Source organism: Stegostoma tigrinum, chromosome 17, assembly GCF_030684315.1.
Source record: "Stegostoma tigrinum isolate sSteTig4 chromosome 17, sSteTig4.hap1, whole genome shotgun sequence".
Lineage (NCBI taxonomy): Eukaryota > Metazoa > Chordata > Chondrichthyes > Orectolobiformes > Stegostomatidae > Stegostoma > Stegostoma tigrinum.
The window spans coordinates 6,153,762-6,225,850 of NC_081370.1; positions in this window are offsets into that span (position 1 = coordinate 6,153,762).

A 72,089-nucleotide genomic window follows, 5' to 3' on the forward strand; every position below is an offset into this window, starting at 1 on the left:
TATAGAATGTGAGACTGGAGAATTAATGAAAAAAAGAAATAGCAGATGAATTAAATAGTTATTTTGCATTATTAGAGTAGACACAAATAACACTGCACTATAGCAATACATCTGGAAATGGAAGAGAGGAAGACATACCAGAAAATCATAATCACCAGAGAAGTTGTACTGAATAAATTGTTGGAGTCAAAGATTAACAAGTGTTTGGGTCCCAATGGACTTTGTCTCAGGATCTTAAAACAAGTGACTAATAAGATAGTTGATGGATTGGTTTTGTTTGTCCAAAATTCTTGGATTCAGAGATGACCCAATTACATTGGAAGATAGAAGTGAATGTAACTCCTTTATTCAAAAAAAGAGCAAGATAGGAAACTACAGGGCAGTTAGTCTATTATCTGTCATAAAGAAAATACTAGAAGCTGTTATGAAAGAAGTTGTAACGAGGCACTTTCATAAGTTCAATTAGACAGGCAGAGTCAACATGGTTTTGTGAAAGAGAAATCATGTTTGGTCAACTTATTGGAGTTTTTGAGAAGGCAACATGTGATGTGGATAAAGGACAACTAGTATGTGCTGTATTTAGATCTCAGAAGAGACTTGATAAGGTTTCACGTCATAGGTTATTGAAGAAACTAACATTTCATGATGTAAGGTACAGCAATATCTCTGTCGTCCATCTTAAACAAAGGAACAATAGTGTCTATTCAACAGTCGCCTGGGACGTCGCCTACAGCTCCAGAGGATACAAAGATCTCTGTAAAGGCCCGAGCTATCTCCTTCTTTGCCTCCTCAGTATCTTGGGACAAGTCACATCAGGCCCTGGGGATTTATCTACTTAAATGTTTTCAAGACACCAAACACTACCTCTTCCTTAATATGGTCATGCCCTAGAATATCAACATAACTCTTCCTAACCCTACCATCATTCGTATCCTTCACCTTAGTGAATGCTGATGCAAAGTCCTTTATACTAATATTAGGAGCAATAGGGTAGCTAGGGAAAGGGTATATCCGCTCAAGGGCAAAGGAGGGAATTTACGCATAGAGCTGGGGTAAGTGGGTGAGGTCCTTTATGAGGAAGGAGCACAGTTGTACTGTGGTTAGCTCTGCTGCCTCAAAACACCAGGGACACTGTTTGAGTCCACCCTCATGTGACTATCTGTGTGGATGTTTTCCCTGTGCCTGAACAGGTTTCCTCCCATACTCTGGTTTCCTCCCACAGTCCAAAGATATGCAGTTTCGCAGGATTGGCCATGCTAAATTGCCTGTCATGTTCAGGGATGTGTGGGTTAGTTGGCATAGACATGGTTTAAAAAAAATGCATGGTGGCGGTTGGGGGTGGGGCGGGAGAAAGTGGTCACATGGTCTGTGTGGGACGTTCTTCAGATGGTTGATGCAGACACAATGGGCTGAATGGCCTTTTTCTACGCCATAGGGATTCTAGATGTACCTAACAAATTCTGCCCAGTCTTAGCCCATGGCACTAATGGAGTGCCAGTCAATATTGGGGAAGTTAAAATCACCCATTACAATAACCTTGTTGTTTGTACATCATTCCATGATCTATCTACATATTGGCCCCTTTATCTCCATCTATTGGGATGACAAAATATAACCCCATTATAGTGACTGCAGCTTTTTTCACCCTTGAGTTCTAAATATGGCCTCTTTCGCAGTTCAGCAAAATGTTATGAGTGGTGTGCCACAGGGATCAGTGCTGGGGCCTGAAGGATTTAAATGTTATGGCAGTGACTCAGATAAAGGAATGGAAGGATGGTTTTCAAAGATAGGTAGGAAAGGAAGCATTGGCAAGGACATAAGGAGTTTACAGAAAGATACAGCTAGGTTAGGTGAATGAGCAAAAATTGGGTAAATGGAATAGAATGTAGGTAAATGTGAAATTATGCATTTTCACTGGAAAAATAAAAAGCAAACATATTATCTAAATAGTGAGAAATTGCAGCGTTCTGAGACACAGAGAGATCTGGGTGTCCAGGTACATGAAATAGAAAATATTAGTGATTAGAAAAGCTAATAGAACGTTGCCATTTATGATGAGATGAGTTGAGTAGAAATATTATGTTTCATCTATATGGGGTACTGCTGAGGCTGCCCCTAGATCACTGTGAGTAGCATTGGTCACCTTATTTAAGGAATTAAAGTAGGTGTGTTGGAGGCCAGTTCAGGGAGGGTTTACTGGATTAATACCTGAAATGTGCAAGACATAGAAAGCGGGACGTAACACCAGCGCTTCATTGGAGGCTCACTCATGATGTTACCTAGAATGGTGACGAAACGTCTGAAAACTAACCTTCCAGCTCAGCGAGCAAACTCACATCCATGTGCAGGTTGTTTTCCGATGAAAGGCTAGGCTCATAGCCACTGAAGTTTAGAAGGGTAAGCAATACCTTAATTGAAACATACAAGATTAGCCTTGACAGGATAAATACATCGACGATGTTTCCTCTTATGGGTAAATCGAGAACTAAGGGGCCATTGCTTGGAAGTCAGAAGTCACTCATTTAAAACAGAAATAAGACATTGACTGGGAACACTATAGTTCGAGTACTATAGATGGGTCAGTTTTTGTCCAGTGTGTGCAGGAGGGCTTCCTGACACAGTATGTAGATACGCCAACAAGGGGCAAAGCCACATTAGATTTGGTACTGGGTAATGAGCCCGGCCAGGTGTTAGATCTGGAAGTAGGTGAGCACTTTGGTGATAGTGATCGCAATTCTGTTATGTTTACTTTAGTGATGGAAAGGGATAGGTGTACCACTGGGCAAGAGTTATAGCTGGGGGAAAGGCAATTACGATGAGATCAGGCAAGATTTAGGGAGCATAGGATGGGGAAGGAAACTGCAGGGGATGGGCACATTAGAAATGTGGAGCTTATTCAAGGAAAAGCTCCTTTGTGTCCTAGATAAGTATGTACCTGTCAGGCAGGGCGGAAGCTGTAGAGCGCGGGAGCTGTGGTTTACGAAGGAGGTGGAATCTCTGGTCAAGAGGAAGAAGAAGGCTTATGTTAGGATGAGATGTGGAGGCTTAGTTAGTGCACTTGAGGGCTACGAGGTAGCCAGGAAAGACCTAAAGAGAGATCTCAGAAGAGCCAGGAGGAGACATGAGAAGTTGTTGGCGGATAGGATCAGGGTAAACCCTAAAGCTTTCTATTGGTATTTAAGGAATAAAAGAATGACAAATGTAAGATTAGGCCCAATCAAGGATAGTAGGGGGAAGTTGTGTGTGGAGTCAGAGGAGATAGGGGAAGCGCTAAATGAATATTTTTCAACAGATTTCACTCTAGAAAACGATAATGTTGTCGAGGAGAATACTGAGATACAGGCTACTAGACTAGGTGGGATTGAAGTTCACAAGGAAGAGGTATTAGAAATCCTTCAGAAGGTGAAGATAGATAAGTCCCCTGGGCCGGATGGGATTTATCCTCGGATCCTCTGGGAAGCCAGGGAGGAGATGCCGAGCCTTTGGCATTGATCTTTAACTCCTCATTGTCTACAGGAATAGTGCCAGACGACTGGAGGATAACAAATGTGGTTCCCCTGTTCAAGAAGGGGAGTAGAGACAACCCTGGTAATTATAGACGAGTGATACCTACCTTAGTTGTTGGTAAAGTGTTGGAAAAGGTTATAAGGGATAGGATTTATAATCATCTAGAAATGAATAAATTGATTAGGGATAGTCAGCACGGTTTTGTGAAGGGAAGGTCATGCCTCAGAAACCTTATTGAGTTCTTTGAGAAGGTGACCAAACAGGTAGATGAGAGTAAACCGGTTGATGTGGTGTATATGAATTTCAGCAAGGGGTTTGATAAGGTTTCCCATAGTGGGCTATTGTACAAATTGTGGAGGAATGGAATTATGGGAGATATAGCAGTTTGGATTGGAAATTAGCTTGCTGAAAGAAGACAGAGGGTGGTAGTTGATGGGAAATGTTCTTCCTGGAGACCAGTTACTAGTGGTGTACTGCAAGGGTCGGTGTTGGGTCCACTGCTGTTTGTCATTTATATAAATGAACTGGATGAGGGCGTAGAAGGATGGGTTAGTAAATTTGCAGATGACACCAAGGTCGGTGGAGTTGTGGATAGTGACAAAGGATGCTGTAGGTTGCAGAGAGATGTAGATAAGCTGCAGGGCTGGGCTGAGAGGTGGCAAATGGAGTTTAATGCAGACAAGTGTGAGGTGATGCACTTTGGTAGGAGTAACCAGAAGGCAAAGTACTGGGCTAATGATAAGATTCTTGGTAGTGTAGATGAGAAGAGAGATCTCGGTGTCCATGTACACAGATCCTTGAAAGTTGCCACCCAGGTTGACAGGGCTGTTAAGAAGGCATACAGTGTTTTAGCTTTTATTAATAGAGGGATCGAGTTCCGGAATCAAGAGGTTATGCTGCAGCTGTACAAAACTCTGGTGCGGCCACACTTGGAGTATTGCGTACGGTTCTGGTCACCGCATTATAAGAAGGATGTGGAAGCTTTGGAAAGGGTGCAGAGGAGATTTACTTGGATGTTGCCTTGTATGGAGGGAAGGTCTTACGAGGAAAGGCTGAGGGACTTGAGGCTGTTTTCATTAGAGAGAAGAAGGTTGAGAGGTGACCTAATTGAAACATATAAAATAATCAGAGGGTCAGATAGGGTGGATAGGGAGAGCCTTTTTCCCAGGATGGTGACAGCAAGCACGAGGGGGCATAGCTTTAAATTGAGGGATGAAAGATATAGGACAGATGTCAGAGGTAGTTTCTTTACTCAGAGAGTAGTAAGGGAATGGAATGCTTTGCCTGCAATGGTAGTAGATTCGCCAACTTTAGGTACATTTAAGCCTCATTGGACAAGCATATGGACGTACATGGAATAGTGTAGGTTAGATGGGCTTCAGATCGGTATGGCAGGTCGGCACAACATCGAGGGCTGAAGGGCCTGTACTGTGCTGTAATGTTCTATGTCCTATGTTCTATGTTTTCTGAAAGCCTTGTGTGTTTGGAACTCTCTTCCAGAAAGTTAGTTGAAGCAGAGTCCTTGAATAGTTTTGTAGCAGATTCTTGTTAAGCAATGTGCTCAGACAGTGTCGGGGTAGACAGGAAAGCAGATTTGAAGGTACAATCAGGTCAGCTCTGATCTTATTGGATGGCACAACAGATGTGAGGAGCCAAATGGCCTACTCTTGCTCCTTATTCACATGTTTGCACGCAAGAGGAAATACTCCGCAGCAATCATCTCTGAGAGAGGATGTTGAATCCTGAAGATTGAGGAATTCAAAGTAGGGAGAGTGGTTTAATTTTATGTCTTGATAGAGTGACAATGTCAGATCTGGTACAATGCTATGAGCATCTAATTAACAGCCTTGAAGCAAATGGGTTTCCAAACAAGAGTGAACTTAATATAGAAGAAAATTATATTGAGCGTGTAAATGGTCGAGTTGGATCAAGAACCAGGGTTTTAAATTTAAATGCATCAAGCTATGTGAATGGCTAAAGTAAAACTGCGTTAACAGTTACTTCTAGAAGCAGGCAATAGCTAGTATTTAAAGAATTATTACACGATTTATAGCAGAAAAATCAAAGAAAATGTAGTCTCCACAGAGAGACAGTCTCTATCCCCGGGTTGAGAGACCGAGGTTCAAGTCCTATCTGCTCCAGAGGTATGTAATAACTTCTTTGAGCAGGTAAATTAGCACAATAGATTAAGCAAAAAAAATGTTCTTGAAGGTAAAAGAAGGGGCAGTATGGTAGCTCAGTTGCTAGTCCTGCTGCCTCACAGCACAGGGGCCTGAGTTCAATTCCAGCCTTGGGTGACTGTCTGTGTGGAGTTTGCACATTTTCCCTGTGTCTGCAGAGGGTTCCTCCGGGTGCTCTAGTTTCTTTTCACAGTCCAAAGGTGTGTCGACCAGGTGGATTGGCCATGCTAAAGTAGCCAGTTGTGTCCATGGATTTGTAGGCTAGGTGGGTTTGCCATGTGAAATATGAGGTTATGGGGATAGTGTGAGGAACTAGCTCTGGGTGGGATCCTCTACAGAGGGTCAGTGAGGACTTCATGGGCCAAATGGACTCTTTCTGTACTGTAGGGACTCTAGGATCCTATGACCCTGGCTCACAAGAGTTAAAAAAGTTTCAACCACAAAGAAAGCTTGTACTGCTTTTACATAAGTATTAACTCTCATGGTGAGAAAAATTTTAGAATTCAGCAAATGAAGACCAAAAAATTGAAAATGAAAGAGAATAGAAAATATGAAAACAGAAAAGACCAGCAAATACTTAGCAACTTCACTACTGGAGGTGCTGTAATCACTCTAGGAAACCAAGTTTAGGCAAGTTGGTCCCTGTGATGAGGGGATTGAAGTGGAAGGGCTGAGTAGACTAAACCTATATTCCTGGAATTCAGAAACATAAGATGTGGTTGAATTGAAATGTGTAAAATTCCTTAATGGCTTAGTAGAGTCGATACTGAGAAACCCTTTTCCCTGGCAGGGGAACACTGAACATGAGATCACAGTCTCAAAATAAGGGCTCTGTCAGTTGGGACTAAAATGAGGAGAAATTATTTCGCTCAAAAGCTTGTGAATCTTTGGAATTCTCTGCCCAGAGTGCTAAGATTGATAGATTTTTGGGAACTACAGGTTGTGGGGACCCTGTGGAAAGATGGCTTTGAAATTGACGATCAGCTGTGAATGGCAAAATATGCCTTTTTTTTATGTAAGACTAGAAATTGCATTGCTGGCCAAAATTTTCCAAACTCCCTCTGATATAAGTCTGGTGCCAAATGTCAGAATTTCCAATTGCAATGTTGCAGCCTTGGTTTAAAAACACGAGCATAGGATAACTCCGACAATCACACTGCAGTCTGTTTAAGTAATCCAAAGAAATTAACGGCTGCTTGGATAAATATGCCCAAATAAAAGAAAGGCAACATGGATTTGTTAAAGGCAAATCACCTATGACTAATGTGATGAAGTACTTTTAATGAGTTAACAGACAATATTGATGGTGACACTTTAAGTGGAGACAATGGCCTATTGGTATTAATGCTGGGCTATTAATCTAGAGACCCAGGTTCAAATCCGACCATAGCAGTCGTGGAATTTTAATTTTTAAAAAAAATCGTCTGAAATTAAGAATCTAACGATGACCAAGAATTCATTGCCAATTGTTGGAGAAGCCCATCTATTGTTTAAGGAGGATAGCTGCCATCCTTGCCTGGTTTGGCCTCCATGCGACTCCAGACCTACAGTAATGTGGTTGACTCCTAATTACCCTCTGGGCACTTGGGGATGTGCAATAAATGCTGCCCTAACCACATCCCATGAAAGAATGCATTTAAAAAATAATTGATGTTGCATTGGTTTTTTAACCTGCTGGGACTCTGGTGGCCCTGCAGTAGTGTCCCTACCCTAAGAGCAGGAGGGCCAGGTTCAAGATCCCCCCTGCTCCAGAGGTATGTGATAACATCTCTAAACAGGTTTTTCAGCAAAATAGGTTAAATTTAAAAAAAGAGTTAAATCGATATGTTATGGCGCATCTTGGGAGTAAGTGGAGCTCGAAACTAAGCATTCTGCGCTAGTAGCATGGACACCTCCACATTACCACAAGACTGCTTTGTTGACAGTGTGTACATAGAATTTGAAAAGGCATTTGACAAATTAGCTTTGTCAACACAATTGAAGCTCATGAAATTGAAAGATCATTTTAGCACCCTTGCTGAGGTGTTGAGTACAAGAGTTGGCAGGCCATGTTACAGTTGTGTAAGACTTTTGTTTGGCCACATTTGGAGTACTGCATACAGTTCTGGTCACCACATTACCAAAAGCATGTGGATGCTTTGGAGAGGGTGCAGAGGAGGTTCATCAGGATGTTGCCCGATGTGGAGGGTGCTAGCTATGAAGAAAGGTTGAGTAGATTAGGATTATTTTCATTAAAAAATCAGAGATTGAGGGGGGACTTGATTGAGGTCTACAAAATCATGAGGGGTATAGACAAGGTGGATAGCAAGAAGCTTTTTCCCAGAGTGGGGGACTCAATTACTAGGGATCATGAGTTCAAAGTGAGAGGAGGAAAGTTTAGGGGAGATATACTTGGAAAGTTCTTTACGCAGAGGGTGGTGGGTGCCTGGAACACGTTGCCAGCGGAGGTGGTAGACGCAGACACAATAGTGTCTTTTAAGATGTATCTGGACAGGTACATGGATGGGCAGGGAGCAAAGGGATACAGACCCTTAGAAAATCGATGACAGGTTTAGACAGAGGATCTCGATTGGCACAGGCTTGGAGGGCCGAAGGGCCTGTTCCTGTGCTGTAATTTTCTTTGTTCTTTGTTCTTTGAAAACAGGGGTGTGTGGTGAATGCTGTTTATTGTACCAGATGGCAGTGCTTCTCAGGGGTTTGATATGCTTTAATGATTACAAATTCAAAATTTGCAGACATGGTGCAAATCGTAAAGGTGTTAAGACTGATTAGCAAAACAATCCATAAACCATGTGTGTTTCTGGCAGTAATGTAATGTGGGAAAATGTAATCTTCGACATTTTGGCAGGAAGAGCCTAAGAGCTGAATATCAATGGAGAAAGATTGCAGAAAGCTGCAGCACTAAAAAATTGGAGGTTCTTGTGCATGAACCACAAAAAGCTAGCATCCAGGCTGCATGGAAAATAGGGAAGGGGACTGAAGTATTGGCCCTAATTTCAAAAAGAATGGAGTAAAATGTGAATAATAAGGTGTAGAGCTGGATGAACACAGCATCATAAGAAGCATCAGAGGAGCAGGAAAGCTGACGTTTTGGGTCTGTACACTTTTTGACTGAAGTAGGGTCCAGACCCAAAATGTAAGTTTTCCTGCTCCTCTGATGCACTTGGCCTGCTGTGTTCATCCAGCTCAACAGCTTGTATTCTCAGATTCTCCAGCATCGGCAGATGCCACTATCTCAGAGTATAAAGTAGGGAGTGTTTTTAAAATTACGCAAGACAGTAGACACACTACAACTGGGATATTATGAACAGCTTTGGCCCCCTCCTCTAAGGAATGATTTCGTGGCATTGGAGGCAGTTCAGTGAAGGGTCGGTAAGTTGATTCCAGGTAATGGAGGGGTTTTCAGATGAAGAGAGATTGAGTATTTTGGGTTTATACTCCAATGGAGGTTACGAAAAGGAGAAGAGACCTTGTCGAAACATGTAAGATTCTTAGCATGCCTGCCAGACTTTGATTTTGCTTCCCTTTGTGGGAGAGTTAGGATCAGGGGGTATAATCTTAGTCAGGGACATCCATTTAATGCTGAGATGAAGAGAAATTTCTTCTCTTAGAGGGAAGTGAATCTGTGGAATTCTTTACCATGGTGGGCTGTGGTGGCTGGGACATTAAGTATGTTCAAGGCTGAGATAGACAGATTTTTAATCAGTAAGGGAATCAAGTGTAATCGGGAAAAGATAGGAATGTAGAGTTGTAGCTTATCAGGTTGGCCACGATCTCATTGAAACGTGGAGTAAACTCATTGTGTTGAATGGCCTACATCTACTCCTACATCTTATGTTCTTATGGTCTGATAATTCTAGTGCTGAAGGCTTACAGGTTTATGGATATAATGGAGAGGGTGGCATTGTTCTCCCTGCAACAAATAACATAAAGACAAAATTTGATTCTGGCATTGGACATCATGAACGGTTGATGTACAATATTTGTTACAAATGACTGAGAGCTTAAAACCAAGTGTGAAGAGATTTAACATAATTTAGTTATGATTCGCAATGCACTGCCTGATAGGGCGGTGAATTTTTTTTATTGTAGCTTTCAAATTGGAATTGGATCAATAACGGAAAGGAAAGAGAGTTGCAGGGGTATGGGGAATCAGTTAGAGAATGGGGAAAAAATGTTCTGTTCTTTAAAGGAAGCGGTACAGGGTCAAAGAGTGAATGGCCTCCTGCAGTGCAGCACTATTTTGTGTTTCTCTCTCCCTCTCTTCCCTCCTTACTCGCTCACAATTTCCTTTTTCTCGATGCCCACCCCTCTCGGTTCCCCTTCAATTTCTCCACTCTGTCTAGATTTTTCCGTATTTATTTCTCCTTTGCTCTCTTTACCCCCCACTCTCGATTTCCCTTCACTCTCTACTTCCCCCTTTTCAACTTTTCCCTCTCTTGATAACCTCCGTCTCAATTTTCCCTTTTCCCTCAATTACCCCTTTCTTGACATGCCCTCTCTTGATTCTCCCCTCTTGATTATCCTAACTGATTTCTCTTTCTCTTTATCAGTTTTCTTCTCCCTCTCTCTCTCTTGGTTTCCCTCTCTCTCTCGAATCCACCCCCTCTTGATTTCTCTCTTTCTCTGGTTCAATTTTCCTCTCTCTCTATTCTACATCTCTCTCTCTCTTTATCTCTCGATTTCCCTCTCTTTTCCTCTCTCTTTCTCTCTCTCCCTCTCTTTTTGTCAGGTCAACAGTATGCCTATATTATGCGCCATTCAGCCATCAATGTACCACTATCCAATAGGAGGGCAGGCTAAGCCAAACTGGCCCCACACCAAGGTGGGGGTTGGGGGGGGTGGCGGTTTCAGTGGTAATAATGTCACTGAACAAGTAATCCAATGCCCCAGGTTAATGTTCTGTAGACATGAGTTCAAATCTCATCATCACAAATGATGCCATGTGAATTTAATAAAATCTGGAATTAAAAGCTAGCCTCCTGGTGACCATGTAACCACAACTGGTTGTTATGTAAAAAACAAACATCTGGTTCACAAATGCTTTTTAGGGAAGGAAATTTTCTGTCCTTACCTGGTCTGGTTTGCAGGCGAATCAGCCACAGCAGTGTGGTTAACTTTTACTTGCCCTCCAAAATGGACTAGCAAGGCATTCGTTTGTATCAAACTGCAAAAGGAAAGGAATGAAACAGGACACACTCTTGGCATCAAACCAGTCACTGGAAATGATAACAACAATAACCACCCTGCAAGTCCTTCTCATCATCATCAATTGTGCCAAGATTAGAGAGCTGGCTAACAGATTGACACAGACATACATGGACACATTATATCCCACAGACAATGTCCCAGACATCACCATCACCATCTCTGATTGAGTCTTACCTGCAGAACAGACCCACCAGAGGTTGTGGCAAGGTGGTATAGAGCTGCCAGAGGGTTGATGATCCAACTTGGTCTCCACTCTCATGGATACCAGACTTCAACCAATTCAGTTCACTCTACATGATATCAAGAAATGATTGAGCAATGGATTCTGCAAGGGCTATATATACCTCGACAATATTCCAACAATTCTACTGTAGGCTTCTGGAATTAGCTGCACTTCTAGCCGCACTGTTCCAGTACAGCTATAACACAGGTATCTACCTGCCGACGTTACAAGTTGCCCAGGGATATTCTATGTTAATTCTATTCTAACCATCATCTCTTGATGTTCAATGGTGTTACCATCGCCAAATTCTTCACTATCAACATTCTTGTGGTTGCCGTTAACCAAACACTGAATTGGTGGAACAATGCAAATACGGTGGCTATAAGAGCAGGTATGAGACAAGGAGTTCTCATTTCCTGTCTCTCCAATCCAGAGCTTTACACCTTTCAGGACACAGCCTGCCTGCTTGATTGGCAGCTCACCCACTGCTTTCAATATTCACTCCCTTCATGCTAATTTTGTCAGATACTTTAGAGACTTTTTAACGACTCTTAGGTAGGCTCATGGAAGATAGTAAAATGTAGGGCATGCAGGGTAGATTGACCTTAGTAGGATAATAGGCTGGCACAACATTGTGGGCCAAAAGGCCTGCACTGTGCGGTACTGTTCCATGTTCGGTGTTCCATGTTCTAATACACCGTGGCAGCAGTGTGAACCATTAACAGGATGCTTTGAAATAACTCACCAAAGTTCCTTTGAAGTACCTCCCAATACTATGACATGCAGTACCTGGAAGAGCAAGGAAAGCAGACGGGTGGGAATGCCACGTCCAAGTTTGCCTCCAAATCTCCTCCCATTCTGACTTGGAAACATATTAACATTTCTTCACTATTGCAAGGTTAAAATCCTGGATCTCCCTTCCTAACATCACAATGGTGTTCCCTCAAGGATTCACAACAAATCAAGAAGGCAGCTTCTCCAGTGCAACTAAGGATCATCAATTTATATCCTTTGAATGAACATTAAAAATAAATCTTCACACCATTGACGGGTTTGAAAACGATCTTACTTCCAGCATCAGATTCTGGTTACAGTTTACTAAATCTACCATTTGCGTGTCAGTGGGAGGTAGAAACATAATAGAATGGATATGCAATACCAGTACCAGCATAATAAAAGTGTTAAGAAGAGCCATGGTGCTGGAAAGGGAGCAATCATTGAACATAGATCAGAATTGCTGTGCATTCAGTTTGTGTGCATCTTTACTGTACTTGGAGAGGGATATTAGGGATGAGGTGTGCACCAGGAAGCTTTGTAAGTAGAAAGATAGTTTGGAATTCACCATGAGGGTTTTCTTTAGGTTGATTGAAGATCAAAGCATTATTCAGAAAAATGTAAAGGGAATTCCCACACTTTGCAAATGAAGCAGTTACTGTGACACCGGTAAAGGCTTGGCAAAAAATTTTAACACCATCGAAGAAGCTACTTCTGCCTTCATACCAGATATTGTTAGCACCTACTTCCTCTGAACTTCATGCTCATTTGTAGGAACTTAGGTAAAGGAGTAGGCCATTCAGGCCCTCAAGCCTATTCTGCCATTCAATGAGATCTTTGCTGATTTGTGACCTAACTCTATATACCTGCCTCTGGCCCATATCCTGTCATACCCACTCTTAACAAAAAAAAATGTATCTTGGATTTAAAACTAGCAACTGATCTAACATCAACTGCCATTTGTAGAAGAGAGTTTCAAACATCTACCATCCCTTGTGTGTAGAGGTGTTTCCTAACATCTCTCCTGAATGGTTTAGACTATGCCCCTTAGTTCAAGAATCCCCAAGCTGTGGAAATGGTTTATCTTTATGTATGCAGTCTTTTCCTGTTAATATCTTGAAGACTTCAATCAGATGACCCTTAAATATCTAAATCCTAGAGAAAACAAGCTTAATTTGCATAATCTCTCCTTGTAACTTCGTCGCCAAGGTCTAAATAACTTTCTTGTACACCTGCATTGTACTCTGTCCAAGGCCAGTGTATCCTTCCTAAGATGTGGTGCCCAGACCTGCTCAAAGTACTCTGAATAGGGTCTAACCCTGCAATTCGATGGTGTCTGGAAGAGAAATACAAAACAATGTTCCTCTTTAGATTACTTGAAACTTGCAGGATAAGACTGACACGCTGGAAATGTTTTACTGCAAATTCCGTCACCCTTTTTCTTTCATCTGCAAAGTGCTTGAATTTGGTACAATTGGAAAGGAGAACACAAGAATCGCCTTTGGTTGCATGCCATTGAAATCTAAGCATTCCTAATCCCTAAAGCTGTTCCACAAACTGACTAAGTCTTTCCTAATTTTAATTGTGTGCAGAATAATAGTTGGCAAATAATGTGTTACAAGACTGAACAATCAAGTAAACTGTATGATATCACAGACCAGCAGGATTAATGGTTCACTTATTAAGACACCATGTGGCAAGGTTCCTGTTGGCCTCAAATACATTTCCAGCTGCTTGCTGTTCATATATTTGATGAACATCTTGTTCTGTTCCCAAACACTCTTGTCTAGAGCTCAAAATAAGGAAAGTTAACATGAAACGTGATCAGTTATCCACCTCTCCGTCTTCACCTTCAGCTCTCCCCAATCTGATATCGTTTTTATTAGATTCCCTACACCAGCCAACTATTGACATCACTGTATTTACTTTGGATAACAGTAGATAACGAACTCTGAAATAAACTGAAGCCTTTATACAATGATGGTGGGTCACGGGGTGGAGCGATTACTTCGGTGAGATATTGCTTTGTTCTGGGATTAACTTGAAACTTCGGGAGCTGTTTGGCATAATTATGTTTCACACTGCAACAGCTCTCTATTCAAACTTCAATTGGAAATAACGAATTACAACTGGAAATGCAAGAATGCTACCACCAGTAACAACTTCGTTATACTGAGCCTTTAATGAAACAAAATGCCTCAAGGGACTTCACAGGAGCGTTACAAATCAAAACATGAGATTCAGTTATGTAAGAGGGTGGCACGGTGGCTTTGTGAACGGCACCGTCGCCTCACAGCATCAGGGACACTGGTTCGATTGCACCCTAGGGCAACTGCCTATCAGTCTCCCACTGTCTGCATAGATTTCCACAGATGCTCTGGTTTCCTCCCACCGTCCACAGATGTACAGGTTAGGTGGATTGGTCATGCTAAATTGTCCCATAGTGTCCAGGGCTGTGCAAGCTTGGTGGATAAGCTATTGGAAATGCAGGATTATAGGTATTGGTTAGGGGAGGGGCATTGGGTGGGATGTTGTTTGGAGGTTCAGTGTGGACTCGATGGGCTGCAAGGCCTTCTTCCACACAGTAGGGATTTATGAAAATACATAAGGGAGGTTAGCCAAAACCGTGTTCAAAAAGATAAATTTTAAGGAACATCTCAAAGAAGTAAAGTGATGTTAAGAGGCAGAGAATCATAGATAGGGAATTCCAAAGCTTAGAGATAAGCAACGAAGACATCAATGTTTCAACAATTAAAATCTAGGAGAAGCCCATAAGAAATAGAAAAAAAGTGTAAGCTGTTTGGCTCCTTGAATCCACTCTGTCATTCAGTAGAATTATGGCTAATCTGCAGTTCTTCCCATCCACTTCCCTGCTCTTTCTTCAGAACCCTTACTTCCCCTACTGAACTAGAACCTAAGATAATAAAATGTGAGGCTGGATGAACACAGCAGGCCAAGCAGCATCTCAGGAGCGCAAAAGCTGACGTTTCGGGCCTAGACCCTTCATCAGAGAGGGGGATGGGGTGAGAGTTCTGGAATAAATAGGGAGAGAGGGGGAGGCGGACCGAAGATGGAGAGAAAAGAAGATAGGTGGAGAGGAGCGTATAGGTGGGGAGGTAGGGAGGGGATAGGTCAGTCCAGGGAAGATGGACTCGTCAAGGAGGTGGGATGAGGTTAGTAGGTAGGAGATGGAGGTGCGGCTTGGGGTGGGAGGAAGGGATGGGTGAGAGGAAGAACAGGTTAGGGAGGCAGAGACAGGTTAGACTGGTTTTGGGATGCAGTGGGTGGAGGGGAAGAGCTGGGCTGGTTGTGTGGTGCAGTGGAGGGAGGGGACGAACTGGGCTGGTTTTGGGATGCGGTGGGGGAAGGGGAGATTTTGAAGCTGGTGAAGTCCACATTGATACCATTGGGCTGCAGGGTTCCCAAGCGGAATATGAGTTGCTGTTCCTGCAACCTTCGGGTGGCATCATTGTGGCACTGCAGGAGGCCCATGATGGACATGTCATCTAAAGAATGGGAAGGGGAGTGGAAATGGTTTGCGACTGGGAGGTGCAGTTGTTTATTGCGAACTGAGCAGAGGTGTTCTGCAAAGCGGTCCCCAAGCCTCTGCTTGGTTTCCCCAATGTAGAGGAAGCCACGCTGGGTACAGTGGATGCAGTATACCACATTGGCAGATGCGCAGGTGAACCTCTGCTTAATATGGAAAGCCATCTTGGGGTCAGGGATAGGGGTGAGGGAGGAGGTGTGGGGCAAGTGTAGCATTTCCTGCGGTTGCAGGGGAAGGTGCCGGGTGTGGTGGGGTTGGAGGGCAGTGTGGAGCGAACAAGGGATTCATGGAGAGAGTGGTCTCTCCAGAAAGCAGACAAGAGTGGGGATGGAAAAAGGTCTTGGGTGGTGGGGTCGGATTGTAGATGGTGGAAGTGTCGGAGGATGATGCGTTGTATCTGGAGGTTGGTGGGGTGGTGGGTGAGAATGAGGGGGATCCTCTTTGGGCGGTTGTGGCAGGGGCTCTGCCTTAAATTGGTGCCCCTTTTTTCTGCAACTCTGCCCTCTGGTCCCAGACTGTCCCATGAGAGGAAACATCCTCTCAGCATTTACCCTGTTAGGCCCCTTAAGATCCTTGAAGATGTTTAAGAGGCAGAAAAGTGTAGATTTCTTGGGGGTTTGTGTGGTGTCTATGAAATTGCGGTGGCACGGTGGCTCAGTGGTTAGCACTGCTGCCTCACAGCACCAGGGACCCAGGTTCAATTCCACCATCAGGCAACTGTCTCTGTGGAGTTCACATATTTTCCTGTGTCTGTGTGGGTTTGCAGGTGCTCCAGTTTCCTTCCACAATCCAAAGAAATGCAGGTTAGGTGGGTTGGCCATGCTAAATTGCTTGTAGTGTTCAGGGATGAGTAGATTAGGTGAGTTATATGGGGAAGGGCCTGGGTGTGATGCTCCGAGGGAATGTGTGGACTTGTTGGGCCGGAGGACCTGATTCCCTACTGTAGAGATTCTATGATAAGCTGACAGTGAGAGGCAAGACCAAATAAAGAGCTAGAGAACAAAGCTAAGAACTGTAAAATTAAGACATTACTTGACCAGAAACCAAGGGAATGTACAAGCACAGGGTTGATAGGTGAATGGATGATAATTCAAGTTCAAACATTGGCAGCAGAGTTGTTGATGACCTTATGTTTATTGGAGATTTACCTATATGTTGTCATGTTTCATGTTTGTTTTGGTGCAGTGTCCTCAAACTATACAGCCACTTGTCTCAACTAGAAAGACATGCTCTGATCCCTCTCAGCTAGATTAACATTTCAAGTTTATGTGAGTAGACTGTGAGAAGCCAGCCAGCAATGTGCAAATTGTTAAATCTAAAGGTAACAAAGGATTGAAAGAGGGTTACAACCGCAGACAAGCTGAGATGGGGGTAAAGTTGGCCACAGTTTTAGAGATAGAAATGGATGGTCTTACAAATGATATGAAAATTGTGGGTCATGCTCCTTTTTCCTTGTGCCCTTCTGTCCCTGTGCATTTCTCTCCCTGTGCCTTCCTTTGTTTTGCTGTCTCCCATGATGCTTTGCTTTCACTTGTGCCCTTCCCATCTTGGGATCAAATGTGCCACTAAAATTGAGGCTTTAGTTTCTGACTGCGAAGGCGAAGGAAGGAAATGGTAACGAGGGGACTAAGGTTAGAAGTGGGAGACAAAAAATAATGGTTTCAGTGTTCCCAATTTTTACCGAAAGAAATTGTTGCTCCTTCAGTACTGGATCAGGAGTTTGATAAATCAGCTACAGCAGAGGATTTGGGAGAGTGGGCCAGGCAATAGGGGAGGTTGTATTCGCTATATGTTTGAAAACAAGCTGAGAGGCAGCATATAGTGAGAGCTGGGGGGAGCAGGCAAAGTTAGATCCGTAACAGGTGATACCAAAGATAATGGCACTACTCAAAAATGAGACAATCCCAAGCTTTACCCTGGCTATAACTAAGTAGATAAGAATGAACCTGGTGAGAGCTATGCCTAGCTATCTGGATGACTTGTGGCAGAAGATGGTACACAAACTGTACCAAAGCTGCAATTATCAATGTTAGATATCCATTCTACTACAATGGTGTCATCAGCAAATGCGTAGATGGTGTTCATTCAGAATTTAGCCACACAGCTGTAGGTATACAGGGAGTTCAGGAGGGGGCTGAGGATGCATCTTTGCGGGGCTCCAGTCTTGGGTGTTAGCGGGGAGGTACGCTAACCTATCCTCACTGATTGTGGCCTGTGAGTCAGAAATCTGAGGATCCAGATGCAGAGAGTGAAGCCAAGTTCAAGATCGTGCAGTTTTGAGATTAGCCTGGAGGGGATAATGGTGTTGAAGGTGGAGCTGTAGTCAATGAGCAGGAGTCTGATGTAGATGTCCTTGTTGTCCAGATGTTCCAGGGATGAGTGCAGGGCTGGGGATTGGTTATATCAGTAGGCAAACTGTTTTGGAGACTGGAGTTGATGTGGGCCATGGCCAGCCTCGTGAAGTACTTCATGATTATTGAGGTCAGAGTAACAGGGCAGTAGTCATTAGGGCACTCTGCATGCATTTTCTTAGGTACAGGGATGGTGGTGGTCTCCTTGAAGCAGGTGGGGAATTTGGGTTTGTAGGAGGGAGCGGTTGAAGATGTCGGTGAATATCTCTGCCAGTTGGTCCACATAAGATCTGAGTGCTTAGTTGGGAATAGCATCGGTCCTATCTCTTTCCTTGGGTTGACTCCCAGGAAAGCCGATCTGATGTCTGCAGCGGTAATGGAGGGAACAGGTGTGTCCAGGGCCGTTGGGGCAGGCATCACCATGCTGCTGGCATTCTGCTCAAACCGAGCATAGAATGCATTGAGCATGTCAGAGAGGGATGTGTCTTTCTCCACTATCTTGCTCGGCTTCATTCCGTATCCCATTGAATTGTTTAGGCCGGGGGGAGGGGAGGGGGGGGAGCGGGAGTAGGGGGTGAGATGCAGCTGGCAATATTGTCTCAACCCTTGTGATTAACAAATGCATGACCTTCTCGAAAGTTTTGTTGGGGCTGAAGGTGGAGGGTCCAAAGAAGAAGGATAGAAGAAGGTGGTTTGCAGAAGAGAAAATAAGTTATGGGTTATTTGTGCATTCCAAGTTAATCCTAGATCGACATCAGTTTATAAGAAGGGAGCAGGACTCATATTTCTTGAAATGGTCCACCCAGATTCCGCACTGGAAGGTTAAACCAGTTGTCCATCAAATCCCATGGACTTAAGACATAAGACCATGAGATGTAGGTGCTGAAATTAAGCCATTCGGCCCATCGAGTCTGCTTCACCATTCAATCATGGCTGATAAGTTCCTCAACCCCATTCTCCCGCTTTCTCCCTGTAACACTTGATCCCCTTGATAATCAAGAACCTATCTATCTCAGTCTTAAATGTACTCAATGACCTGGCCTCCACAGCCTTCTGTGGCAGTGAATTCTGCAGATTCACTACTCTCTCGCTGAAGAAGTTTCTACTTATCTCCATTCTAAAAGGTCTTCCCTATACTCTAAGTCTGTGCCCTTGGGTCCTAGTCTCTCTTACCAATGGAAGCATCTTCCCAACACCCACTCTGCCCAGGCCATTCAGTGTTTCGTAAGTTTCAATTAGATCCCTCTTTATCCTTCTGAACTCCAATTAAGGGAACAGAGATGAGGACCATACCAAGAGGAATGGCTAGAGCGAGAAAGGATTGTTGTTTTAACTGGGAAACAGGGCATTGAAGGTAGAATTGGGGTGGCATTGCGTGGAGCAAATGATTATCTGTAGAAATATTGTTGTGGATATGAACCCAAAGATAGAACTTTGAAAGTGTAATTGTGACTTAATTATGAGCTTTTACTTTCTTGAGCTAGATAGAGAAGGATGTAGCATTTGGGTGAAGAAAGGAAATGAGGGTGGAGAGTGAGAGAAAGAGGATTTCTCAGAGATGAGTTTCCCTTTAGTGCAAACTGCTGCTTAAGCTCAGCAGGAAGTAGTTCCAAAGAAGATTCTTGACCTCGAAATATTAATTCTGTTTTTTTTCTCTTTCCACAGATACTATTATGTTTCTCTAGCACTTTCTGCTGTTATTTCAGAATTCCAGCATCCACATAAGTTTCCTTCACATGTAATGGACACAATGGACTAGCACGGCCAAGAGATGGACAGGTCAATGGCCAAGGAGGCATTGAATATGGCAGAAGAGGTTGCGCGGAGAGAGGTTTACTTAGGAAGAGAGTAGTGAGCTCAGAGGAGAGAGTGCATGATCAGTTGAAATGAACACTTGAATCACTCAGAGTCATAGGTTCATCGAGCTGTACAGCATCAGCCCAACTTATCCGTGCAAACCAGATATCCTAAATTAATCCAGTCCCACTTGCCAGCATTTGGCCATATTCCTCTAAACTCTTTCTATTCATATACCCATCCAGATGACTTTTAAATGTTGTAATTGTCCCAGCCTCTACCACTTCCTCTGGCAGCTCATTCCATACAACCACCACCCTCTGCTTGAAGAAGTTGACCCTAAGGCCCCTTTTAAACCTTTTCCCTCTCACTTTAAACCAATGCCCTCTAGCCTTGGCCTCCCCTACCCTGGGAAAATGACCTTGACATTTCACCCTACCCATGCCTCTCATGATTTTATAAACCTCTATAATGTCACCCCTCAGCCTCAGATGCCCCAGTGAAAATAGCCCCAGTCTATTCAGCTTCTCTCGACAGCTCAAATCCTCCAATTTCGACAGCATCCTTGTAAACCTTTTCTGCACAACTTCAAGTTCAAGTTTAAGTCTCCACCTATCTGGACTCCATTTTCTCCCCTTTGGTCCAGGAACTCCCCACCTACGTCCGTGACACCACCCACGCCCTCCACCTCCTCCAGGACTTCCAATTCCCTGGCCCCCAACACCTCATATTCACCATGGACGTCCAGTCCCTATACACCTGCATTCCGCATGCAGATGGCCTCAAGGCCCTCCGCTTCTTCCTGTCCCGCAGGCCCGACCAGTCCCCCTCCACCGACACGCTCATCCGCCTAGCTGAACTCGTCCTCACCCTCAACAACTTCTCTTTTGACTCCGCCCACTTCCTACAGACTAAGGGGGTGGCCATGGGCACCCGCATGGGCCCCAGCTATGCCTGCCTCTTTGTAGGTTACGTGGAACAGTCCCTCTTCCGCACCTACACAGGCCCCAAACCCCACCTCTTCCTCCGGTACATTGATGACTGTATCGGCGCCGCCTCTTGCTCCCCAGAGGAGCTTGAACAGTTCATCCACTTCACCAACACCTTCTACCCCAACCTTCAGTTCACCTGGGCCATCTCCAGCACATCCCTCACCTTCCTGGACCTCTCAGTCTCCATCTCAGGCAACCAGCTTGTAACTGATGTCCATTTCAAGCCCACCGACTCCCACAGCTACCTAGAATACACCTCCTCCCACCCACCCTCCTGCAAAAATTCCATCCCCTATTCCCAATTCCTCCACCTCCGCCGCATCTGCTCCCACGATAAGACATTCCACTCCCGCACATCCCAGATGTCCAAGTTCTTTAAGGACCGCAACTTTCCCCCCACAGTGATCGAGAACGCCCTTGACCGCGTCTCCCGTATTTCCCGCAACACATTCCTCACACCCCGCCCCCGCCACAACCGCCCTAAGAGGATGCCCCTCGTTCTCACACACCACCCCACCAACCTCCGGATACAACGCGTCATCCTCCGACACTTTCGCCATTTACAATCCGACCCCACCACCCAAGACATTTTTCCATCCCCACCCCTGTCAGCTTTCTGGAGAGACCACTCTCTCCGTGACTCCCTTGTTCGCTCCACACTGCCCTCCAACCCCATCACACCCGGCACCTTCCCCTGCAACCGCAGGAAATGCTACACTTGCCCCCACACCTCCTCCCTCACCCCTATCCAAGGCCCCAAGATGACATTCCACATTAAGCAGAGGTTCACCTGCACATCTGCCAATGTGGTATTCTGCATCCATTGTACCCGGTGCGGCTTTCTCTACATTGGGGAAACTAAGCGGAGGCTTGGAGACCACTTTGCAGAACACCTCCGCTCAGTTTGCAACAAACAACTGCACCTCCCAGTCGCAAACCATTTCCACTCCCCCTCCCATTCTCTAGATGACATGTCCATCATGGGCCTCCTGCAGTGCCACAATGATGCCACCCGAAGGTTGCAGGAACAGCAACTCATATTCCGCCTGGGAACCCTGCAGCTGAATGGTATCAATGTGGACTTCATCAGTTTCAAAATCTCCCCTTCCCCTACTGCATCCCTAAACCAGCCCAGTTCGTCCCCTCCCCCTACTGCACCACACAACCAGCCCAGCTCTTCCCCCCCCACCCACTGCATCCCAAAACCAGTCCAAACTGTCTCTGCCTCCCTAACCGGTTCTTCCTCTCACCCATCCCTTCCTCCCACCCCACGCCGCACCCCCATCTACCTACTAACCTCATCCCACCTCCTTGACCTGTCCGTCTTCCCTGGACTGACCTATCCCCTCCCTACATCCCCACCTATACTCTCTCCACCTATCTTCTTCACTCTCCATCTTCGGTCCGCCTCCCCCCCTCTCCCTATTTATTCCAGTTCCCTCTCCCCATCCCCCTCTCTTATGAAGGGTCTAGGCCCGAAACGTCAGCTTTTGTGCTCCTGAGATGCTGCTGGGCCTGCTGTGTTCATCCAGCCTCACATTTTATTATTCAAGTTTAAGAACATCTTTTCCAAAGTAGTGAGACCAGAATTGAACACAATATTCCAAAAGTGGCCTAACCCATGGCCTGTACAGCAGCAACATGACATTTCAGTTCCTATTCCCAGTGCACTGACCAATAAAGACAAATGTACCAAATGCCTTCTTCACTATCCCGTCTGCCTGTGACTCCAGGCTGTGAAGGCAAGGTTGAAGGAGAAAGTGAAGGTATCTAGCTAAGGCATTTTTTTATTGTACTTGAGAATGATGATTATCGCTGAGAGATGAAAATGTTGGACCAAGGTGAGAGTTTCAAAGGAGGATAGAGAGCTAAATATGTAGCAAGGCAGACCACAGTGACGTGTGGTGATGTGTACCATGTTGCTACTGTGCCTGTCCTGATAGAACATGCAATGGAAGATTTTAGCCGTAACAAAATGCTTCATTCAGAAGGAAGATGCTGTCTCCACTCAGCTAAGGTGCTGTCAAGGCCTTCGTATCGATGCAATCATCTGCAATAGCCTCAAGAATGTTAAGGCACTTATACACACTTGAACAGACATTCTTGAGAGCTAAACTAGTGGCAGACTGCGAAGGTATTGACCTCCATTAGAATCGGGTAACCACTTGACTAAGAATTTATTTTGACTGGTTCTGATTTGGACATAGCTGGCAACTTAACTGTTTCAGGTGAAATTTAGGTAGGCTTTTCAGAGTGTGCACTCTCCTGGATACCACACTATGAATTGTCGTCCTCAGTTGATGTCTGGTGGGACTCTTGGGCTATCTTGAGTCTGCTTACTACAATGACTTGCTGGTTTGGATCCTAACGAAGATTACAACAGTTTGGCTGAGACTTGGCTTGGTTCTGGGGTTTTGCTGTGGGCTGATCTAGATGACCCTCTGTTCAGGTTATGTCCTGAGTGAGGCTAAACAGTTGCCTTCACTCAGGTGGTGTTGTCCAAGTTTAGTCGGACTGGCGAGGGTGTCAACTTCCATTGGCGTAATCTGCGACTCATGTGCTCCACTTAGCATATTTTCCAATGATAGGACCAATTGTAGTGCCTGTTTGAAGTGCAGTTAGGCTTCAGCTTTTGCATTGTTATATCATTAATTTCATTCATTGCTACAGAGGTTGGTATCCTGTCACCAACTACCCTTTATTTACACATGGAGACACTGCCAGCTCTCAGAGTGTACAGGATGTCTGACAATCCTGTTCTTATCTGTCAGCCAGGGCTCCCTGATTGGGCCAGACTGACAGCCCCAGTCAGGGAACTTATATTTCTATGAGGTCCACCTGGCTGACCTTATTACAGTCACTACATACATCAGTCCCTTTAGGCATATAGAATTAACACAAAATAGAAGAAGTAATGTTTTCCACACATGATGCAGGCCTAAAATTTTATTCCTATGTATCACCTGAAAAGATGCACCTGATTACCACAGACAAACTGTGGAGTTGGATGAAAGAAGCAGGCCAAGCAGCATCTTAGGAGTATAAAAGCTGATGTTTTGGGCCTAGGCCCTTCATCAGAAAAGGGAGATGGGGGGAGGATTCTGAGATAAATAGGAACAGAGGGGGAGGCAGACCAAAGATGGATAGAGGAGAAGGTAGATGGAGAGGAGAGTATAGGTGGGGAGGTGGGGAGGAGATAGGTCAGTCCGGAGAGGACGGACAGGTCAAGGGGGTGCGGGATGAGGTTGGTAGGTAGGAAATGGAGGTACGGCGTGAGGTGGGAGGAAGGGATAGGTGAAAGGAGGAACAGGTTAGGAAGGCGGGGACAAGCTGGGCTGGTTTTGGGATGCAGTGGGGGAGGGGTTACTACATCCCTATTTTCCCGATTCAAGTTGCTATTTTCCCAATTTTATCTTTGAATCTGATGAGGGACCATTTTGTAGAAATGGCAATAAAGTGTGAAATTCCAGGTAATTAGTAAACGAATAACATTATGTGGTTCTATGATTTTGAGCAAGCTAAATTCAATTTTTGCTGTACAAATTTGGAACTGTAATAGTCTACTCTTTCTATTAATCACACAACTTGAACTGTAACATCCAGAATTAACATGGAGTAAATATTGGGAACAGGAAAACAGAGGAAGCTGTCCCGAGTGGGTGTTACTGCAGGCCTTTGCCGTGATGTGTTCTTCATAGATGGAAGAGTCAACTCTATTGAATATCAGATACAGCTATCAAGAAGATCCTGCGGGTATTGACCATGGCGATGTACACTCTGGATGCCAACATATTTGTCATCTTAAATTGGAAGATAGGTGCCTTCACCTTGGCATAACTGTGGTGCATTAATCTGTACTGTAATGCTGCCCATCACCATGACAATAGTAACATTTGGCTATGGCCATAACAATGATAAAAGAACACATGGACATGAGGATAGCTCTCATAGTGTCTCCATTTCTCACCGATCTGTACACAGGGCATCTCTTCTCTGATTTATTGAGCTATGTTGTTCTGCTTGTATAGTATTATTGCACAGATTTCAATAGGATACTACACCTTTAAGATAGATAGTTGACATCACAATATGTCTGAAATATCACATGACATTACTTACGTGGCTAGTTCTTAATAAACTTCAAGATATCTATCTCAATGAGGACTTACTGGCTGGGATACTTGTTACGTGAGCTAACATAAAGGACATCACATCATACAATGGTGTCAGCAAGTGGGTTGATTGTCACTTCTCTGCCATTTCTGAGGCAAACGTCAGCAACTGTGCATGGACTGGGAGAGCGTTTTTTTGGATGGCCCATGACCTTTCAAGCTTGGCTTAGGCACAACAGATGCTGGTGAATTCCAGGATATCTGCTGAGTGGTGAGTTTTTTTTCACGAACAGCGTGTGGCAAGATGGGGTGGAAATCAGATGTGAGACATGTCATCGAGGCAGAGTAGGTAATTAATGAAGCAGGTTAGCTGAGATATGGTGAGAAATCACTTTAAGCCTTAGGATAAAAAGAACAGCAAAAGACTCAGTGCAACTCAGATGTCACCAAAAAAGCTCAAGATTCAGTCTGATAACATAGTTGCTGAAAGTACATCCACCAATCTGTTATCTTACTGTATAAAGATCATGTACCAATTTGCATCTTTTTCATATTCATCAAAATAACATCCTATCCTTTAAAGGGAAAGTCAGGATGTTCTATCGATATTCAGATGTCAGAAAGAGGCTATGACTTTAAGTCGGCTAGTCTAGTATAAGAGGTCTCCATCTTACTCTCTATCAGTCAGTTAGTTAGTTGCAAGCAACCAGGTAGTAAGCAGTATGTTGGACAGTCAACTATGTAGGTAAATAAGCATTTTACTCAGACTTTGTACATTAATCTGAGATACCATACATGTTTAGATGTAATAAATTTCAAGATATCTGTATCAATAAGAAGCCAATTCTCTGTGATATGTGTTACATGGACGACCATACAGAAAACGACACTGCATCATCATGCACAACTATAGTTGGACCAGTCTTTGGCAGAGCCCTCACAGGCTTGAAATCTCCGTGGGCATTGGCCAAGTGCATCAGAACAAGAATGTGAGCAGTTTACCTCCACCTCTTCTGAAGCCACGAGTGTGGCCCTGGAAGCCTGGAGAACCCATCAATGTGCTGCAAAATCTGAAAGTGAGTTGAATGTTGCTCTGTTCAATTAGTATTAACTATTAATTTAACTTGCATCTCTCAAGGAGGCTACATGTGTACAGCGTAAAGCACTGCTATTAAATTTTGAAGTTGAACTTGGGACCAGCTCTCACAGCATGCTAACTTTTTGATAGTTTTCACCTTATTGCCTCCCCATTCCGGTTTAAAAACGTACAAACCCTCCAGATTAGAATTCACTTCAGATGGTTGACTAATTTAACTTGTGATAAGGTCATGCTATCTCTACTACTGCTCAAGTGGGATCACTCTAGCCTAAACGTTGACCCACCTATGTCTTCGTGCTATCATTTATGTCAAAGAAAAGATTGATGATACATGCACAGAGACATAGAAATTTTGAACACTCATTGTTACCTTCGTGATTGAAGAATAATTTGATGTGTCATTGGAAGTTAAACAAAAAATAGATGTTGTTCCTCTTAGTAGCAGTCTGTTAACATTTGTTGGACCAGAGTGCTAAATGTTTTTGTTGATCTGATAATTGTAACAATTGTCCAGTAATTATTCTGATTAAAAACAAATACTCGGTTAGAAACAATTCTACTATAACTTCCCAAGAACGAACAGTGCATTCGTCTGAATTCCCTGAAAAATTTCTATCCTTACCATAGCTAAAAAATCCTGACTTAATTAAAGAATGATTAACTACTTTCTTGTTAGAGATAAGTTAAACAAAAATGACATTTCTAGGAAGATTTTTTAAATTCACATTGACCTGATGTTACAAAACAGGTCAATAGGACTTTGATGAAACATTTTGGACCCAGACAGCTAAAAACTGGATGGAACAGGGTGTTACTAGATAGGAATCTAGTTGACGCCTCCACTCTCTGCTTTATAATGAAGTCAGTTAAGCAAGTACTAATACTGAGAGGGCTTTATAACGTTGATTTACTTATTTCTTTGTCGGGATGATGTACACAGAAAAGAAAATGATTCAACTTTTTAAAAAAAGTCCAAAATAATCTATATATCACGGTTCATTTGTTGCTGTAGGGGAATATGGGCTGACACTTAGCTGGCTGTGTTTCTGCCTTGTGTTGAAATGAAGGTTCTGCCTGAGGCCAACTACAGTAGAATTTCAAACACAGAAACTGAAGGGGCTGCTCAAAGAAGAAACATTGCTTGTGGTTATAGAGGGGAGGCGCAGGGGAGCAGAAAAAATTGTACAACTCTTTCCAAAAGCCAACACAGGCACTATGGGTCAAATGGCCTCATTCTGTTTGGTTTGATTCTATGACTTAAATCAAATGCAATTTGACTTGGGAGGGCCATTAAATTGAGTAGTTTGTATGTAACTCACAAGGTAAAAGTGCATGATTTATTCAGGCAGAGATGTAAATTTAGCCCTGAAAATTGTTACGTCTGTAAGGATGACTAAGTAAGTTGGCCCAATTCTGCTGTTCAACAACACTGTCATGAACTAAAAGTTTCTTCTTAAGAAGGACTACTTTTCCCATTTTGGTTGCTTCAGATCAAATGGGAAGATAAAGGGCTTATAACTGACCATATGTCCCTTACCCGGGTTTGAGAAACATGCAAACAGAAGGTTACTGAGATCTCAAATTACCCTGCTAGTCCAGCATTGAATCGTAGAATTTTACAGTACAGAAGAAGGCTTTCCAACCCATCAAGTCTGTACTGGCTCCTAAAAGCTAGTCCCATTCTCCATAGCCCTCTAAATTCATCATTATCAGATATATATCCGGCCCTGTTTTGAAACCTCCTATGGAGTCAGCATCCACCTCCCTCCCAGGCAGCGCATTCCAAGTCCTAACAACTCCCTGAGTAAAGAAGTTTCTCCTCATCTTAGTCCTAGCTGTCTTGCTGACAATCTGAAATTGAGGCCACTAGCCTCTGCCATGCAAATTAATGGAAACAGAACATATTTCTTTATCGTGTCAAAATTGTTCACAATTTTGAACACCTCAATAAGGTCATCTCTTAAACATTTCAACTTGAAAGAGGATAAGTTCAATTTCTCTAATGAAAATCCCTCATTCCTGATATCACTCAAGTATATCTCCTTTGCAGTTTTGCCAGGGCTGTAACATCCTTCGTTAAATTAATGCAACCAGAACTGAACACAATATTCCAGATGAAAACCAAAAGAACTGCGGAGGTTATTAATCAGGAACTAAACCAGAAGTTGCTGGAAAAGCTCAGCAGGTCTGGCAGCATCTGCGAAGAGAAAATCAGAGTTAATGTTTTATGCCTGGTGACCTTTACTCAGACTGGACCTGAAACTTTAACTCTGATTTCTTTTCATAGATGCTGCCAGACCTCCTGATCTTTTTCAGCTACTTCTGTTTTTTTTTTCCACAATATTCTAAACGTGGTGTGACCAATGACTTCCTTGCCTTTACACTCTATGTCACTATTTATTAAACCAAGGATCCTAAAAGCCTTCTTAACAACTGTTTCAATTTGGCTGGCCACTTTCAGAGCATTATACACTTAAACCCCAAGACCACTCTAATCCTGTACTCCTCTCAAAGTTATACTATTGAGTCTGTATTGAGTCTCTGTGTTTCTTCTCCCAAAATGCATTACCTCACATTTCTCTGCATTGAAATTCATCTACCAGGTATTTGTCCATTTGGTTACCTTGTCAATGTCTCTCTGAATTCTCTCAGCATCATCCTTACAATTCATTATCTTCTCTTGCTTGGTATCATCTGCATATTTAAAGATTTTGCCCTCAACACCCATCTCTAAATCATTTCTATAAATCAAAAAAAGCAAGAGTCTCAATAACGATCCACGGGGATGCCAATTTCAACTCATTTCCAGACTGAGAAATGCCCATGTGTACTTGGCCTCTGTTTCCCATTTTTTAGCCAACTTCTAATCTATGCTAAAATTTGAAAGAACTGCAGATACTATAAATCAGGAACAAAAACAGAAGTTGCTGGAAAAGCTCAGCAGGTATAGCAGTATCTGTGAAGACAAAATCAGAGTTAACATTTTAGGTCCAGTAACCCTTTAATGGGAGATTAGATCAACAGAAAACAGTATACATTAGGGGGGGATTGAATGACGTGTAGAAAGACACAAAACAAAACATGAAACATGATTGGAAAACAGTTACTATGAAGGGCCTAAAGCAAAAGGAGCCAAAAGGGCACATAACCAAGAAAGAAAATAACTGAAGGTTTCACCTTTGGATCAAGGTAGCAGTCAATTTCCCTTCACTCTGAGGAAGGGCCACCAGACCCTTGTTAACGCTGATTTTGTCTTCACAGATGCTGCTAGGCCTGCTGAGCTTTTACAACACCTTTTTGTTTCTAATTCAAGCTGCTAAGGACCCATTAATCCCCAACATTTGTACTTTTCTAACTAACTGTAACAACTACCTTTCTGAAGATCCAAATATATAACATCTACAACATTACCCTCATCCACCGTCTTTAAAACCTCATCAAAGAACTCAATTCAATATGTCAGTCATGGCCTGTCCTTGACAAAGCCACATTGACTGTCTGGTACTAACTTACTTTTCTCTAAGAGTACGTTTACCTTATCCTATATTATTTTCCTGGATTATCCTTTACTCTTTCTATAAAAATGACATCATATTTGCAGACGTTCAGTGCCCCTGGACCATTTGTGTGTTTAGAGAAGCCTAGAACATTGGCTCCCTTACCTCTCTCGCCAATTTAGGATGCATTCCATCCAGGCATGGCAACTTCTTTGCTTGGTCTGCTGCCAGCCTTTTTAATCATCTCTTTTTTATCTATTACAAACTGCACACCCACGTTTTCAATGAGGTAATTGTCATCATTTTCTAATTTGGTAAAACAGTAGTAAAGCACTCATTTAGTATCTCTGCCATACCCTTTGCTTCAGTGAACAACTTTCCCTGCTTGTTCTCTATGGACCTTAATCTGTCCTTCACTAATCTTTTCCTATTAATGTGTTACACACATTACCATTTGTTTTAGCACAGCCTTCTTATCCAGCCTTAGCCTCTCTTTTTCATTTGTGATACTCTTACAGATTTCTGTTATTATTCCAGTTTGCATCATGTGCTTCCTGTTCCTTCTTTATTTTCTCATCACTGTCCTTATTATTTGGGTTACCACAAGCAATTATGTTTAATACATTCCACAAATCTAATATCACAAGTGATTGGTTGCATTTATTTCTGTGAATGCTATTCCACCAATTATTATTTCCAGGGCAAATATAGTTGTATCATACCAGTTAATCTACGTTTGTGCCTGTGCAATGGATTGAGCAAATGAATAAGAAAGACGTCAGAAACAGTCACAGTCATTTTAAGGAGATAAAATGAAGCAATGACATGTACCTAAAGAACACTTTTAGTGTGTGGCTTCTCTGATGTACAGTGACCCAAGTTAAAGCAAACTTTTAGCTAAATGTTAAAATGTAGGGCTCTAAGTGGCTTGAAGGAGAACACAGCAGTGTCATTGTGGCTGACCCGACAACTGGTTAAATAAAATTTTAAATAGCATGATTACTTAACTATTTTGTTCTAATGGGCCATGGTGTCAATTTAACAACAATGGTTTGATAACTATTAACTTGAACCAGAAAAGTGCTTGTAAGCAAAGTCTGAATTACTCAAGCTAAATATCACCATGGATGATTCAATGCCATTACTTAACTAAAGATAGTGGCGTCACGTACTGGCTCAGATCAGTAAAGGTCGCTATGCATGATGTTCTGAAACCAACAAAAATTGGCAGTGATGCTATTTGTTGAGTTCTCAGGTTGGATTCTCTAACTGGCAAAGGCAGGAGAAATTGAACCGTAAAGTCCATAGATTAATGAAAACAAAAGCTGTTTAAATATCAAATGCGAGGGGATAAATCATCAAATTTGTCCAATGATCTACAATTAAAAGCCACATTCCAGTGTATAATTTTCTCCAGTATGTTTATAATGAAGCTTTCGTGGTGCTCATTAAAAGAACCAGCATTAGATAATTTAATTAAGTGCTATTTTGTTTTCCACAATCTGTCAGACCAGTGTCATTGCAGCTTTTATTAGTCGAGATATCAACCAGATCGTAATCAAAAAACCTCATAGCTTAAACCTACCAATTTACCATGGCCACCAAACTGTGCTGATTATCAACAACCAGAGTTAGAGAAATCATACCCAATGAATTGGTCAAAAAGCTGGTATTTGGATATTACTGGAGGACAAAGTGCTCTGATGAACAGGTAAAATACCAAAAGCACCAAACGCACAAGAATCGAAAATCAAGTCAAAATGAAAGAAAGCATACTCTTTACAAGCTATCTCAGTTACAGCTATGAGCCAAACATATACATTTAATCCCACAAGTCAAGTTGAATTGGTGCAGTTTAAGACTTTTTGGATTTTCAATTCTACATGATTCAACTTTCTTCAGGTTATTACAAGAATACTGTTTAAGCAGGTGATTAGATCAGCAGAAAACAGCATACATTAAAGGGGGGTTGAATGGTGTGTAGAAAGACACAAAACAAAAGGTGAAACTTGAATGGAAAACAGTTACAATGAAGGGCCTAAAGCAAAAGGAGCCAAAGGGGCACATAACCAAGAAAGAAATTAGCTGAAGATTTCACCTTTGGATTAAGGTAGCAATCCATTTCCTTTCACTTATCATTCACAATGAAAGGTATTTTTCTGCCAATTGACAGGATGTTTTTGCCCAAGTACTAGATTGTTTCTGAAAATTCAGTCACATCAGAAAAGACAAGATCAGATTAGGTTAGATTCCCTACAGTGTGGGAACAAGCCCTTCGGCCCAACAAGCCCACACCGCCCCTTGAAGCATCCCACCCAGACCCATCCCCTTGTAACCCACACGCCCCTCAACACTACGGGCAGTTTAGCATGGCCAATCCACCTGACCTGCACATCTTTGGACTGTGGGAGGAAACCGGAGCACCCAGAGGAAACCCACACTGACGCGGGGAGAATGTGCAAACTCCACACACAGTTGCCCGAGGCTGGAATTGAACTGGGGTCCCTGGCGCTGTGAGGCTACAGTGCTAACCACTGAGCCATCATGCTGCCCAAATGCAAGTGAATAATCATTCAGAGATAATGGGAACTGCAGATGCTGGAGGATCTGAGATAACAAGGTGTAGTGATGGACGAACACAGCAGGCCAAGCAGCGTCATAGAAGCAGGAAAGCTGACATTTTGGGCCTAGATCCTTAAACAGAAATAATTTTCAGATGAAGGGTCTAGGCTCGAAACATCAGCCTTCCTGCTCCTAAGATGCTGCTTGGCCTGCTGAACAATCATTCATTTGGTCTGTGCATCAACAGCATAAGTTCTTGTTGTATGAAATGCTTTACAGCACCACTTTAAAGACCACTTTAGTTCAGCAATTAATAGAGAAATCATTAGATGTAAACCCCATCCATTTGGGGGCACATGCTCAACAACATCTTGATACCCCTGTACAGTACATTTCCACTTGGTGAGTGTATTGGAAATGCTAATTTAGAGCAATGAATATTTGTATACATTGTACAAGATGTTTACAGAAATATTCAAATTTCTAGACTTGGGGACAATTTTAATGGAAATGAAGAGTTAAGGATTAATGAGAAATGCAGTAGATATAGAAACTCCACAAGACTAGCTGATACGTTGTAACTCACAGAATAAAGTCCCAAATTATAACTGGAGAGGTAATATGGCTGTCATGTTGCTGACTTAACTATGCAAAACAACATTTTGTGGATAAAGTGATTTTAATCTTGTCATGAATTGATGGGTTTTCATGACCATTTTCAGCTGGAAATCAAAAGGCAGCATACAGATGGTGGGTCCTGAAAATTGACAAGACTGTATTTTTGGAACAAGACTATTATTTCCATGATTTACTGCACTGTCTGCACAGTATAAATCTGCTCATAAGCGTTTGTTCTAAATCCGTTTTCTTTAATTCTGTGGCGTTCAACATGTTTGCATAATTAACAACGAAGATAGTTCTAACAGGGGGGTGAATTTTTCTTCAAACCACACAAACCACAGCAGAGAAAAGCAGTAGCTTAATTGTGGGGGATAAAAGTAAGAAAATAAATACTTCCTTTTTGCATTTGTGTTTATGCAGCTGTTGTTAAAAGCTTAAAAAAAGGATAATTAAATTGAATGTCCAGGGAAAACCCTTCAAAGCAGAAGCTGGTATTCTCAGGGCATGGAGTTTTAGCCTAAACTTTGGGTGTGGTCAAAAACATTGACGTCACAGGTCACATTCCTGTATTTCATTAGGCAAATCTCCTGCACACTTTGGCGATTGCTGACTCAGGATATTAATGTAAAATTAAATGAGGGAAAGTACCTTAGTATTGCTGGGTGAGTGATGGCTGAGATTCCAGAGGTGATGACAGAGAAGCTGAGCTGACCCACTGCTGACACTTCTTTCTAAGAATTTCTAAGAATGTATAGTAACTAAAAATCTGATGTCAGTTCAGATCCACTTATGTGTAGCAGCACTTAATGAATGTTATGGTTTCTCTGTGCATTTGTCGGTGTTACAGTTGGCTCAGTGCACTGGATAAGGATGTAGAGAAAAATAAAACCTTGTAACAGAAAGAGGAAGGTTAGCTTTTTGACTGCTGGTTGAAGAGCAAATTAGAATGCGTAGATTTTCATCTGATTTGCCAGCTAGATATATTTAAATGTGCAGAGTCATGTTGAAATGTTTATGATCTTACTAACAACCACGGATTGACTATGGGTTGAATTTTCCTAAGTGTCAGCTTTGGGGAATTTCCCTCCGTAAGCCTTTCTTGTGCAATTTGACAGTGCTTACCTCATTGTTATGTACCATGCCTCCACTCTGGCACTACCTTTCACTCCGCGGCAGTGGAAGTATTTGCCACGGCTGTGAACCTCTGGCGTTCACACTGCCAGCACCAGAACTTAAGGCTCAGCCATTCATCTCCTGTTATTCCTTTGTAGTTTCGCTGTGTGAAGATCAAGCGGTGGCTGACACAAGAAAGTTGGCATTCTGGTTTGCCAATGGGACCCTGGTCGTGCGGTCAATGGATAGAGCTCTTAAAGATAGTGGAATCAAGGGTTAAGGTGATAAGGCAGGAATAGGATGCTGATTGTGGATGATCAACCATGATCATAATGAATGGTGGTGCTGGCTCGAGTGGCCGAATGTCCTACTCCTGCACCTATTGTCTGTTGCTCGTGAATTAGATCTTCCAAAATGCATCTTCCAAGTGTTTGTTATTGTCCTTTTCTAGTTCCTCTATTTTATTTTCCTTTCTTCCTCCTTGGCATTGATGATGCCAACAACTGATCTTTGCAAGGCCTGAGAATGGGTATCATCAGATGAGCATGGCATATATTTGTCCATGAGGAGAGCCACACTCAACTATGATCATGTCTCCACTCTGTCCACACGTACACATAATTTCCAATGGAAAGGAACTTGGGAAAGAATCTATTAGTGGCATTTTGTTAATCTCTTCCTAGCCTACAGTACCTCTATTGCATTGCAGCTAAGATGAAGTAATACTATATACATTGGGATTGAACCTGGATCTTCTTACTCTACATTTAGTCAGTTCCTCAATGGGTAGATTTAGCTGAAATGCTAACTAGTAGAGTTCACGTCAACTATTCTTGAATATCTGTATTTCAAGCCAACTGTTAGGGTCTGAATGGAGGTTGGTCACTCTCCTTTGCTGAGGATGGTATATAACATCATCAGCAGGACTATCTCACCCAGTAATGAACCTGTTATCTTCAATTATACCTTGTTGTACATCTAACATACCTACAAATAAATGGGACAAAATCAGGACTTTTGAAATGGTCACATTTACAGAATACAAGAAGTTTTCTTTAAAAAGTGTTGATCAAGGAAGAACATTTGAATACCCCATTCATAAATTGTAGCAAAGTTAGTCCATTACAGGGTTACAGCCATGGTAGAGCCTGTGCTGTTGTGTGGATGCCACATTATACAAAGCAAGGGCGAGTGGGAAAATCTTCTCCACAGAGCATGTAGATAGTAGGTTTAATTGAGGCACTCAAACAGACATTGGATGGTTATTTCGATAGAAATGGTGGGCAGGGATTGAGGTAAAGGCAGGAGATTGGTATGAACTAATAAAATGGGTGCAGGTATGATGGGCCAAATGGTCACCTTCTCCACTGGAACAATTCTGTGATTATCAGATCAACTGATGTCTCATTGAATGCCAGAGTGGTCATGATAGGCCAAGAAACATAGTTATACTCCTACATGTGATGTGATTGCGCTGAAAACGGTACAGAGTACATTTGTCAGGATATTGCCTGGGTTGGAGCATGTTATCTATGAAGGGGGAATTGGATAAGCTTGGGTTGTTTGCTTTGGAGCAAAGAAGGCTTAAGGGGACTCTGAACGAAGCATATAATGTTATGAGGGACATGGACAGAGTGGATAGGAAGCAGCTGTTCCCCTTAGTTGAAAGCTCATTAGCAAGAAGATAGGGGCGCAATTTTAAGGTGAAGGCCGGAGGTTTGGAGGGGTTTGAAAAGATTTTTTTTTCATCAAGAGGGTGATGGAAATCTGGAATGCACTGCCTTGGGAGGGTAGTTGAGTGGGAAACCTTACAATCTTTAAAAAGAAGTACTTGGATGAGCACTTGAAGTGTTATAATATTCAAGGCTTACAGGCCAATTGTTGGAAAGTCGGATTAGTGTAGATAAGTCAGCATAGACCCGATGGTCCTAATGGTCTTTTCTGTGCTGTATGACACTATAACATCTTACAAGTGAGATTTTCCATTGTTTGTTCAAAGTTTGATTTTATTATCTGCACATAGCAGCTGAGATCTGCCCATAGTGGACACTGTGAGTGTGACTGTGGGTATGGTATGGGGGATATGAAGGAAATGGAAGTGGCATGGAGTGTGAAAGGATATAGAAATGGGTTCAAGGGCATCTAAGGATAGCATAAGGAATGAGAGATAATGGGAACTGCAGATGCTGGAGAATCCAAGGGTCTAGGCCTGAAACGTCAGCTTTTGTGTTCCTAAGATGCTGCTTGACCTACTGTGTTCATCCAGCTCCACACTTTGTTATCTAGCATAAGGAATGAGGTGACTTTAGGGTGGGTGGGGAGTGAGAGCTGAGGGCTAGACAATCTGACAGTCTTTATACATGTGGGCTAAAATCTCAAGACAGTAGAGGTGGGCCTTCAAACCAGCCAACTCTGGAAGTCAGAGTTGAAAAAATGTGGCACTGGAGAAGCACATCAGGTCAGACAACATCTGAGGAGCAGGAAAATCAGCATTTCAGGTCTGGACCTTTCATCAGGACTGGAAGTCACCTGACTCTGTTGCCACCTCCAAACCACTGCTAAGGATGTCTGATGGGTGGTTGAGAGCCATTGGATGGGCAAGCGTTGAAAGGGTAATGTTGTCAATGGTCAAGGGGTATGGTGGCATGTTAGTAGATGAGGGGTTAGGGTGGCAGTAGGATGGGTGAGGACATAAGGTGCCTGGTGAACAGATGAGGGGGCAGTGTGGTTCACGGCCAACCAGGGGGCTGTGTCAGCTTAGGATCTGTGAATGTGTAATTTCTGGCCTTGTCCACCCCAGTCCAACACCAGCAACTCCACATCATGGCCCGACTCAAGAGAAAGACATCAGGATAAAAACCAAAAGAACTGCGGATGCTGTAAATCAGGAACAAAAACAAAGTTGCTAGAGAAGCTCAGCAGGTCTGGCAGCATCTGTGAAGGGAGAAACAGAGTTACCGTTTCGAGCCCGGTGACCCTCCCTCAGAACACCAGAATACATCAGAGTGTTGTTTTAGGAGAGGTCAATTTTGGGACACAGGTAAGGGGCAGCATGATTATGTTGAGGACAACGTTGGATTGAGTTGTAATAGTGTCGGGGAGAAAATATTGAGTTATGTTAGGGGAGAGGGTCAAGTTGGGGTCCTGATGAAGGATCCAGACCTGAAATGCTTATTTTCCTGCTCCTCAGATGCTGTCTGACCTGCTGTGTTTCTCCAGTGCCACATTTTTTCAACTCTGACTTCCAGAGTTGGCTGGTTTGAAGGTCCACCTCTATTGTCTTGAGATTTTAGCCCATGTGTGTAAAGACTGTCAGACTGTCTAGCCCTAAGGACGTATGTGTGATCATTGGTGAGACAGAGATATCAGTTGTACAGTTACTCAAGGGTTAGAGCAAGTTTTAATCCTTCTAACCTTTCCTGGGTAACTATTCAGGTAAATGAGTGGAACGCTCTGAAGTCTCTGACTCTAACTTTTGGGGTGTTTCCAGATCCCAGATAACTGTCCATTGGAAGTTTAAACTTCCTAGAGGATTCCTGGATAGTCTGTGCTTCAAGTCTTCTGAAGAACTCCCACAATGAATTTTTCAAGGTATATTGCTGTAATGATTATCTTACAGTCTTATCTTGTGAGTTGTTTACTCATGGTAGGATAAATTTATTATTGATATTTGCTTAACTTCATGATGTTAATACATATGGTTGTATGGAAATACATACTTCTAAAGACTTCGTTCAGATAAGTAACCCCATTTACAACATTGTTTTCGGGCAAAATTATGCTTCACATAATGTTATTCCAAATAGGTTTCCAGGAACTAATTAATGAGTTTAAGTGAGGACTTCCTGGAGATATTGTCCTCAATCATTTGGATTGGACTTCCTGCTTACTATTGCAAGTTCAGTACAACACTCATTGAACAACTTTGTTGTAGTTGTACAAGCCAGGAAGATCTAAATGGCAGAAATAGTAGGAACTGCATATGCTGGAGAATCTGAGACCTATGTCTACAAGCTCTACACCTTGTTATCTCAGATTCAAATGACATTCCCAATTTGTTCCAATATGGCTGACTCCACCCACTTCTAGGCATTTTGAATCAGCCACTTGTGAAGTAGGTGCAGCACTTGGCTTCCATATTCCGTTATAGCCATTAACACAGGCATCTCTTAATTGTTGATCAGTGAATGTTGCTGGTGAATGCGATCCTTCACATGATGGAATAGCCCACCGGCCACAGCAGGTAAACATTTAGATGCAACTTTCAATACTGTTCCAAGGTATCAGTGGGTCCACTTCATTGGTCAGTCAGTAGCTTCTAGAGAGGAAGGGATAGAATTAGTAACGTCAAAATGCTCAAAGGGTGCACATCCTCTTGGAAATGTGTCACACACATTGTCAAGGATGCATACATTTTGTATAAAATTAACTCTTTATCAGCTTAAGCTGTTTGGCTGCTTTTCATCCTGGCAGCAGACTTGCCAAGTTAGTTTTTGGTTGGCTCTTGTACTACAGTGGTAGTGTCCCTACCTCTGAATCAGGAGGCTGAGGTTCAAGTCGCACCTGCCCCAGAAGTACCTAAGAGTGCCTCTCATAGAGTGATTTGAAAATATTTTCTCCACGCCTGGGCTGTGCATCTATTCTGTCAATCCCCACGTAAAGCAATCAAAATCTGACTCCTTATACTTTCAAAGCTCAAGAACAATGTGTTGAAGCTGCTGAGAATTGTGTTGTAATTGCATTTCCTTTAAGACTACTTAACATTGCACTCGTAAATTGACAAAAAAAACTTGGCATTTTTTGAGACTTATAAAAGAGAGAATGGGGCAGTACCAAGTCATGGCTTTGGACAACTTACTCCATAGTGTTTCTGAAACATATTACGAGAACTTGGCAGTCCTGTGACAGAAATTTAAAGCAACTGGAGTTGGTCTTTGAAGGTACAATAAGTCCTTGGCTGCAGTTCCCTGTAAACTTCATAAGGTTTTGTGCCTGGAGCACAGGGGTTGATTGATTAAGTGAGTCTCATTTTTCACATGGTGGTGGAACGGGTGGGATAGAGGAACAAACAGAAAATAAATATAGAATACTGAGCAGTTACACTGCAAAGAGCCGGCTGTTGCTCTGAACAGGTCATGTTTTGAGTCACAGCCATCACTGCGGAAGAATTTCAAAGCAAAGCTTGAAATTCAGTTTGTTAAAATTCTTCCCCATTACAAAGCAAAGAAACATTGTAAGATACAGCATGTGGATGCAAGTGCCACTGAGCGGAATAGAATCACTACAATGTGCAAACAAGCCATTCGGCCCATCGATTCCACACCGGCACTCTGAACCACATCCCATCCGCACCCCTTCCCCCCACCGACCCTGTAACTCCAATTTCCCATGGCTAACCCAACTAGCCTGCATATCCCTGGATATTATGGGGAATTTAGCATGGTCAATCTATTGAACCTGCACATCTTTGGACTGTGGGAGGAAATCAGATCCTAAAAGTTGCTGCCAGTGGTATAAACAGAGTGATATCAGTCACCTGTTTATTGAAACATAACATGTTGAAGCACAAAGGGAAGCTGCTTGTCACATCATTTTGGTATTGCCTCACTGAGAGGGTTATTCTATTAGTTCCAGTACTCTGTCCTTCGCTACAACCTTGTAAACATTTCCCCTTCAAATTTTTACCATTTTTGAAAGTTATTATTGAATGTGATTCCACCATTCTTTTAAGCAACATCTTGCAAGTCCTAAAAATACATTAAGACAAAGTCTGTTTCTCCACACATCTCTTTAGTTCTGTGTTGTCTGGTATTTGATCCTAATGTCACTGGAAACAGAACCTCCATATTTACTCCATTGTGATTTTGAGCACCCCTATCAAATCCTCCCCTGTTGTAAATCAAAGTTCTTTAGTCTTACCAAGTTTTTCATCCCTGATGCCATTCTAATAAATCTCCCAAAACACCTTAACATTCCTTCCAAGCCTATTGTTACTGCATTTGGGCCTCACTACAGTTTTATAAAGAGTTAACATGATTTAATTAGTTTTGCACTCTGTGCCTCTATTTATAAAGCCAAGCATCTCACATGTCTTTTTAATAGTCTCCTGAACTTGTTCTTCTACTTTTAAAGACTTTACATACATCTCCAGGACTCACTGTTCCAGCACCCCCTTTTAAATTTGTACTATTTCATTTATATTGCTTCTCCTACCAAAATGAATCACCTCACACTTCATTATGCTAAATTTCAACTACCATGTGTCTGTAATTTTAAGGATTTATTATTCTTAAGTTTTTTTAAATAAGAGGTGGTCGGAGTTGTATGACAATACAAAGGATTATCTTGGTGTCACTTGGGAAATAGCATTCTGTATGCAGTCAGGGCAAATCTTCTTCTCAGATGTGGGAGAAAATGAAACTCAGGACTCAGTGTGAAATTACTTTCAACCTTTTCTAAAATAAAATCAAGGCCTCGGATGCTGAAAATCTGAATAAGAACAGGAATTGCTGGAGAAACTTGACAGGTCGGGCAGCATCTGTGGAAGAAAACAGAGTTAATTTTTCATGTCCAGTGATCCTTCACCACAATGGTTCTGATCGAGTGTCAGTGGACCCAAAATATAAACTCTGCTTCCTATAAATTGATGCTGCAGGATATCCTGAATTTCTCCAGCCGTTTCTGTTTTTATTGCTATCATTTCAACATCGTCTTAAGTCTTGTGTTGATAAAGAAAAGGATTTTCAAGCCTTTTCTTTCCCATGTTTCCTCAAATTTCTGTTAAAAAAGAAAGTGTCTTGAATTATCCCTCAAAGAAAGCATTCCACTTTGAAATCCAGTAGTAGGCCAAGTAGTGTAATGTGAGTATGCATAGCCAACCCTTCTGATCCATTTCTTGTGACATGAAGGAGCTGGTAGGAACATAGAGCAGGCAAAGTAGAGGTTTTTAGAATGATCCATGTTGGGTGTGTCTTTCCAATACAATCAATCCCATTCACCAGGGTCTGGAGAACAAGAAATTTGTCAACTGCTGTCTAAACATTTCCTAGAATCTTCCATGTGCCAGTTACGGTCATCGCCACCCTAAATTTCTTTGCATTAAGGAACATTCCAGGTGACCTTCCTGAGAATAATCAGAGATTTGACCTTAAAGCCACAAGTTGTAGGAGTGAAAGTAGGCCATTCAGCTCTTCAAGCCTGCTCCACTATTCAATAACATTGTGGCTCAGCTGCAAATCTCCCTTACCTGCCTTAACCTTATATCTGTTGATTATCTTACTGGTTATCGATCTATCTCAGCCTTGAATATGTTTAGCAACACAACCTTGATAGCCCTGCAGTAAAGAATTCCATAGATTCACTACCTTCCAAGAGAAGAAATTCCTTCTATGTCTTAAAAGGATGACCTCTTGTTCTGAAATTATGACCTCTGATCCTAGGCTGCCCCCAAAGGGAAACTATCTCTCCACACCTGTCAAGCCCCTTATGTTTCAATCCTCTCGTTCTTATCAACTCAAATAAGTACAGGCCCAAGCTACTCAATCTCTTCACTTAAGAAAATCCCTCCATATTTAGAAACGATTAAGTGAACCTTCCCTGCAATGCCTCCAATGCTGACATTTCTTTCCTCAGATGATGTGGCCAAATTTGTTCATAGCACTTCAGTTACGGTCTGAGTGCTCAATAAAGTGTGGAGATGGAGGAACACAGCAGGTCAGGCAGCATCGGAGGAGCAGGAACGTCGGCGTTTCAGGTTTAACACCCTTCATCAGGACTGAGGAGTGCTTCATATAGTTTTGGCAAGACCTCCCTACTTCTGTCCTCCATTGCGTTTGAAATAGAGGGCCAGAGCTTTTCCTGCTGAATTTGTTTACCATTGTTTTGTGCTGCATGCATGACGCTCTCTCTGTACCACAGCTTTCTTCAGGCTTTTCCGTTCTTTTATTCCAGTTCTTGTACTCCTCCTTCCAAAATGCATAATCTCATCAGATGAGATTCCATTAGCCGAGTTCTTGCCCACTCGATTAACTTGTCTATGTCCCTCTGCAGGCTCACCGTGTTAGCCACACTAATAATCAAATCAAGAGATTCACTAAAACTCTACTCAGGAATGTTGCATAATTCCTTTCATTCACTGATGGATGCAGGTAAAGAATAAGGGCGGGGTGGGGATTGTATCCAGCTCTGCTGACTGACTAGTCTCCAACTTGTGGCGTGGAGCAATTAAAGGAACATGGCACCCTCAGAGCCCCATACAAATTTCAATTTTATGACTAGGAAGGCTTTCACCTTATGAGCATCTATTTAGAATGCAATGCCTGTTAACATATTTACCATGAAGTTTGCCTGATGTGACAGTTCAGCATTTCCGTATGCATTACTGGGAGCCATGTGCCTGGATTAATAACTGGCGATTGCCACAAAATGGATGGAGAAATTCATGTATTCCTGCAATAGAACTGACGAGAGCCTCGAATGTCGTTGCATTCTGCATCAGATTCCTGGATGCTGCTGCCGAAAGTTGAAAGTGGCAATGACTGATTTATTTCTCTGCAGGGAAGGGATGGCATGAAGCAAGGCCGACAGTGGTCAGCTAAAGAGCCTTCAGTAATTAAATGTCAACCTGTGAAATAAGCTCACACTAACCTGCTCTTTCTCCTCATGCGCACAAATACGTCACTGGCAGATGCTGCCACAGAACTCTCTCATCAGTTGGAAGTCTACATTTTCTATACCTTCATCCAAATATCAAAACGAAGGAAGATCATGCAGGACTGGCAGTGGAGTTCCAGTACTGCTTAGCACCACAGAACCCTATATTCTCCAAAAAGAGCAATAATTACAGTCAGCCTGAGTGAAATCATTTAGACATAGAGTCCTGCATCACCGAGACAAGTCCTTCGGCCCGAACTGGTCCATGCCAACCAAAATGTCCATCCACACTAACCCCATTTCCCTGCACTTGGCCCATATCCTTCCAAACCTTTCCTATCCATGTATTCGTCCAAATGCCTTTTAAATGTTGTTAATGTACAAGCCTCAACCACTTCCGCTGGCAGCTCATTCCATATGTGTACGGCCCTCTGTGTAAAAAAGTTGCCCCTCAGGTTCCCATGTATTCTTTCCCCTCTTACCTTAGACTGATATCCCGTCGTCCTCAACTCCCCAACCCTGGGAAAAAGCCTGAGTGTATTCACCCTATCCATGCCTCTTATGCTCTTATACACTGCTATAACATCTTCCCTCAGTCTCCTACACTCTCAAAAAGAGTGCTAACTTGACAAACCTCTCCCTATAACTCAGTTCCTTGAATCCTGGCATCATCCTTGTATATTTCTTCTGCTCTCTTTCCAGTTTAATAACATCCTTCCTATAGCAAGGTGACCAAAACTGAACACAATTCTCCAAATGTGGTCTCACTAACATCTTGTACAACTGCAACATGACTCCCCAACCTCTGTACCTAACTGATGAAGGCCTGGGGGCCAAAAGCCTTCTTCACTGCCCTGTCTACCTTTGACTCCACTTCCAGAGAGCCGTGCACCTGAACTCCAAGGTCCCTCTGTTCCATTACATTCCTTATGGCCCCATCATTCATCATGAAGTTCCTACTTTGATCTGACTTTCCAAAATGCAACACCGCTCACTTATCTCTATCAGGGGAGGCAGTGGCCCAGCTTCATTACTGCTGGACTGTCAATCCAGAGACCAAGATAATGTTCTGTGTTTGAATCCCACCACAGCAAGTGGTGATAAATGTCTGGAATTAAGAACCCAGTGATAACCATGAATCCATTGCCAATTGTTGGGAAAGACCCATCTGGTTCACTAATGCCCTTTAGGGAAGGAAACTGTTATCCTTACCTGGTCTGGCCTACATGTGACTCCAGACCCACAGCAATGTGGTTGATTCTTAACTGCCCTCTGGGCAATTAGGGAGGGGCAATAAATGCTGCCTAAAAGTGACACCCTCATCCCATAAATGAATGAAAAAAAGGATTAAACTCCATTTGCCATTTCTTGGCCCACTTCCCCAGTTGATCAAGATCCTGCTGCAATTTTTGTCATTGCCCACAATACCGCCTATTTTAATGTCATCTGCAAATTTACCAATCATGTCTTGTACATTTTCATCTTAATCAATGGTATAGATAACATACAGCAATGGGCCCAGCACTGACCCTGAGGCACACCACTAGTCACAGGCCACCAGACTAACTTGCATCCCTCCACTATTAGTCTCTGCTTCCTATCATCAAGCCAATTATGTATGCAATTTGCCAACTCTCCCTGGACTCTGTGTGATCTAACCTTCCAGAGCAGCCTACCATGTGGAACCTTATCAAAGATCTTACTGAAATCCGTACAGACTACATCTACAGCTCTGTCCTCATCAACCTTCCTGGTCACTTCATTAAAAAAACTTGAACAAATTTGTGGGACATGATCTTCCATGCACGAAGCCATGCTGACTACTCTTAATCAAATCCTGTCTTTCCAAATGCATGTATATATTATCCATCAGAAACTTCTCAAATAACTTACCTACCACATTTCTTAACACCATATCACCTCTAAGCTAGCAAACTTAGTTTATCTTTTTTCCTTTTATTGGATGTGGATGTTGCCTACAAAATCAATCTTGTTGCCATTCTATTTACCTATTCTGGGTTATTTCAGAAGCAGTTAAGTATTGACCACATTGCTGTGAAGTCACATGTAGGTCAGATCAGGTAAGGGCAGCAGATTCCATTCCCTCTGGGATATTTATGTACCAAAGGTCAATTTAGAACAATTCATGATGTTTATGAAGCAGCCCTGCTTTATAATTCCAAAATCAAATTTCACCAAACATGAAGTGGGATGTGTACTGTCTCCCCCAGAGTGGGTTTGTGGGCTTGTTAGTTCGGGGGTCTTTACCATAACACCACCAGCTCCTCATCTAAACTTGCTAGCTCATTTAACCACATTACTGCTTGCCTGCCTTTAAGGCACAGACGTATTATCACTCCCTCTGAAGCAGGTGCCAGTGTGGGTCAATAGATGGATTCCTTGGGCTGAATCTGATGCTTTTCCTTTGGCCAAGTGTCAATTTTTATCAAGTTTCATGGAGGGCTTTTCTTTGTGAGGCCAAACTTGCCCGATTAACGACCTATCATGCTCCTTTGCGGCCTATCTGATCCACATTCTCCTGGAACATCTCACCATCACAGGGATTTTTCAGAATGGACCAACATCTATAGTGCAGGTACCATCTTTTAAAAGGCCATTTTTCACCCAGACAAGCACTGCCTGTCCAGGGGTGCCCTGCATGCTTCCTGCGGTATGCCTCAGACATGGGAGAGAGGGGTAAGTTGGTGCCTCACTTACTGAATGGGGATGTGGTGTCCTGGTCGACTGGGTGGTGCAGAAGAGGGACATTCTCTTCCCCTTTAGACCAGCAGAAGATGCCATGACAACAGGCCATGCCAACCCAGTCTGAGGTTACCACTCAGTCTATATGCAGTCTCAGCCACCTGGGAAATGTCAGAAGGTCCCAATGACATTCTGCACTCTACCAGCATAAGTGCCACTGCCTTGTCTCTGCTACCCCTCACTTACTCACTCTCTGCTACTGCACCTACCCCAACCTAGGATTATGCTTTACCACTCTCAGGATTGCCTGAAACAGCGTTCCTCACTTTCATTCCCTAACCACTGACACCACTGATCTTGCATGCCCTCTGCACTGCTTATTTACGCACTCAGAGATGTGCCACCCATTTTAATCTCATTTAATGCCTGCGTCTCTCTCATTCCAGGTGGAAAACGGCCCACAAAAGGGCAGGAGGAGTCAAGATGAGTTGTGGGCTAGCGGACATTGGATCAATCCTGATACTGACTGCCTCAGTGACCATGTTGCAAGCCCCTGAACCATATCAGTGCTTCCCTTGATTTCTCATGCTGGGACCCCTTGACTGAACCCCTGTCTTGACTTATCACTGCTTCCTGGCATTGTGCCTGTGCTAGATGGCAAAGCAAGCAGCAATACTGGAGCTTGGAATTTTTGGCTGAGCGCCAGGGTGCAAGAATACAAGTCAATGCAAACCAGGGATGCTGTGAGCATCCAGATAGACTCAAAGGGAGTGAGCGCTAAGAGAGCAAGCGAACGGCTTGGAGATACAATTTAGTCCAGTCCATGAGTTACAGGCAAGTCCTTGAATGCAAAAGGTCCTTACTGAAATGATGGTTGCTGCTGTCAACTGAGCTGGAACAGTGAAGTGTAGCAGTGTGCTGTAACCATTAAGGGCAAAAGCATAACGAGGGAGAGAATAGAGTCTCTTAAAGATTAACAAGGCCAGCTATGTGTGGAACATACAGGAGACGGGTAAGATACAAAACAAATATTTTGCATCTGTGTTTACTGTGGAGAAGGACATGTAAGTTAAGGAACTTGGACAAATGAACAGTGATGTCTTGAAAAGTGTCCATCTTGCAGAAGAGGAGGTGCTGGACATATTAAAATGCATAAAGGTAGATAAATCTTCATGACCTGATCAGGTGTATCCAAGGATCTTGTAGGAAACTAGGGAAGTGGTTGTTCTGCCCCTTGCTGAGATGTTGGTGTCATCGACAACCATGGGTGAAGTGCCAGAAGGCTGGAGGATAGCTGTGGTGATGCCACCATTTCAGAAACAGCCAGGGAACTATTGATTGGTGAGCCTGACGTCAATGATGGGTAAATTGTTGGGGGAGATTCTGAGGGACAGGATTTACATGCATTTGCAAAGGCAAAGCTTGCCTAGGGATAATCAACATGGCTTTGTGTGTGGGAAATCGTGTCTCACTGACTTGATTGAGTTTTTGAAGAGGTGACAAAAAAAGATTGATGAAGACAGAGTAGTAGACATTATCTATATAGACTTCACACAGTTCTTCATGATAGACTGGTTAGCAAGGTTGGATCACATGGGATCCAGGGGGAGGTAGCCAATTGAATAACAAAATTGGCTTGAAGATAGGAGACCGAGAGTGGTGGTTACAGGGTTGTTTCTCGGGCTGAGAAGCCTGTGACCAGCAGTGTGCCACAAGGATCGGTGCTGGGCCCATTGCTTTTCATCATTCATATAAATGACTTGGATATGAATGTAGGAGGTATGGTTCGTGAATTTTCAGATGGTACTAAGGTTGGTGGTGTAATGGACGCTGAAAAAGGTTACCTGAGAGTACACTGAGAACCTGATCAGATGGGCCAATGGCTGAGGAATTTTGACTGAGAATCCCTACAGCGTGGAAACAGGCCCTTTTGCCCAACAAGTCCACACTGATCCTCAGAGCATCCCACACAGAGTCTTCCCCCTAAATCTACACACCCCTGAACACTATGGGCAATTTAATATGGCCAATCCAATGAACCTGCACAACTTTGGACTGTGGGTGGAAACTGGAGCACCCAGAGGAAACCCATGAAGACACAGGGAGAATGTGTGAACTCCACACAAACAGTTGCCTGAGGGTGGATTTGAACCTGGGCCCCTGGTGCTGTGAGGCAGCAGTGCTAACCACTGAGCCACCGTGTTGCCCCTAAATTTATATAAATGTGAGGTGCTGCATTGTGGTAAGGCAAACCAGGGCAAGACTTATACAGTATACACAGACCCTGGGGAGTGTTGCTGAACAAAGAGACCTAGAGGTGCGTGTGCAGAGATCCTTCAAAGTGGAGTTGCCTGTAGACAGGATGGTGAAGAAGGCATTTGGCTTGTTTGCCTACATTGATCAGTGCATTGAATATAGGAGTTGGGTGGTTATGTTGCTGCTGCTTAGGACATTGTTTAGGCCTCTTTTGGAATATTGCATTCAGTTCTGGTCTCCCCACTCTCAGAAGGATGCTGTGAAACTTGAAGGACTGACATTTACTATAAACCCACAGATGCCAATAGCTACACATACTAGACTACACGTGCTCCCACCCCATATCCTGCAAAAACTCCATCCTGTTTTCCCAATTCCTCATCTCTGTCGCATTTGTTCTGATGGAAATGTTCCACTCCCAAGCATCCCAGATGTCCGTGTTTATCAAACAATGTTTTTTTTTGCCCCTCTGTCATACAGACAGTTCTCCACTGCACCTCTCCATTCCCTGATCTGCACCTCTTAACCACCTCACCCCCTGAAAACATAATAAAGATAGGCCCCCCCGTGTCCTTACTTTCCACCCCACCTGCCTCCACAACTGAATTATCATCTGCAAACACTTCCGTCGACTCCAATTAGACCCCACCACCTGGAACATCTTCCACTCCCAACCCCTCCCTGCCTTCTGCAAGGACCATTCCCTTTGTCACTCCTTAGTTTGCACCACACACCCCACCAACCACTCTAACCCACCCGACACCTTCCCCTCTAACCAGAAAAAATATAACACCTGCCCACACATCACCTCCCTCACCCCCATCCAGGGCCTTAAACAGTCCTTCCAGGTGAGACAGAGCTTCATCTGCTTTTCCTCCAACCTAGTCTATTACTCCTGGTGCTCCCAATGTGGCCTTCTCTACTCCAGTGACACCAAACAAAGACTATGTGACTGTTTCGCTGAGCATCTTCGCCTGGCCCATAACGGCCAACCTAACCTCCCGGTCACCTCCCATTTCAACTCACACCTTACTCCCACTCCAACATGTCCACCCTCGGTCTCCTCCAATGTCACAGCGACTCAGAACGCAACTTTGAAGAACAAACCTTTTCTTCCGCCTGGGCACCCTACAGCCCGGAGGACTCAACATTGAGTTCTCTAATGTCAAATAATTTTCCCAGCCACCCTGTGGCTCCCTTTCAAGCCCCACCCTCTCCTTTCTATTCCACCTTCTAACTCTCCCTTCCAGCCGCCAACCGGATTCATCTGTCCCATTGGCCAACCACGTCATACCTACTACCAGTGTCCACCTATCACCACCATTCTGCTATCCCACCCCTTCCCCCACTGCCTTTATCTATAGCTCCCCCTGCATCTAACCCTGAGGAAGTGTAATACCTAAAATATTGACGTCTCCTTTCCTTTAGACACTGCTTGGCTTGCTGTGTTCTTCCAGCCTCCTGTTTGTCTACCTTGGTAAGATCCTCCCTCGTATGTATCTCTCAGGTTATGACTATAGTTGTGGCACAATCCCCCCAAGATTTACAACAGATGCGATGAGTTGACTCCTTCAATTTTTTTTATCGTATTGTCCACTTTCTCGGCCTCCACGAAGTGGATACCCTGGATGTGGGGACAAAGGTCACAAAGTAATGCTGGGCAGCAAGAGAGCTATAGTAACTCGGGCCTAAATTTGGATTTGGGGGGAGGACTGACAACAGCAAGGAGTTTCCACCAGCTTTACTTGGAGGGCTGGCTCAAAAGGTTGCAAGGCAAATGCGTCTGTCATTTGACAGCAAAGTGGCACAACCAGGCAGAGGTTCCATGCCCTCGCATGACTTATGCTAGCTTGGGGTGGCACACTTATGACACGCAGCCAATCAAAAATCACAGGCCTCCATCAGCTCAGGATCATGCTTGTGGACTGAATGGAGAGATTCCTCAAAGCAGTCCCCATATCTCCATTTGGACTCAGCAACAAACACAGCTGAAAGAAGCTAATTTTTTTTTCATCTGATGTGTGTACGGGCCCCTATTTACTCCTTCCTTTTCTTTACACGGTTTGGTCTTGAGGCCAATCTCGAACTGCATTCTCCAAAAGCCTTGAATGGCGACCGTGGTGGAATGGAAGTATTGGAAATGAAAGGATGTTTTGAGGAGAAGCCTACATTCTGCTAGCCCATTGCAAGAACATTAAATATGGAAGATCTTTCAGCCTCAGCGTGCATTCAAATTGGCCATCCACATTTGTTGGGTCACACAGTAGGACCTGGTGATAAAATAATAGGCAGATTTTTCAAAAATTGGCACTGCAGACCATGAAGTGTATGTCACCTGACCGCCCCAATGTTCAATAGTCATGAGGTTCACAATGTGGAAGCTTGGGCTGCCTAAATCAAAACAGACAAGAGCCAAATGGGGCAGCACGATGGCTCAGCGGTTAGCACTGCAGCATCAAGTGCCAGGGACGCAGGTTCGATTCCAGCCTCGGGCGACTGTCTGTGTGGACTATCTGGTGAGCATTCTCCGGGTGCTCCGGTTTCCTCTCACAGTCCAAAGATGTGCAGGCTAGGTGGATCGGCCATGCTAAATTGCCCATAGTGTTCAGGGGGTGTGTGGGTTATAGGGGGATGGGTCTGGGTGGGTTGCTTCAAGGGGTGGTGTGGACTTGTTGGGCCAAAGGGCCTGTTTTCACACTGTATGGAATCTAATCTAGTCAAACACTGAGTCAGAGCATCTACAGTTTGTGTTTACTTGGCTATGTTACAGCCTCATTTATGGATGCGAATGGGGACCCAGGGACACAAATGTAACTCCCCTCACCACGTGTGGAATGCTTTCGGGACTGAAAGCACTTTGTGACAGAAATGCAAAGATGTGACTGCAGAGTGGGTCATGAAAGAGCAACGTGAGGGGTGGTCCTCCAGCTACTGACCCGAAGCAACTAAAACACTGGAGCCGGTGACAAGAGGCCAACACATTGGGTCAAGGAACAGAATGCTGACACGCCTCGTTGGTAAGTAGGCTAAAGTTCACTGATCCTGTGATGTCATCAGAAAACACCAGTCAGGGAATCTGAGCTGCTGTGTTTGCAGTCCTATAGCTAGCCCGTGTTCTGTTTTAGAGTGCACACCTCTTTCAGGCATGGAGATTGGTGAATCCCGCCTGTCCCAAAAATTGTATAAATTTACACAGTCATCATGAAAGTTCCAGAACCACTCAGCTGCATTTACATCTGTGAATTCTGTGTTAAAGTGTTTTTTTTAAATATTATAATCAAGAGGAATCTGAATGAATTTAATTTAAATTTCTAATATTGCAGATGCAAGAAAAAAGAATTTGAATTTCACTGGAATCAGATTATCAAGAGACAATAAGCAAGGTGAGAAGTGATGTCAGAGGCTAGGACAATTTAGTGAGGAGAACCTTGTCAAGCAGGAGTGTGCATTAGAGATGACACTGGAGATAGTAGTACCCCAGTTCCTGTGCTATCTCTGGGCTAGCAACGTACAACACTTGTTCTCCTCCTCTTTCACTTCTCACTTCACCTGATGAAGGTGCAGTGCATCAAAAGCTTTGTGATTTCAAAGAAATAACCTGTTGGACTCTAACTAGTGTCATGTAACTTTTGATCTTAATACTAATTTATACTATTAAGTGCTTTAAGCCCCTCTGCCTACACCCCTAGCCCCGAATGCCCAGTACCCACTGCGGAGAAGGGGTTATAAAGTCAAGACTGTGAAGATTGCTAGGAATAGCTGAGCGATTGGACTCTGGATTGTGGGGTGAATTTTCCTATTTTTCCAGCAAAGTGTTTTGCATAGTGCGATTTGTGGCACTCTGCACTAAGACTGCTTTTCTGACATAATTTTCTGCTTCTCATCTTAGTAATAATGTAACCAGGTCCTGTGGTGCCTGTTTGGTGGGACTGCATCACCCTAACCCTAATCTGAGCCATATCTCATGGCAGGAGAGGTATAAGAGCTTAGTTCTGTTGATGTTCACGCCACTGACTATTTATATATTTAACAGCCTTTCAGCACTGGCAGCCAGGAACCGCATCACATGTTGCGCTCTCTGATTGTCATCCCTAAGAACACGGCACAGGGCAGCGAGTTTGCCCCCTCAGTGCTAACAGTGACCTGAATGTGCCGGTGTTCAGGGTGGCGGAGAGAAGGGCCGTCCTTTCTCTCTCTGCCAGTTCAGCTAAAATGCCCCCACACCAGCAGGCTCAGCCAGCCCGCATGCAGGCAGAAGCCTGACTCAGCACGCTGTGGTCAGGGCCCTGAACTGGGATCAGATATGGCCTTTGAGTGGCTGTGGTGGCACTGCCTAACTGAGCGTACTCTGTCCTGACCGCAGTGAGCCCTGCTCCCTTTTGACTTTCACACAGGGCCATTTGCTTGAAACCTATTGAGTGTGTTTGACATGTAAGCTGCTGGCACATGGTGTAGGTGTAACATTAATGTGGCACAAAGCTTCACAACAAGAGTCACCCGTTTGCGCTAAAGTGCAATAGAAACCACAGGGGCTAGCAGCCTGTAAATAGTCGCAAAGTGAATGACTGCTAACATGAGTTAATAGGAAACATCCTGTGTATATATAAGAGACATATGGTGGGCAAAGTGACATGGCACAATCATGCAAGACCTACTTGGCCTCCACTGCAAAGTGAAGTTCTGCAGGGCTGAAATGATGTGGGAGCTGTTCTGGCACCAGGCACGTTGATGTGGCAAGCAAGGAGATTTGCCAATGTCCAGTGATACGGACAAAGAGTGGAGCAGGAAAGTGTGTATGGAGCATGCACACCATGTGTGAGGAAGTCAGAATTGTTTGAAGACCCAGAGAAGCAGGCAGTGAGATGCTGCTGTCAGCTAACCACCGACTTCCATGTGGGGAACTGGCACTGATCAGTTTATTTTCCATCTGGGAAAGGGAGGAGAAAGGGAGGAAGCTGCGTTGAAGTTGGACTACTTAATGAAATACAAATATATGAAACAATGGTAGATGTAACTCATTAGTAAGATTCCAAAATTAGCAATTAAACCTTAAGAGGAAGATCAGAATATTCTTTCCATCCCTTTTGAGATTCTGACTTTTGTTTTCATTTTTGTTGTATTTTCTCACAATTCTCACCACAGTCCACACCATTCAAAGCACAGGGAATTTCGCCCATCTTTTTTCAATGTTGTGTTACTGTCATGTCTTAATGCTATGCAGGCTATTTGCTGTTTAAAGTTTTAGATGTGCTTAAAGATTTTATGTTGTCATTGAGCCTGAGATTGTTATTGTACACATGCTGACCAACACATACAGTCAGCCAAATGTTCCTCTAGGCTCAGAACGAACTGACCTGCACATGTTAGTAGCTTGCAAACTGCACAACTGACCCACATATGACTGACTCCACGGTATTCTACAACACTGTATTTTAACTGCTGCCGGGTAAAAGCCTTTTAAACACCACCTCAAAAACCCCCCTTATCTGCCTGACCTCCCTCACCTGCCTATCAATCCCCATGCCAGTCTATGACCCTTTGAAATGCATATGCCACTCCATGCCACTTGTAAGCCCACACGTATCCTCCATAGTGACTCACCCAATATGCACATGGACATAGCTTACGTAGAAATGGCATGCAATATTGGTGGAAAATATTCTACACTGCTTGGAAAACGTGAAAATCTGACCGTCTGATAAAGACCACTGTGTTATTGATGCTGTGATACAAAATGCATTCTGCTAAATAAAAAAAACTTGCAATATTTACATGCCGCTTAGTTTCTGTCGACAAATCAAAAACCCCATCAGAAGCAAATCTGTTACTGCAATTCCTTGAAACTGTCATTCTTAGATAAAGAGAACACGAGCTGTGCTGAAATTCATTAGCATTTCAACCTCAATTACAGGAACATTGGAGCAGCGGTAGGCCATTCAACCCCTCGAATGTGGTCTGCCACTGAAGGAGATCATGACTGACGTGTGTGGCCTAGTTGTGTAAACCTGCCTTCAGCCCATATCCCTTAATACCTTTGCTGAGCAAAAATCTATCTCAAAACTAACAAGTATCAAAACCAATAAGCTCTAATAGTAGCTACAATTTTCCAAACAGTACACTTCTCTCTGTGAAGGAAGTAACAAGCGTCCGTTTCAATTTTGAAGCAGAGTGCTTCTCAATCAATATAGGAAAGCAGATTCTTAAATTCCCTTGTAAATGGCCAACCAAGGCTGTTATTTTAACCAGAGCTGTTTAAACAAAGCAAAAAAAGTAAACAGTGCAGTTTATGGTGCACTTTTTCTCTGCAATGCCTTTGCTAATGGTAATTTATCTGAAAAAATGCACAAGGTTGCCTGTGTGCAAACAAATCGAAAGAGTTTCAACAGATATTTTAATGATGAATATTTAACACAGTTCTCGTTCTGAAGAAGGGTCACCAGACCTGATTCACAGATGCTGCCAGACCTGCTGGGCTTTTCCAGCAACTTTCTTTTTGTTCCTGAGTTACAGCTTCCCGCAATTCTTTCAGGTTTTATTTAACACAGTACGTTTGATCGTGCTGAAGTTGAGTCTGGGGAATTAATAATGGAAAATAAGGAGGTGGCAAGTGAATTGCACAAGTGTTCTCCATCAGCCTCCTCTATAGGGGGGGAGAAGCAACATCCCAGAAATAACTGTAAATGGGAAAGTGGAAGGGAGGGAGGAGTTTGAATTATAAGGAGAAGCTGGATAGGCTGAGACATTTTTTTAATGCAGCATGAAAGGTTGAGAGGTGATCTTATAGAGGTTTATTAGATAAAAAGGAATATGTATATTTAAGGCAAATGGCAGGTATCTTCAGCTTAAGGTGGGAGATTTGTTGACTAGAGGCCACATTTTTTAGGTGAGGGGGAAAGATTTTTAAAAAACATAAGTTGCATTTGTTTTGCACGCAGTAGGTCGTGCATGGAATGAAGGAAGTGATAGATGTAAGCACAGTTACAACATTTTAAAGATATTTAGATAAGCACGTAAAGAAGAAATGTTTCGAGGGATATTGGCTAAGCGCAGGCAGGTGAGACTAGTTTAGTTTTGGATTATGGTTGGTGTGGGCTGTTTGGACTGAAGGATCTGTTTCCATGCTGTCGGACTCTTGTGGCTTGTGTAATTACAATCATTCGGGAAGTGGTACTGTGCAAATTCCTGGAGCTGTGGGCTAACAAATTCCCAGATCCTGATGAACATTTCCTTGGATCTTAAAATAAGTTGCCACTGATCGGATTGATGTTTTTCAGAAGAAAAGTATTACTAGACTTGAAATGCTAACCCTGTTTCTCTCTGCCATACCCGCCCTTCAACATTTTCTGTTTCTGTTTCAGACTTCCGGCATCTACGCTAATTTGCTTATCAACAGACGTTGTGTTTGTTCTAATTTTCTAAAATTGTTTAGATTTTACAAAGGTTCTGTTTGATTGGAGTATAGTGGCTGCAATTTCTTTAATCAGAAAGGGGGCAGACAGAAAGCAGCAAACTGCAGGATGTAGGGAAGCTATTCTTAAAGACTTTCCAGCAGGACACTAAAATAAGTTCAAGTTAATCAGTCAACATGGTTTTGTAAATGGAAAATATGCTTAATCAATTCATTGAAGTTTTTCAGAAAAGCAATGTGTGCTGCTGTCAAGGGGAAATGTTGGATTTACTGTACATAGATTTCCAGAAGGCATTTGATAAGGAACCACATGAGGTCATTGTCAAGAACAAAAAAATTGTGGGTGTGATGAGTGACATACTGGTATGGACAAAAGATAAGTTCATCAACAGCGAACAGAAAGTGGATATTAATAGGTCTTTTTCTGGATGGCAAGATTTAGTGACCGATGTGCTACATGGGTCAGTGTGAGTTCCTCAACTTTTTACAAACCAGATAAATGACTTGGACAAAAATATCAAAGGTATGATTGCTAATTTAGCTGATGCCTGAAGGATCAGTACAAAAATAAATTGTGAAGGGAACATAAGGAGACAAGAAAGAGATTAGTTAAGCATAGGGGGTGTGAAATTGACCACTTTGGCCCGAAGAATTTTTAAAAATTTATAAAAAGGTGAGACTGCCAAATTTTAAGATTTGGGTGCTGTCATGTACGTCTTGCTCAAGGTTGGTATTCAGGTACAGCGCATAATTAAGAAAGCTGTTGAAATGTCTACCTGTATTGCGAGATTAATTGAATAGAAAAGAGGGAAATTTATCCTTCTGTTCGACAAGTAGCCTCAGAGTATTGTTCTAATTGTATAACGAAGGATGCAGCTCAGAAACTTTTATTTGATCAATGCCTGGAATGGGCAAGTGGTCTCAGTTTAGTGGAGCAGAAACAGACTAATGTCTGATGTGTTGACAACTATCTGACAGAGACTGAGCACCAACTCTCATACATTTACTCTGATCTCCAACTGAGTCATGACTCACAAGTGAACATTTGGCTGTTGTTTCCAGAACTATTGCAGACCTCATTGCTTCTGCAGATCTCTCCTTCACAACCTCCTATCTCCCAATCTACAATGTCACACAACTCACTTCTACCTCCTTCCAAAATCCACAAATGGCACTGGTCTTCCAGTCCCATCACTTCTTCCTGACATTGAGCATATTTCTTCTTATCCTGACTCAACTCCTACCCCCTTCTTCAGTCTCTTCACTGCTACATTCATGATTCTTCTGATGCTTTACATGGTTTCCACAATTTCCAAGTTTCTGGTCCTAACTGCCTCCTCTTCTCCATGGACATGCAGTCCATCTAAACATCCATACAAGATGGCCTGAAAGCTCCAGTTCTGCAGAAGAGTCATTGGACCAGAAACATTAACTCTGCTTTCTCTCCATAGCTGTTTCCAAGTCTGCTGAGTTTTTCGAGCAATTTCTGTTTCTGTTTCTGATTTCCAGCATCCACAGTCCTTTAGTTTCTTAGCCTGAAGGCTCTCTGCTTCTTTGTTGAAAAACAGCCTGCATAGTCCCCGTCCGCCCACCAGTCGACTTCGCACCCCCCCTGGAGCTTGCTTATATTTTGATCAACCTCTCCTTTGTCTCATCTTGTTTTCTCCTGGTCAAAGGTGTTAAATGTGTGCACCTGTATGAGTCTCAGTCACCTTGTTATGCCTGTGTCTTTGTGGAGCATTCCCTGTTCCAAACCTACTTGGTCCCCACTCATAACTCTTTCTCTGATACAATGGATGGGTACAGCGGCTTAGTGTTCGCATTGCTGCCTCACAGTGCCAGGGACCTGGGTTTGATTCCACCCTTGGGTAACTGTGTGGAGTTTGCATGTTCTCCTCGCATCTCCATAAGTTTCTTCTCACAGCCCAAAGATGTGCAGGTTAGGTGGATTGCCCATGGGAAATGCAGGATTACAGGGGTAGAATAGGGGGATGAGTCTGGGTGGGATGCTTGTCCGTGTGGGCTTAAACAGCTGAATATTCTTCTTCCACACTGCAGGGACTCTCTGATGTCTTTAGTGCTAAATACCTACTCTGGTCCAGAATTGGAAGAACTCATTAGTTTTGATTCCAGCTTTCACCATTGTCTCACATTCACCTGGCCCATCTCTCAGTCTTCCCTTCCTTGACTTTACTGTTTCCATTTCTGAGGATTGGTTGTCCAACACAAGCCATGGTTACCTCAACTACATCTCCTTGTACTGCTTCCTGTGAGGATTCCAGTCCTCTCTTCCAATTTATCCATCTTCATCTCATCTATTCTGACAATGCTATCTTCCACTGGGCTGACTCTGACATGACCTCCTTTTCCCATCACTGAAGATTCCCTCCCTATGGTGGTTGATAAGGCCATGAGTTATGTCTGAACCATCTCCTGTACATCTATGCTCTGCCTTCTGATCCTTCCCAGGACAATGGTAGTGTTTTACCTTTTCTTGCATTTTATCCAACTAGTCTCTGCATTCAAAGGCTCATTCTCTGCCACTTCTACCACCAAATGCATCTTTCTCTGCACAGTTAGCATTCTTCAGGGACCACCCCTTCTGTGACACCCTGACCTACTTCTCCATTACTCCCAATGCTTCCTCACTCCCCCATGACATCTTTCCATGCAAGTGCAGTAGGTGTAACACTTGCCTGTTAACCGCTTCCTTCCTCACTGTCTAAACCCCAAACATGCCATCCAGGTGAAGCAGCATTTCACTTGAATTTCTTTCAACCTAATCGACTGCACCTGCTGCTCATAATGCAGCCTTCTTTACAATGGTAACACCAAACACAGACAGGATGGCTGCTTTGCAAAGCACCTCCACTCTGACCACTTCCCTCTCATGCTAACATTTCTGTCTTGAGATGCAGAGCTCCAACAGAGCATAACTCAAGCTCAAAGAATAGGATGGTGGCTCAGTGGTTATCACCGCTGCCTCGCACAACCAGGAGCCTGGGTTCAATTCCATCCTGAGCTGACTGTCTGTGCACAGTTTGCACATTCTCCCCTTGTCTGTATAGGTTTCCTCTGGGTGCTCTGGTTTCCTCCCACAGTCCAAGGGTATGCAGCTTAGGTGGATTGGCCAAGGAAAATGCAGTGTAAGTGGCGGGGCTCTGGATGGGAAACCCTTCATAGGGTCATTGTGGGCTTGATGGGCCAAATTGCCTGCTTCCACACTGCAGGGATTCTATGATTCTTACAACTCATTTTCTGCTTAGGCACTTTACAGCCTTGAGGCCTCAACATTGAATTCAATAACTTCTAAAACTGGTTGCATTATGCCTGTTCTCCATTTTTCTTACGTTCCGTCATGTTGTGTTTGTGTCTTACTTTACACTTAGTAGAAAGAACTAACTTTCTCCTTTTCAAACATTCATTTGTAATCTTTTTACATCTCTATTTGCTTTCTCCACTATTAAGAACCTCTTTGATGTTTGCACTGTGCCTCTATACGATTTGCCCTCTGGCTCCTCCTCTGCCTCAGTCAAAAGTGTATAGAAAAGCCTATTTTCCAACATGCTTTAGTTCTGAAGAAGCTGTACCAGACTTGAAATGTTAACTGTTTCCCTCTCTCTGTTGATGCTGCCAGACCTGTTGAATTTCTCCAGCATTTGCTGTGTTTGTGTCAGACTTTCAGCATCTGGAGTACTTTGCTTTTGATACATATACCAGTGTTTGATGACTATCAGAACAGAATTGTAAGCCTGAATATGATCAGTGATAATGGGAACTGCAGATGCTGGAGAATCCAAGATAACAAAGTATGAAGCTGGATGAACACAGCAGGCCAAGCAGCATCTCAGGAGCACAAAAGCTGATGTTTCGGGCCTAGATCCCGAAACGTCAGCTTTTGTGCTCCTGAGATGCTGCTTGGCCTGCCGTGTTCATCCAGCTTCACACTTTGTTATCTTGTAAGTCTGAATGTGTTAGTTTGTTCTGAGTCAATGGTAATATTGGTGTCATCATTGTAGGTGAATGGTGTGGGATGCTGATCAGAAATTGCTGATGAAAGTCCAGTAAATGTAACTTACGTTTTGAACAATTTAGAACACAGGAACTGCTGTGATTCTACAAAGATTCGATCATCTGATTTTACGCTTGTATCCAGTCAAAAGAAATACTTTCATTTTATAGAAACTTTTTCAGATCCCAGGCCAACCTGGAGTCAATTTGATATAAAGAAGGAAATTGCTGGAAAAAGATCAGCAGGTCTGGTGGCATCTGTGGAGACAAATCAGAAACCAGTGACCCTTCCTCTGAACTGATGGACATATTATAGCCAATTGGACAGACAAAGAACAAAGGGATGAGGAGCAGGAATAGGCCATCCATCCCTTTGAGCCCTCATCGCCAATCACTAACATCATGGCTGATTTTTTCATGGCTTCAGCTCCACTTACCCACCCGCTCACTGTAACCCTTAATTTCTTTACTATTCAAATAATTATCTATCTTAGCTTTAAAAACATTTAATGAAGAAGCCTCAACTACTTCACTGGGCAGGGAATTCCACAGATTCACAAACCTTGGGTGAAGAAATTCTTCTTCAATTCAGTCCTAAATCTGCTCCCATTAATTTTAGGCTACACCCTCTTTTTCTAGTTTCACCAGGCACTGGAAACAGCCTCCCTGCTTCTATCTTATCTATTCCCTTTGTAATTTTACATGTTTATATAACATCTCCTCCTATTCTTCTAAATTCCAATGAATTTAATTCCAGTCTACTCAGCCTTTCCTCATAAGCCAACCTTCTCAACTCCTGAATCAACCCTGTGAATCTCTTCTGCACCTCCTCCAGTGCCAGAACATCTTTTCTTGAGTAACAAAACCAAAACTTCACGCGATACTCCAGGCATTGCCTCACCAGCCCTTATACAGCTGTAACGTAACTACCCTGCTTTTAAACTCCAGGCATTGCCTCACCAGCCCTTATACAGCTGTAACGTAACTACCCTGCTTTTAAACTCAATGCCTCTAGCAATGAAGGACAAAATTCCATTTGCCTTCTTAATTACCTGTTGCACCTGCAAACCAGTCTTCTGTGATTCATACACAAGGATGCTGAGGTCCCTCTGCACAGCAAATTGCTGCAATTTTTTATTACTACCAATCCTATCAAAATGGATGACTTCAAATTGTACTCCATCTGCCAGACCTTTGCCCACTCCCTTAAACTGTCTATTATCCCTGTGCAAATTTTCAGAGTCTTCTGCACACTTTGCTCTACCACTCTTACTAGTGTCATCCGAAAACTTTGACACCTACACGGGGTCCCCAACTTCAAATCATCTTTGTAAATTGTAAATAATTGCAGCCCCAATGCTGATTCTTGAGGCACACCACTAGTCACTGATCACCAACCAGAAAAGCACTCATTTATCCTCACTCTTTGCTTCCTGTTAGTTAAACAATCCTCTTACCATGCTAAATATATTGCCCGTAACACAATGCACCTTCATCTTATACAAGGTGTAGAGCTGGATGATCACAGCAGGTCAAGCAGCATCAGAGGGGCAGGAAAGTTGATGTTTCGGGTCTAGACCCTTCTTTCTTAGATCTGAAACATCAGCTTTCTTGCTCCTCTGATGCTGCTTGGCCTGCTGTGTTCACACAGCTCCACACCTTGTTGTCTCATATTCTCCAGCATCGGCAGTTCTTACTGTCTCTTTATCTATTGCAGTAGTCTTTTGTGTGGCACCTTGTTGAATGCCTTTTGGAAATCTAGATATATCACATCAACCGGGTTCCCATGGTCCATCACACTCGTAATGCCTTCAGAAAATTCCAGTAAATTAATTAAGCATGAACTGCCTTTCCTGAGCCCATGCTGCACCTGTCAAAGGGGACAATTTCCATCTAGATGTCTTGCTATTTCTTCCTTAATGATAGACTCAAGCATTTTCCTCACTACAGAAGTTAAGCTAAGCAACCATTCATTCCCCATCTTCTGTCTATCTCCTTTTTTAAACAGTGGTGTCATATTTGCTGTTTTCCAATCTGCTGGAGCTGCCCCAGACTCAAGTGAATTTTGGAAAATTGGCACAAGCGCATTTGCTATGTCCCCTGCCATCTCTGTTAGTACCCTGGGATGGATTCCATCAGGACCAGGAGACTTGTCGACCTGGAGCTCCATTAGCTTACCCAGCACTACATGTTTTGGGATAATGATTGTTTCTAGGTCCTCACCTACCTTAGCCTCTTCGTCATCAATTACTAGCATGTTATTCATGTCCTCCACTGTGAAGACCGACACAAAATACCTGTTCAATGCCTCAGCTATTTCCTCATTTCCCATTTTTAAATCTCCCTTCCCATCCTCCAAGTTACCGATGTTTATCTTAGCCAATCTTTATTCTTTTATATATTTGCAGAAATGTTTGCATTCTGACTTTATATTCTGCGTTAGTTTACTCGTAATCTATTTTACTTTTCTTTACAGATTTGCTTTGTGACTTTTTGTGGACGTTTAAAGTTTTCCCAATCTTTTCCAACTGGTCTTTGCCACTTTGTATGCCTTATCTTTCAATTTGATGGCCTGCCTTATTTCCTTACACATCCCTAGCTGATTACCCTTTTTTCTACAGTCCTTCATTTTCACTGGTATATACTTTTGCTGAGCACTTTGAAAATTCCTCATTCCTCCTCTGTCCCACTATAGAGTCTTTGCTTCCAGTCTACTTTAGCCAACTCCTCTCTCATCCTACTATAGTCTCCTTTGTTTAAGCTCAGGGCCCTGGTATTGGATTTTATCTTCTCACTTTCCATCTGTATTTTAAATTCAACCATAGTGTGATCATTCCTTCCCAGAGAATCCCTAACTATCAGATAATTAATTATTCCTGAATCACCACACAGGAGCAGATCTAGGATAGCTTGCTCCCTCATTGGCTTCATTACATACTGTTCAATAAAACTATCACAGATACATTCAATGAACTCCTCCTCAAGGCTGCCTTGACTGACCTAGTTCAACCAATCAACATATGGGTTGAAGTCCTGTACCTTGCTTACAGGCATTAGTTCTTTCTTAGTTTATTGCCCACCCTGATGTGATGCTATTATTTGGTGGACTATAGAATATTCTTGTCAGTGACTTTTTCTTCTTAAAATTTCTAATTTCCACCCAAATGTGTTCAATTTTTATTCCCCATAGAACCTATATCAGGTAAAGTTTTTTCATGCTAGATTTTACATCTTCTTTTTGAATTCTAACACCTCCATTAATAATAACTCCAGAGTTTTCCACCCTTTTAACTTTTCCTTCATAGTCCTCAATGTAGTTAAACCCTCCTGCTTAAATATTAACTTGCTGCTTTCTTTTCTATTTGTCATGATACTTCCTGTTGTTTTCCCCTTCCCTTCCCCCTAATTCACTAGTTTCAAGTCCCAGTGACCACCCCATTTATCCTCTTCACTAGAATACTGGTGTCAGATTGGTTCAAGTGGACATTGTTTCAAAGGTACAGATCCCTCCTGTTCCAAAACTTATGCTGATGCCCCATGAGTTGGAACCCCTCTTACCACATCACTCCTTTAACTGTGTGTTCACTTCCCTAATTTTCTTATCCCTCTGCCAATTTGCACATTGCTCGGCTAGTAATGTGGAGATTCTCAACCTTGTGGACATATTCCTTAAATTTGTTCCTAGTGCCTGATAATCCCCAAACAGGTCCTCCTTCCTGGCCTTGCCTACGTTGTTTGTCCCAATGTGGACAACAACAACAACTAGATTGTCTCCCTCCCGCTCCGATATCTTTTCAAGCTGGTCAGAGATGTCCCTTACTCTGGCACCAGGCAGGCAACACACCAAGAGAGATGCTCAATCTTAGCTTCCAAAGGATGCTATCAATCCCCCTAATTAGAATGCCTTACAGCTACCACTTGTCTTTTCACTGCCCCATCTTGAATAGCCTCCTGTACATCTGTGCAGTGGTCAGTTAGCCCAACCTCCCTGCAGCCCTTTTCCTCATCCTCACAGGGAGCAGATGCCTTATGCCTGTTGGAAAAGGTCAAGAGCTGAGGTTCCTCCATTCCTCAATTCGGGACCCCACTGCCTGCCTCACTTGCAATCACACCCTACCATTCCTGATTGATGACTGAATTTGAAATACTTAATCTACCGGGCGTGACCTCCTCCTGAAACACAGCATTCAGATACTTGCCCCCCCCCCCCCCCCCCCCCCCAGATGTGCCGCAGTATTTGAGACTCAGATTCCAGCTCATCAACTCTGAGCTGAAGTTCCTCGAGTAATGGACACTTGCTGCAGATGTGGCCACTGCAATTCACAATAGGATCAGCCATCTCCCAGATCACCTGTGGCACAGCACATCATCTGCCCAGTCATCCCCACTTTAAAACATAGAATATAGAACATTACAGCACAGTACAGGCCATTCAGCCCTCGATGTTGTGCTGACCTGTGGAACCAATCTGAAGCCCATCAAACCTAAACTATTCCATTATCATCCATATGTCTATCCAATGACCATTTAAATGTCCTTAAAGTTGGCGAGTCTACTATTGTTTCAGGCAGGGCATTCCACGCCCTTACTTCTCTCTGAGTAAAGAACCTACCTCTTGCATCTGTCCTACATCTATCACCCCTCAATTTAAAGCTATGACCCCTCATGCTAGCCATTACCATCTGAGGAAAAAGGCTCTCACTGTCCACCCGATCTAATCCTCTGATCATCTTGTATGTCTCTATTAGGTCGCCTCTGAACCTTCTTCTCTCTAATGAAAACAGCCCCAAGTCCCTCAGCCTTTCCTCATAAGACCTTACCTCCATACCAGGCAACATCCTGGTAAATCTCCTTTGCACCCTTTCCAATGCTCCCACATCCTTCTTATAATGAGGCGACCAGAACTGTATGCAATACACTAAGTCCAGCCGCACCAGAGTTTTGTACAGCTGCAACATGACCTCATGGCTCCGAAACTCAATCCCTCTACCAATAAAACCTAACACACCATTTGCCTTCTTAACAACCCTATCAGCCTTGGTGGCAACTTTCAGGGATTAATTACTTTGATCATTAATTTATTGGTTAGTTAATTTATTAATTCATTTTGGAGTGATTTTTAAAAAAAATTAGGACAGGTTTCCTCTAGCCAATCAAGTGACTGCTCTGCTGGACCAATAACAGTCCCCATTAATAGCTATTTATCCTCCTAGACTGATAATTATCTGCTCTTTTGTCTGTACAATTATCCTTCTTTCTCTTTCAGCTCTATCCCCATCTATCATGAACTCCTTACCACCTCTCCCCTGCCTATCTCCTGCGTAAAATACTGATACTTTCCTGGCCACCATCGGTTCTGAGGAAGGGTCACTGGAACCCTGAAATGTTAACCCTGATTTCTCTCAGCAGATGCTACCACACCTGCTGAGCTTTTCCGGCAACATCTGTTTTCTGATCTCCAGCGTCTGTGGTTTTCCTCAATTATACATGCCTCGAAGGACGGCTCTTTTGTCGACCAGGAGAAACCACAGCCAATTTAACACAGCAAAATCTGACAAAAGGCATAGTAATGAAATCAATTACTAAATGACCAACTGGAGATGTTGGCTGAGAGATAATTGATGGCTAAGATATGTTAAGATTGCATCCTTCTTATCTCTAAAAAGAACTAAGGAACTTCCACCAAAGAGAGTAGTTAGTCTCTAATTTAAAGCTTCGTTTGAAAGCTGGCACTTCCTACAGCACAGCGCTCTTTGCAAGACAGAACTGACGCACCAGGTTGTTATGCTCAAGCCCCTTACAGATATCAGCAATTCATTCAGCTCCTGTTCTGCATTTCACGACCAACCCTCTGGACACTAACATTTGGCAAATAGATCAGGCAGGTGAGGGTTGAGACTCCCACGCCTGGTGCTTCAGGAAACACAAGGAAAAATCCAATGTCTGGGTGAAATCAAGCCTGACTTGTAAAATTGACAGGGACATCATATTCCAGCGTTCAACATTGAGAGTGCATCTCCGAAATTATTTAAATAGCTTTGCTGCAGCCTCTGGTTCCAAATTACTTTCATTCTGAAGCCCCCTAATTATATAAATACAGGTGCCACAACAAGGAATAGTTGCTATCCTCCCTTATTTTCTTCAGAAAATAGAAAATATTAATAAATGCATCCGCACAGCAGCACGCACCAGCATACTAGTCAATCGCGCTCTGGGCATTATCACAAGCAAATATATTGGCCTTGCAATTGAGTTAGCTCCTGGTTTTATCACAGTTTTTAATAAAAACAGAAACATGAGTTTCTGGCAATATGTAAATAATTGCCTATAAAATATGCAAATTTTTATCAATGGTGGTACTTCCATGACAATATTTTAAAGAAACACAAAAAAGCAGAATTTATATCTGTGGAAGATCGTTGGGTCAGGCCTTGATTTCCATCAGATCTTTTATGAAAATATCCCTGCCTTTAGCTAACCTGCAGCTTTATCTTTTATCAAGGGAGCTTTAATAACGTGTGAAACTGGGCTTTCAGGAAACAAAGGAGTGATAAATACTCTTCATCTCCATTATCTCTTTGCCTTGTGCTAATGGCATCAGCAAAGTTAACAAGTTTAAATGGCAAGCCAACAACAAATGGCAATGCAGTGATAAGAATGACTAAATGAGAACTTTGATAAAACTTGGCTTTGTTGATAAGCTGACACTGAAAACAGGGCACAAAATATACACCTGCAAAAACATTCTTGCCCTTGTTTTAAAGATGTAGATCTCTGTGTAATGGATAGGAAACAAAAGTGCCTTCAAGCTGTTACCTTTCATAGTCTTCAACCAAAAGTAGTCAGTCCGTCAGTCAGTAAGTGACCCTCATAGATCACATACAGTTAAAAACACATCATCCACATGGAGAAATCATTCCAGAAATGTTCATTTCTTTCAGACACAGTGAAGGATTGGCCATTCCCATCGTCAATTAAATTGGTTGTATGTACTGTTTGGGATATAATGAGCTGATTAATGTTGTTTTGCAAGTAAAATGAAATAATAGCTAACTCTTCCAAACATTTTATTCTCTAAGTCTCGTTGTAAATAGAGAATATCAAGTGGTGCAAAAGGGAAGCGTTGCTGACAGAGGGGTGTAATGTTTAAGCCTTCCTCTCACCAATGTCAAAAGACCAGCTGACAGCACCGGGGATCTGGGTTTGACTCCACCCAACTGTCTGTGTGGAATTGGTACACTCTCCCCATGTTTGCTTGGGTTATCTCCCACTGTCCAAAGATGTATGAGTTAGGTGGATTGGCCATGCTAAATAATCCCGTGATGTCCAGGGATGTGCAGATTAGTTGGATTAGCCAAGGGAAATGCAGGGTTACAGGGATGTAGTAGCAGGCGTGGCGTGCCCTTCAGGAGGTCTGTGCGGACTCAATGGGCCAAATGGCCTGCTTCCATGCTGTAGGGATTCTGTGAGCTTGTGGCAACTGTGCCCTTCTGCCACAATATAGTAGTGATTACATTTTGATGAGTACTTCAATCACTGTAAAACATATACGGCAACAGTCTGGGGCTTCTGAAAAGCTCCATGTAAATGTAAATTCATTGTGATACAAGCACAAAGAAAATACTGGCTTACTAATGGCACTTGTAGCATTGCTGCTGAATGCAGGGCTGGGGCAATAGTGGCTTTTTAAAATATCTGGACTGATGGAATGGGATTTTTAAGAGTTCTTTCAGTGTAAGAAAAATATGTAGCACTTGAAAAGGCCATTTAGTTCATCTGATCTATTCTGGTGGGGCAATTTTCGGTCAAAATACAGAAGATTTCCGCTCCCGGTAATTCTCCTTGACAGTACAGATTTCCATTTCTCATGTTTGTTAGGCCCTGCAGCAATGTTCCTTCTAATTCTCAAGGTACCTGCACAGACTTCCGAGTAATCTGAGTGATGTATTTAAGCCAGAGCATTCATTTAGTGGAAGTTATACAGCAACTGTTTTGCAGTACATTTAGTAACTCGTAGAAGTGTACATTTATATTGTTTTGCAGTTATACGTATTCTACCCGTTAAACCAAGGAAACTTGCAGAACCATTCTAAACATTTAAGATGGGTTAACATAAACAAGTCAGCAATACATTTCAGATAACAAGGTAGAGACCTGGAATAACACAGCAGCCAAGCAGCATCAGAGGAGCAGGAAGGCTGACGTTTCGGGCCCAGACCCTTCTTCAGAAATGGGGAAGGGGAAAGGGGTTCTGAAATAAATAGGGAGAGAGGGGGATGTGGATAGAAGATGGATAGTGGAGAAGATAGATGGAAAGTAGACAGACCGGTCAAAAAGGCGGGGGTGGAGCCAGTAGAGGTGAGTGTAGGTGGGGAGGTAGGGAGGAAAAAGGTCAGTCTGGGGAGGACGGACAGGTCAAGGGGACGGGATGAGGTTAGTAGGCAGGAAATGGGGCTGGGGCTTGAGGTGGGAGGAGGGGATAGGTGGGGGGAAGGGCAGGTTAGGGAGGTGGGGACGAGCTGGGCTGGTTTGGGGATGCAGTGGGGGGAGGGGAGATTTTGAAGCTTGTGAAATCCACATTGATACCATTGTGCTGCAGGGTTCCCAAGTGGAATATGAGTTGCTGCTCCTGTAACCTTCGGGTGGCATTGATTTGGCACTGCAGGAGGTCCAGGATAGACATGTCGTCTGAGGAATGGGAGGGGGGGCTGAAATGGTTCACGACTGGGAAGTGCATTTTTCAGTGCAAATGGACCTTAAGTGTTCTGCAAAGCGGTCCCAAGACTCCACTTGGTTTCCCCAATGTAGAGGAGGCCACAAGGGGAACAGCAGATGCAGTATACCACATTAGCAGATGTGCAGTTGAACATCTTCTTGATGTGGAAAGTCTTCTTGGGTCCTGGGATGTGGGTGAGGGAGGAGGTGTAAGGGCAGGTGTAGCATTTCCCGTGGTTGCAGGGAAATGTGCCGGGTGTGGTGAGGCTGGAGGGGAGTGTGGAGCGGACAAGGGAGTCATGGAGAGTGTTGTCCCTCTGGAAGGCAGATAAGGGTGAGGATGGAAAAATGTCTGACCCCAACCCCAAAGACATTTTGCCCTCCCCATCCTTATCTGCCTTCCAAAGGGGCCACTCTCTCCATGACTCCCTTGTCCTGCACATCTGCTAATGTGGTATACTGCATCCGCTGTTCTCCTTGTGGCCTCCTCTACATCGGGGAAACCAAGCGGCGGCTTGGGGACCGCTTTGTAGAACACCTATGTTCCGTTCACACTAAACAACTGCACCTCCCTGTCACGAACCTTTTCAATTCCCACTCCCATTCCTCAGACGACATGTCCATCCTGGACCTCCTGCAGTGCTACAACGATGCCACCCGAAGGTCACAGGAACAACAACTCATATTCCACTTGGGAACCCTGCAACCCAATGGTATCAATGTGGATTTCACAAGCTTCAAAATCTCCCCTACCCCCACCACATCCCAAAACCACCCCAGCTCATCCCTGTCTCCCAAACCTGCCCTTTCTCCCACCTATCCCCTCATCCCACCTCAAGCCCCAGCCCCATCTCCTGCCTACAATCCTCATCCCACCCCCTTGACCTGTCCATCCTCCCCAGACTGACCTACCTCCTTCCTACCTCCCCACCTACACTCACCTCTACTGGCTCCATCCCTGCCTCTTTGACCGGTCTGTCTCCTCTCCACCTATTTTCTCCTCTATCCATCTTCTATCCACCTCCCCCCCTCCCTATTTATTTCAGATCCCCCTTCCCCTCCCCCATTTCTGAAGAAGGGTCTAGGCCCGAAACGTCAGCTTTTGTGCACCTAAGATGCTGCTTAGTCTGCTGCGTTCATCCAGCTCCACACTTTGTTATCTTGGATTCTCCAGCATCTGCAGTTCCCATTATCTCTGAAACACTCAAAAGGAGCTCGCTTTGACTTTTCCCACAGCCACAGACTTGAATGCAGCATTATTTACATATCGTTGAGTCCAGCATTCTCCATAGTTTGTTGTAAGAATGGAATATTTTGACATCAATCCCTCCATGCCATGTTTTGATTTTATTTACAGTCATAGTGTCACAGACATGTACAACAAGGAAACACACCCACAGTCCAACTCATCCATGCCGATTCGATATCCTGAATTAATCTAGTCTCATTTGCCAAAATTTGGCCCATATCCCACTAAACCCTTCCTATTCATATGCCCATCAAGATGCCTTTTAAATGTTGTCATTGTATCAGCCTCCACCACATCCTTTGGCAGATCATTCCATGCACACACCACCCAAAAAAAATCACCCCTTAGGTCTCTTTTAAATGTTTCCCTTCCCTCTCTAGGAGAGGCAATGGCCTCGTGGTATTATTGCGGGACTGTTAATCCAGAGATGCAGGTAATATTCTGGGAATCTGGGTTCGATTCCCACCATGGCAGATGATGGAATTTGAGTTCAATAAATATCTGGAATTAAGCATCTAATGATGATTGTGAATCCATTGTTGATTGTTGGGAAAAATCCATTTGGTTCACCAATGTACTTTAGGGAAGGAAGCTGCCATCATTACCTGGCGTGACCTACATGTGACTCCAGGCCCAAAACAATGTAGTTGACTCTTAACTGCCCTCTGGGCAATTAGGGATGGGCAATAAATGCTGCCTGGTCAGTGACACCCTCATCCTTGAATGAATAAGGAAAAACAAGTTTTCGACTCCCTACCCCAGGGAAAACCTTGTCTATTCACTCTTCCATGCCCCTCATGATTTTATAAACTCTTTATAAGGTCACCCTTCAGCCTTTGATGCTCCAAGGAAAATAGACCCAGCCTATGTGGCCTTTCCTTATAGCTAAAAGCCTCCAACCCTGCCAATATCCTTGTAAATCTTTTCTGAACACTTTCAAGTTTCACAAAATCTTTCCTGTAGCAGGGAAACTAGAATTGCACATAGTATTCTTTGAGTCGCCTAACCGATTACATTTGGAATACTGCGTACAGTTCTGATCGCCACATTGCCAAAGCAATGTGGATGCTTTGGAGGCGGTGAGAGGAGGTTCGCCAGAATGTTGCCTGGTATAGAGATCGCTAGCTATGAAGAGAGGTTGAGTAGATTCGGATTATTTACATTAGAAAGACAAAGGTTGAGGGGGGACCTGATTGAGGTCTACACAGGGTGGATAGCAAGAAGCTTTTTCCTGGAGTGGGGGTCTCAATTACTATGAGCCATAATTTCAAGGTGAGAGTGGAAAAGTTTAAGGAAGATATGCGTGGAAAGTCCTTTTTGCAGAGGGTGGTGGGTGCCGGAACGCTTTGCCAGTGGAGGTGGTGGAGGCAGGCACGATAGCATCATTTAGGATGTATCAAGAGAGATACAAGAATGGGCAAGGAGCAGAGGGATACAGATCGTTGGAAAATAGACGACAGGTTTAGACAGTGGATTTGGATCGGCACAGGCTTGGAGGGCCAAAGGGCCTGTTCCTGTGCTGTAATTTTCTTTGTTCTTTGTTCAATAACCTGTATAGCCGCAACATGATGTACCAAGTCCTGTACTCAATGCACTGACCAACAAAGGCAAGCATACCAAACGTCTTCTTCACTATCCTATCTACCTGTGATGCCATTTTCAAGGAACTATGAGCCCGCACTCCAAGGTCGCTTCGTTCAGCAACACTTCCCAGGACCTTATCGTTATGTGTGTAAGTCCTGCCTTGATTTGCCTTTCCAAAATGCAGCACCTCATATTTATCTAAATTAAACTCCACCTGCCACTCCTTGGCCCATTGGCCCATCTGATCAAGATCCCATTATATTCTGAGGTAACCTTCTTCGTTGACAACTACATCTCCAATTTTGGTGTCATCTGCAAACATACTAACCATACCTCCAAAGCTCACATTCAATCATTTTATATAAATGACAAAAAGCAGTGGACCCAGCACCGATCCTTTTGGCACATCACTGGTCATTGGCCTCCAGTCTAAAAAGCAACCCTCCACCACCACCCTCAGTCTTCTACCTTCGAGCCAGTTCTATATCCAAATGGTTAGTTTCCCTGTATTCCACCTGATTTAACCTTGCTAACCAGTCTATCATGAGGAATCCTGTTGAACACCTTACTGAAGTCCATATGGATCACATCCACCACTCTGCCCTCATCAATCCTCTTCATTTATTCTCGTCACATGTACCAAGATACAATGAAAAGTATTGTTTTGGCTGCTATCCAGACAAATCATGGCTTGCATAAGTACATCACAATATTTCCAAATTTGAAAGCGATTGTCTCAGCAGTTGCAGCGTGATCATATACATTCCAGTCTTGTATTTCCTCTTTTGGGAACCATTACACAGATAGTCACAAAGCAGTTGAGTAGATTGAAGGACTGGTTTGGCATGACTGCCTTCATTGGTCAGAATATTGAGTAAAGCAGTTGGGATGCCATGTTGAGGCTGTCCAGGATATTGGTGAGGCCACTTTTAGAATAATGAGTACATTTCTGGTCACCTTCCTGTTGGAAGGACATTGTTAAACTTGAGAGGCTCTGGAAAAGATTTACAAGGATGTTGTTGGGAATGGAGGGCTTGAGCTCTAGGGAGGGGCTGAATAGGCTGGTGCTATTTTCCCTGGAGATTTGGACGCTGAGAGATAAACTTATAGAGGTTTAAAAAATCATGAGGAACATGTACAGGGTGAATAGCCAAGATCTTTTTTCCAGGGGAGGGGAGTCAAGAACTAGAGGGCATAGGTTTAAGGTGAGAGGAGAAAGATTTAAAAAGGACCTAAGTGGCAACTTTTTCAGACAGGAAGTTATGTGTATAGGGAATGAGCTGCCAGATGAAGTGGTTGAGTCTGATATAATTACAACATTTAAAATGCATCTGTATTGTGACTTTGTGAGCGGGCTCCGGTAATGTTTGTTTATCAGATTGGCGCCCTTATTTACTTGTCTGTACAATACTGGATCAAGACATCGTAGTTATGCATCAGGGCACTTACTGCAAAGTGCCTTGACATCTCAACTCGTTCAGAGGTTGAAATGCCACTCCATCACAATCAGTGACTTGGCACATTCCTTGAATGGTCTTTCCTTCACAAATGGGCCTGCTGAACATTGTATATGTTGGTCTTAGAAGTGTTTCAGTATCTTGCATAATTGAGCCCTTTATCAAGCATCTATTCCAAGATCTTCGCTGACAAATTAAAGGGTGCAACATTTTGCTGCACCAGCTCTCAGTAACAGCTTTCTAGTTTGCCACATGATCATGAATGTCTTGCACAGAAAGTCTAGATGCATTCATCTTTCTTGCAAGTGCGAGATATTCCATTAGAAGTTGCACCGTATTGAGATTGGTCTTTGTGCAATCCACTTTTACATAGAACATAGAACATTACAGCACAGTACAGGCCTTTCGGCCCTCGATGTTGTGCCGACCTGTCATACTGTATCTCATTGTAGGTGAGCGAGTGCATGG